At 41.5% G+C, this 71,196-nt stretch overlaps 4 protein-coding genes across 5 annotated transcripts; 2 read left to right on the plus strand and 2 right to left on the minus strand.

Annotated features, from left to right (window-relative positions):
- Positions 1-18,740: 18,740 nt before the first annotated feature.
- Positions 18,741-39,537, minus strand: wdr43 (WD repeat domain 43). Of its 2 annotated transcripts, none has more exons than XM_075447900.1 (18): positions 39,298-39,537; positions 38,445-38,579; positions 37,100-37,221; positions 33,678-33,798; positions 30,478-30,596; positions 29,381-29,483; positions 29,157-29,221; positions 28,213-28,372; positions 27,021-27,107; positions 26,758-26,883; positions 26,250-26,399; positions 25,979-26,065; positions 25,831-25,862; positions 25,681-25,744; positions 24,691-24,804; positions 22,779-22,848; positions 19,836-19,894; positions 18,741-19,723 (listed from the first exon to the last, which is right to left on the minus strand). In XM_075447900.1, exons 1-18 carry the CDS (start codon positions 39,502-39,504, stop codon positions 19,607-19,609), a joined length of 1,938 nt encoding a protein of 645 aa, XP_075304015.1. In that variant the 5' UTR covers positions 39,505-39,537; the 3' UTR covers positions 18,741-19,606. The 2 variants fall into 2 exon arrangements, with proteins under 2 accessions (XP_075304015.1, XP_075304014.1); XM_075447899.1 differs by having other exon boundaries at positions 28,213-28,411.
- Positions 39,538-41,659: 2,122 nt separating this feature from the next.
- trmt61b (tRNA methyltransferase 61B) lies at positions 41,660-46,684 on the plus strand. The gene is made up of 7 exons (XM_075447609.1): positions 41,660-42,674; positions 42,757-42,859; positions 44,407-44,597; positions 44,685-44,776; positions 46,118-46,308; positions 46,392-46,493; positions 46,576-46,684. Exons 1-7 carry the CDS (start codon positions 41,937-41,939, stop codon positions 46,608-46,610), a joined length of 1,452 nt encoding a protein of 483 aa, XP_075303724.1. The 5' UTR covers positions 41,660-41,936; the 3' UTR covers positions 46,611-46,684.
- Positions 46,685-47,282: 598 nt separating this feature from the next.
- On the minus strand, positions 47,283-52,343 carry spdya (speedy/RINGO cell cycle regulator family member A). Its single transcript, XM_075447794.1, has 7 exons — positions 52,137-52,343; positions 50,828-51,058; positions 50,652-50,710; positions 50,484-50,569; positions 50,180-50,351; positions 49,714-50,074; positions 47,283-47,789 (listed from the first exon to the last, which is right to left on the minus strand). The coding sequence occupies exons 2-7, from the start codon at positions 51,039-51,041 to the stop codon at positions 47,728-47,730; spliced, it is 954 nt and encodes a 317-aa protein (XP_075303909.1). The 5' UTR covers positions 51,042-51,058; positions 52,137-52,343; the 3' UTR covers positions 47,283-47,727.
- A 2,581-nt stretch (positions 52,344-54,924) lies between these two features.
- Positions 54,925-58,976, plus strand: pcare1 (photoreceptor cilium actin regulator 1). Its single transcript, XM_075448627.1, has 2 exons — positions 54,925-58,220; positions 58,853-58,976. The coding sequence occupies exons 1-2, from the start codon at positions 54,925-54,927 to the stop codon at positions 58,974-58,976; spliced, it is 3,420 nt and encodes a 1,139-aa protein (XP_075304742.1).
- Positions 58,977-71,196: the final 12,220 nt, after the last annotated feature.

The raw sequence follows: 71,196 nt of genomic DNA on the forward strand, positions 1-71,196 counted from the left end.
TGAGACCATGAAACCAAGGCTCTGCATAGAGGAAAAGCATTTATTATGCATTTGCTGCTGCTTATCTAACATCCAAGGTCTTACACTTAAAAACAGATTCTCAGCCAGCTGAGGTTTACAGGAACTGAACTAGTTTCTGACAGCCCTGCCTCAGAGAAATGTTGGTACAAGTTGCAGTTTTTAAGTTTTCCTGGATCACGGGATCTGTCCCGTTTGTCTGTCTTTGAGAAAAATGAGAAAGGAAAGCACCAGAGAATTCAGCTTACAACACACACTATTTCATACACACACACACACACAGACACTAATGCCACTCACTGAGTTTCTGGGTGACTTATTTACACTCCTTCCTCGTTTGTGTTCCGTCTCCGTTTTCCTCTGGGAGGGTGAAGAAAAACATCAAGAACATCAGACTGCAAGAAGCCGAATCACAGAAGATCCGACAGATCTCAAAGTTCCTCCCCTCCCCGTATGCACCCTGATGCTTCAGTAAACTACCTGACTAATTCCTTGTGGTTTTCCTACCATTGTTATACATGCCACGCTTTATATATTTGTGCACAGCATGTATTGAGGTTTTAAAAAAGACCAGCATGAGACGGAAAACTTGAAAAATGGGTGCAAAACGTTGTCAGCTTCATTTCAAGAAAGGGACAGTTGATTCGGTCCACTTCTGTGGTATTTCATGATATTCAGTATGATAGAAAATCCAATATAGTGACATCTGCTGCATTCGTAAACGAGCCATTTTTAGCATGCCACTCTGACATGTACGGTGGCATGCAGTAAACTGAGAGCTACATGCATGGTTCACTCGTGATGTTCAGAAGGTAGAAGGTGATGTGCTGTCCGATGATCAGCTTCAATGGCTGCCATAACCAACCAATATTCAGCGTGAGGATCATCAGCGCTCATGGCAGTGTAACTTTAATGAAAAGCAACAGATTTTTATGCACGGTAAACTGTTTCCTTTTCTGTAGCATCACATGGGTGGCTCTACAAGTTGTGAATATTTGCTAGAGCAACGGTTGCAGTCTAATTTTGCCCTGTTCAGTTTGAAACGATTACATGTATGTGTACTAACTGAAAAACCTGAATTTATATTACACAGATTGTGTACCTTGTACGTGGCTTGAGTGAAATAATCCAGTGTTATGATAGTTTTGACAGTCAGGTGACTTTGACTCACTGATGCCCCTGTTGTGCTCAGGGCTCAGACATGACAAGAAAATGTATGTAACTTTGTGTACATACAAAAGAAAGAAAAAGAGAAATTAAAAAAAAATTCAATCACATAAAGTGCTAATACATAACAAAACACAGCACATTGTTCGAAAAAGGAATAGTAAGAAGTACAATACTTTTTTTAGTTTCCCACCCCTTTTTAACTACTCTTCAGTTTGTAAATATCCTAACTACAATACACCTATATAAATATATGCCATATATACACTTCCTAAATATATATATATATATACATATATATAAAAATAAAAATCACAAAAATAAATATATACTACACTCATATCCTTATAAATATATATAACTATCCCCATATATAAATATATACCATATACTAATTAAATCACAATATAACAAAACCTTTGGTTTTTTAATTATATCCCTCCTCCCCATCACTAAACATTCCTTGTATGTTTTTTGGCAATAGATTATTTCTCACTGTGTTCATTAATTGTGCAGTTCTGAATTTGACCGGAACCACAAATTTCAACACATGTGACTTTATAAATAGTAGGTTTGTGTGGTGGTCTCTGTGTCCCGTTTTGTTTATTGTCCTTATTGCTCTTTTCTGTACTGTGCATATCGGCTGCAGAGTGGTTTTGTAGGCGTTTCCCCAGACTTCGACACAGTAAGTCAGATATGGCAAAAATAATGAGTCATATAGAGTGTGCAACGATTTATAATCAAGGATATGTTTTGTTTTCCACAGAATTGCCGAGCACGTTGCCAGTTTTGCTCGAATGTATCCTACATGAGGTTTCCAGCAGATTTTATTATCCAAATGAAAGTTGGAAATGTCGCCAATCAGAGTGCCAAATTTAGAAACTACATGGAAACTATTAGTTAGCTTATGACAGAAACAACTGGTTGAAAGAATTCTACCCTGAGTAATCCTGGACGGTCCAGTGTGCAAGATGCATTGACATCTAGTGGCAAAAACAACACATTGCAACCAACAGAATATTTTAAGCATAGATCCACCATCTGAAATAAGATGAATAACCACCTTTCCCATTACCATTAGATGCACGTGTAGAGTATTCAGAATGCGTGCCGTAATTCCCACTACATGTTGGGAGACAAGCCTGTAAGCTACAACAACATTAACTAATGGCATGACACTGTGTTCCACGGGTGTTGTTGGAGAACAGTTTCTGATAATCACGACACTCTATACACCAATAATTCTGCAGCTGTGACGTAAGACTGGATTCCGATTAAACTCCTTCTTTTTGCAGTCAAAAGCCAGTTAGTGGATTTATTTGATTTTTTTTTTGACAAGTACACAAAGAGCTGTGTTGGAAAAAACTACAGTGGCAACAAAACCCAATAAACTTGCTGTGGATCCAGTGTTTGTTCCCAACAGGCTACTGTACAATCTGATGGAAGGTGAGGAGAAGAACCCCCTGCATGCTCAGATATAATCTGCTCATTCTAAGCTGAACAAACCATAAGTCTTATTTTCAGGCAATTCTGCAGTAATGAAAACAGTTGGATTCATGCTGATAGCTCACAATAAAAGTTAGACACTGGAACATAAACTGCACTATCAGTATACTAGGAAACCCCCCAGAGTACCTCAGAGGCCTTGTGAGTTTTCTTATTATGTCCTTGTCTTTAAAACAAAATCAAGACAGACCTTTTCAATCTGGCTTTCGACTAAATTTTTGTTATTGTCAGTTTATTATCTATTCAATTGGCTTTACTTATTGGTGGCTCATTTGTACATTTAGTCATGTCTTTGCTTCGATTCTTTAAATTCACTGATTTGATTACATATTTTGGTGTGTTTTACTGATATGATATTCCATCATTACTGCGGCCTGGAAAAGAAAACTATATTTTGGTCTTGCTCTACCGTTTTAGGCTGTTAGAATATGTTTATTTTGCAGTTCTTTTATCTGTCTGTGTATTACATTACAGCCGAAATCCACAAACCCTTGTTAGCATGTAAACAACTTAATTTAGATTGCCATCCACACATTTTCCGCCTGCTGTGCCAGGTTACGGTTGCTAAGCTGCGATTGGGCAATATGTGTTCTAAGGAGGGGTTTAGTCAGTGGTAAACAGGTCTGTCCTTTAAATGTGTTAAACTGAAAACACCACAGAGCTAAATATAGCCTTAAGAGCATCAGGATATATCTATTATGAGACAAAAACAAATATTTTTAAAAAACATTTCTTATTATTTTACAAATATGTATTTTTTTCATGACGCTCTGAAATCTCCCATTTGTTATAAGAAGCTGCATCTGTGTTGCTGTGTGCATGCACTTGCGTATCTGTCTTAAAGATAAAGATCAAAATGTATGTTGACCCCACCTCTTAAACTGACCCATTTTCTTGCACATTTGTGGTTCCTGTTGAGTAGCACAAACATGAGGCCAATCTTCAGAAATAACCATGAACACGGTCCTCTGCCTGGCTTAATATTTGTTACAGTTGATGAGTTTGTTAGGCCTTGGCAGATGTTTCTTTTCTCACATAGCTTGTTTATGTGTACACTGCTTCACTGATTTATTTATTTATTTTTCAAAAGTCAGGCTGAATGAAGGAGTTTTTAAAATAACGGCAGTGATGGACTCGACCAGATTCAGCATGCAGGGATGGCCATCTTCGTCTCCAGGTGACAAAAGACGAACAGAAAGCTACAGCAAGGGCTGGCAAGGTTACTGAACCCCAAGACACATTAGAAGACACACTCAGACATAGACATACGCTTCAAAAGAGTGACACATTGTTGGAGCCGTCCTCAGGCAGCTCAGGGAGGAAATCTTTTCATTCTGGTCACTCTGTAACTTGACCTTCTGCTTCTGCACTGTAGCAGCTGGTCTTATTTGGAGGGGGAAATGGCCCTGGGTATTGTGATGCGTCTCTCAAGTAATATTACGCACAAATTAAATGTACTCTATTTAAACTCTGGAGAGGTTCAATCCCCAGGAAATTTTTAGCAAATTAAAAGCTGAATAATATTGACATCTAGTGGTTTGAAATAATTGAATTTACTGTCAGGTACAGCGTGGAGAAGTAACGGATCTCCGGTCCTGTGATGATATCTGAGGTTTTTCTTTGTAAGCCAACATCAAAGCCTAAAAATAAAAAGGTTTTTCTGCTTATATTTATGTATTTGTTTTTACTTTATTCTGGGCTGGGCAACGATTAAAATGTTTAATCTAATTAATCACATGATTTCCCTGATTAATCACGATTAATCGCATTTGTACGCAAAATCCAAAAATGAATCCAAAAGTAGTGTATAGCTTTTAGCATTTAATTTTATTTTAAATGTGCTGCCATATGAATGAAAGTGCCATAACATTTGTTGTGCAAACACACTTTTAACATCAGCATCTTTCTGTAGTTTTTATGTAGAAGCCTCGCTCCACTGTCTGTTTCCTTGAATGACTTGCTGCTATCAGTTGTGTGTTTTGCCTTTAAGTGATATTTTAGACTGGAACTACTACGCTGAGAAGACAATTCAACTTGGCAGTGTTTACAGATGACTTTGGTTCTGTGGACTCCGCCGTCTGGAAGAACTTTAAAATGAAAATGGCCAAGTAAAAGTTCCGTACCCTTCTCCATGTTTGGTGGATCCGCCGATTACTTTCTTTTCCGGCTCCGCAGCTGACAGCAACAGACTTTTACAAAATAAAAGCCTGTGAGCAACAGACTTGTACAAAAAAATAAATAATAAAACAAGGGTGGTCCGTGGCATAGTGGGTTGAGCAGGCCAAAAAATGCTTTTTTTTTTTTTTATTATTTTAAATTTAAAAAAATAAATGAATTAAAAAAAAAAAAAACCTGCGTTAATGCGCAATAAAATATTTATCGGCGTTAAATAATTAAAGAGTTAACGCGATAATAACGAGTTAACTCGCCCAGCCCCACTTTATTCTCATTGTCTTATACCTGTACATCTTTATTTTATCATTATACAAAGCTGAGTATATTTTGTGTGTAACTTTAAGTTTTAGTCATATGTATGTGTTCTATTTACTGTGACGCTGGAGGTTTTTTTTTTCATCATTTTTAACTCGTGTAGGTAAATAGCTCCATCGTTGGCATTTAGTAATTGTGCATGTACTTGTTTGTATGTTACTGGAGGATAACATACAGGATCTAAACAGTGAATAAAGAGATGGGATGTTTTAGTTGATTTTAGCATAACAAAAATATGAGCAAAATAACTGTAGATGGCATTAGGACCCAAGGAAACCCTTGTTTCAACCAGTCACCTTCATAATGTATCTTGTGCATGTTTAATTTCTCAGGACGTGCAGAACCAACGCATAAAGTAAACACAAAAACTTGTAATTCGAAGTGAATAATCTCAGCCGTAGAACATGGCTCACATTAGAGCACATTAAAATAGCTGCTCGAGGGCTACAAAGTGGTTAAAGCTGCAATAATTACTTTTCTAATCAGCACTTCTGTTTTGTGTCTCCTCCACAAACATACCATCCAAAAAGAATCTTTGAAAATGCTGCCACTGTTTGTGAAATACAGATTAATTAGTTGAAATTAGATTATATATGGAATATAGTGCACTTAGCTGTGATGTCAATCCCAGCTCTGACATCTGAGTTAGTCAGAACACCCCATCAGTCAGAGTGATAACATGCTAAATAATGCTAAACACAGCTGAGGCTTACACGAATGAAAATGGACCTTTTTACTTTTTTCCAAGCAGGTAAAGTACTGCTGTAATTAACAGCATTAACTGTTGCATTAAGTGTTCCATTAGGACCTATCAGTCATCAAGTATGCACAATGTGGAAATGCTAATCTAAATGGAATGTGGCCATCACAAATGTCATCAATTAGCCTTTTCTGTTTCTTCTGATGGTCCCTGCTAAAATGCCTGATGTGAAACTGCTCTGCTTGTATATCATTACCAAAAATATACAAAGACGCTGGTAATAGACAAAGTCCAAAAGTCAATAATATTTTGTTCCTTAATGGGTTACATTAAATGACATTTTAATTTAATGCTACAGCTCATCAAGCGTCTTTATGTCATGCAGGGTGACTAGCTTCAGGGTAACCAGTGCCACTATGTGCCACCCAGTCACATACGATACATAAAACTGCACCCACGAAGTGTATGTAGGGATTCAGCGGGTAAATAATGCTCTCTCTCCTGATGATAAACATGTCAAAGTAACTTATTTTGGAATCAAGGTTGACTTGGCTAACGTGTTGGCGTACACAGGGTTCGAATACAGAGAAGTTTCTAATTTGTGTCTCACCAAGCTGCTTCAGCTGAAAATATACCATCACCAAAAGACTTGAGTTTTGCACGAACATACCTGCTGTGAGAGTCCATAAATAACTTCTGAAGGCTTTAAAGAAACCGTTTGCAGTCACAGGATGTTGGGACATTTAGGTTTTTTTTTATTATTATTCAAAGAGACAGAGAAGAAACAAATGAGACTGGAAAGGTTTGAGTGAACATTTAAAAGCAGTGTACTGTACTGAGCAAAGGTCTTGCTCTCGCCCTCCTTTTCTTTTTCTCTTGTTTTCAGTCTAGTCCTTCTACCTGACCATTTTTAGTGGAATGGTTTTTTTGGGTTGTTGATCTGGGTATATCCATATAACGGGAGAGAACAGGGCAGAGACAATACAGCCTCCAAATAAGACATTATCTGTCATTACTTCACCAATACTTGAAGACGAATGAATGAATGAACGTGTATTATTGCACTGTTAGCTCAGAGCTGCCGTGTTGTTTTTATCCGGGGCTTGAGTAATCTAAATATCTTCCGAAGGACGCCGACCTTCCCTAAACTGTTATCGGTGAGTAGATGAACATATTTTATGCCAGAAATAAGGTCCAGGTTAAAAAAAAAACGAACTTCCCCTTCAACACTGACCTATGAATCATTCAGGCATGGAAAAAAAAAGCACCAAATGATGAACTGAAACTGTGTGATCAAATAACAAACTTTGCAAAGAAACGATTTTAGATTTTATCTTTGGACACTTTGTTACCAGCAGCCTGTCACAAAAGAAACATCATTTGTTCCCATTATTCAGAAGCAGCTACAAAAAAAAAACAGCAAAGATAACACAGTTTGACAGACAGAAAACAGGATTTCTGCAGCAACAAGGTGATTCCCAAAGAGCTGTTAGCTGAAAACTTGGCATATCTCAGCATGGTGTGCAGTGTGTCCTTAAAACATTTGAGGAAACTGGACAAGTGGAGGACAGAAGAAGAAGTGTCAGGCCTAAAGAACTATCTACAGCAGATGAACAGGATCTGAAAGTGATGTCCTTAAGAAAGAGGAAAACATCCAGCAAAGACCTGAGACAGGAGCTGAGAGATGCATCTGGACCTTCAGCTGATCCATCTGCTGTTGGCCCAAGCCTCATCAGAAATGGGCTCCATGGAAGGGTGGCTGTCAGGAAGCCGTTCTTAAGGAAGGGAAACAGGGAGAAAAGGCTGAGCTGTGCCAAAGGACACAAGAAGTGGGCTGAAAATCAGTGGCAGCAGGTCTGATGGAGGGATGAATCCTCCCCAGAGCCCGGACCTCAACATTACTGAAGCAGTGTGGGATCATCTTAAAGAAATGACAGAAAGCTCGTTTGAGAGGGTTCAGGCTGTGTTGGAGAATAAAATGAGCTCAGACTAAATACTGACTTTTAAACATGTTACAAATAACGAAATTTCATTTTTCTGAAACACTGCATTTGCATTCATTCTAATTCTAATTCTATTTTTTTCCTGGAAATATATGAAGAAATGAGGGGTTTCTTAACACTGGCCTGTAAATCTGTATGTTCCTACAAAAATGAAATATATGGACACTGAATAAACTAAATTACTCCCTCTGGCCACCACACTGACATAAATGATAAGTGGATGTTCAGATGTCAAACTGAAACTCAATAATGTCAAGTCTCTCTTATTTATGACTTTTGATTTCGCCGCTGACTGAATTACCCCGATACTTGTGATGAAATATTAAAGACGCTGTCAAAATATCCTCAAGCACAACATGAGATACATTTCTCAGGTAGATGGCTTTCTTTCACGCCGCGCATAATTCTCTGTGGACTGCGGCTGATGCAAGTCGGCTGCAGCCACTTGTCAAGACACGCAAGAGGCTATTTGTTATTCCTGGTTTGTGAGAGGGGCTGACATTCCCCATTGGCAGTTGAAGCACATCTACAGTGCCCTCTGCCCCCGTCATCTCCTGTGGTTTACTCAGCTGAAATGGGATGTGGCTCACTGGGGCTTATAGAAATTCATGGGGGAACTCCGGCAGGACCGCATCCAGGGGTTTTCTGACAGATGCGCCACGGTATTGTGGGGCTTCGATCGCCACTGGAGACTGGCGAATCACCTTATTACATACACTTACACATGAAACGGAAGCATGAAGATAATATTTCCATGCCTCCATTGTAGATGCTGAGGAAAGCAAATATTATGGCTGCTTGAAGATGAAGGTATGGGTTTACACTTTTTATGATTGAATAGAAAAGTTCTCCAATGGCATGAGCTAGTTCCTATTAATAGTACTTATTTTCCTGTTTTACCAAATATCCTTTAAATCCGTGCGCTGCTTAGTTTAACATATAAAACACATCTCTTTGAATCATTTAAATCCCTTGTGGTTTATCTTTGCCTTTGGCAAAACTAGATCTACTCAGAATAAATGCAGATCATTCTGTTTCCAAAGAAATAAACAGCAACGCAACACGATGTTCAGGAAAAATGAGAAAATTGTACGAGCACTGGCAGAAACTGAAAGTTTCATAAAGGGGAGTCTTCCTTTCATTAAGTTCTCAGTGTCAAAGGTTTAGGCTTTTCCCTCCAGTCTGCAGAACCTCTTGGACTCCGACTCCGAAGTCTTTTTTTTTTTTTTTTGTTTTGCACATTGTGCTGCCAAAAAAAAATCCAAGTCAAATTGAAAATAGCCGCACATTCACTCACGGCACAGGTGGGGAGAGATAAGAACCTTGAACCGAAGACACCACTTTGGCTGTTGTCGAGCTAGAGAAAATTAAACAGAAAGAAGTACAGCAAGGTCCTCACACAGCTCAGCTCAGCCAAACAGAAATGGCAAGAAAACAGTTTTCTCATTTACATCTGGGTGTAGCATCACTATTAGAGAAAAAATGTTTTGAGGTGGATGAAGGGTGTACAATATCTAGAGTTTCTACACGGATTCTCATCTGTGATTTTGGCACAACTTTGAAGGAGTGATTAACAGCCAAAAAGACATTTGCTGCACATGTAACCTGCCGAAATATCTCTTTAGGGACTTCGACAGAGCCATGTTTCTTGGTGTTATTTCTTAGCGTTGCACCTACACAGTACATCTGAGTGTTCCCTCTCCTCTTAAAGGGATGCCTCAGGAAACAGGACAAGTCGCGATATATCAGTTGTTTTATAGGGTCTGTTAGAGAAGGTATTACTAGGTTTCATAAAGTGGGAGTACCCACTATTACAAGCCGTTTACATCCTTTTCCGTCGCCTCTGGTTGTGTGTTCAGCCTCAGCATGCTACAGGCCACGCATGTAGGCACAGAAGCCGAGTTATGTTCAGTTACTACGACTTCCTGCCAACAATCGTCACCGTCCAATTGTCTCATTAACTTGATTCGGTTTGTTGCCATCATAACTTTTTCTGAATTTGGGGCTCTAAAAGAGTTCAGAGCTGTGTGCCATTTTCAGGATAGACATCATATCGTTTACAGACTGATTTACACAGGACCTCAATGTCTTTTTTTAAAAATTTTATTTTAAAAACGGGGTTACTCAGATACGTTCCAGTGTTTGTCTAAATCTTCTGCTGTTAGCGTGTCAGACAGCTGGTTAATACTCCTTTTTACCACTGTCAAGTGCCCCAGTGATGCATGCTGTATGCAAAGTCAGGTATTAACGTGGCAATAGCTAACCCCCTTCTACTGGCATCTATATAGCCCATCAAAACCTAAGAAAGTACAATTAGAGCAAACATTATAAAGACATTAAATACCACTAAAAAGGTTAAACAGTGAGGTGTCTGATACTCAAGAGAAACAATTGAAAAGGACCATCTCTAAGGTCGCTAAGTACATATATGCTCCAAACGCATCACTGATGAAGGCCACCGAGTGTATGTGTATTAAGTCCGTGTCAGCAGAGTCCTTCATCACTCATCTCCACATCGGCTCGGCGACCATCCCTCTCATTTACTACAACAGCTCCAGACAGTGTCTGACTTTTTGCGTGTGAATAAAGTTCTTCCTGTGCGATAACTTTGAGTGATTTTCCTGTGGTGTTATTTTCCATTTCGGAGCCTCGAGCACAGCAATGAACGAGTTTGGCGCCGTGTTGCCATCCCAGTTTCTAATCCTTCAAGCATAATCCTGGCTAAACTGTGTTTGTTTGTGCACTTTTCTTCTGCCTGCGCCAGTGAGAGTAAATGCCAACGAAACGCAGGCGGCCAATTTTGTTCTTTCCTTAGTTTTTCATCGCTTGAAAGTGTTGCTGCACAGTTAAAAAGTTTGAACTAATGTAGCTGTAAATTATGAATTATGCATCCCATTCATTATTAATGCACACTCATAAATGCATTATTGAATGTGCAGAAAACCTGGTGCTCATTCACACAATTAAAGCTTCAGTGGAACAATGACATTCAGTTCATGAATGGTTAACCACCAATGCCGAAGGCTCCAGGTAACCAGCCATCACTAATCATTTAGAAGAGGACAGAGTTTTCTCTTCTCTCCCCTCAGCTGAACTCATCTAACTGCAGTTCGACCACAATCTCCGTTAATGAGCCAACACCTCCTCCCCGGATTATCACACCCTTATGAAGTAGTGTCAATTGCATGACCAGAAGACAACTCTCCTGAGAGCTTTAATGAACAGACTGGACAGCTTTCCCATATCTTCGAGAGACCCTGAGGGCAAAGGACAAAGACAGTGCAGCAACTGGCCAGTAAATCTGACACCGAACGATTCCAACGGTGATTTGCACCGAGATGAAAGGATTGCCTTTTGCACAGCTGGAACAGGGTCAGTGAAGAATTTATAGGTGGACTCTTATGAGCTTGAGAAAGCAAACAATGATTAAGATTAATCTTACAGAATTAAATCAGCTTTATTTAAGCCTGATGTATTTCTCCATTCTGGCTCTATTGGTCACATTGACTTGCACTCTTTACTTCCACAGAAGAAGTGGAACTAAATGTTTTTGTTTTTTTACTACTTGTGATATTGATGTGTTTTTATCTACTTTATGTACGATGACCTTGAGTGTCCAGAAAGGCGCCTTCTAAATTAAATTCATTATATATATATTTATTAAATGGAATATGACAGGACAAAAAGTATGAGCTCTGTGCAGCTTTTTAAATGAATCTAATTTTGAATTATGAATCTTTTTGTTTTTCCCTCGCTATTGGTTGGTTTGTATCCGACAACATGATAACTAAGTAGTCCTATAAAAAGGAGACATAATCCAATGTTTGTCTTTCTAACTCTTCAAACAAAAATTCCAACAGTTACAACTGAAAACCTTTGAGAGGAAATTAAAAGTGTGAATAGCGGACAGGAATAAAGGAAATTACTGGACCACACCAGTAACTGCTGCAACTTTAACCCAGGGCGGTTTCACTAATATGTCGTAAGAGCGGTTGTTCTATTAAAAAGAAATTTGCACAGGATTTGTGCCTGCTGTCCTTTTGTCTGATGCAACTCCAACAACCTCCAGTAAGTCCTCCGAGCTCAACTCAAAGATAGTTGGTTGGAGTGGAACCACCCACACAATCTGACCGAGTAGGTGGTTTGCGCATTCAGCAGCAGGAGATGTGGAACAGATGAACTGTAGTCTATCCCCATGATTGAAACGTTAAGGTTATGGCACGGCGGTGGTTTGAGTTCGGACAAAAAAAAAAAAAAAAAAGAAAGAAAAGAAGCTCAATCTTTGAGTCCAATGTTTTTTTGACCCGTTCCTCCGTCCCAACCTCTTCCCATCAACACTCGACCTTCTGCCATTCTCAGGTCACAACCAGCCAAGCTCACTAGAGGGTGCTGTCACTTCAAATTCTACTTTAACCCTCCTGTTGTCCTCATTTTCTGTATACACCCCGTGTCCTCCGGGTCAAAATGACCCGTCTTCACTAAACCCCCAATATAAGCAGCTTAATTGAATTTTAAACACCAAATTTCATCTTGCATATTCTCATTCACCACAAAATGTGTGAATACCTGAGTTTTCCCTTTTCACTTGAATTTCTATAGCTTGATCAGGAGCTCCTGCACTCTGAATAGCTTTCACAACAACTGCTGCTGAGGCTTCTGTGCGGGGGACATGCTTCCATCTTTCAATGAGTGGAGTTACAAGTGCCTTTCCTAGGTGCTCCAGGAACACCCTCCTCTTGTTCTGCTTACGAGACAGGTTGGGTTGATCTCTCTCCAAATCACAAAGGCATTGCGGGAGGAAACATCAATGATGTTGTGGAAGATGATCAGAGGCCAGCCGGCAGTCATTCTTCTGCAGCTGTATGTTCCAATAACCTTATCTAGGTTGCCCACACCTCCTTTGTTGCGGTTGTAGTCTAGGATGATGATTGGCTTCCTGTCCTCACGATTGCTAATGTCACCGTCTGTGTGCAGTGTCCTCAGAAGAACTACATTCTTGTTTTTCTTTGGGAGGTAGGAAACTAGAGTGGTGGTGGGCATGAAGGCAAACTTTGAGGAGAAGACCTCTCTCTCCTTTGACGCAAGCAGTGCAGGTGGGAGCTCAGGCTTGTTCTTTGGAACTGTACCAACCATGGTGATCTTCCTCTTCAGGAGCTGCTGTCCGAGTTCATAAGAGGTGAAGAAATTGTCACATGTCACATTGTGACCCCTCAGTTCCTCTGTCACATCAAGCACAACTCACATCCCCTGGTTCTTCTCTGGGCGTCCACTGGTCGGCTTCCCAGTATAGACTTGCATTTTTCAAGCATAGCTTGATTTGGCATCACATATTTTGCTGGCTTACAAAACCCTCCAGATTTGTCATCTCCAGGATTATTTTTTCTATTGCTGGTGTGATAAACAGGTAGAATGTAGAGACAATGTCATGGGCATGAGAAACGGCATACCTTGTGGGTCCTGGAGTCATCTTTATGACGTTTTGTTCTGCATGCCTGCCATGTTGGTCATATGCTGCTGAAGACCATGTTATTTTGCCATTTTTTGAAAGGAAAGTCTCTCTTTCAGCTTCAGGGTTTTCTTCTGAAGAAGAAGATGATTCATCATGCTCTGGGTTGTATTCCTCCCCATCTTCTTCTTCGGATACATCCTCCACTTCCTCTTCTGAATCAGAGTTGTCTTGCTGGACATCTGAGAAAATCAGCTCTACAGCCTCTTCAATGTTATAACGCACACTCATGGCTTCAGCACAGACAGAATTCGGGGTCCTGTTATCTGCAGCACCTTTATAACCTCTGGAAATAAACAGGTGGTCTTCTGCAGTCTGCGAGAACACCCCCTGATTTGCCTTGTTTACTTCTGCTACTGATTGATCTGAGACACAACTAAAACATTGTAACATTCTGTGGTTTGTAAATAACTCTGTGAACTTGATTTCAACTCTATTTGCCTCACGGGTCATTTTGACCCGAAGACCACCTTTGTACATGTTTTTGTACAGCTTACATGGAAATGTGAATAAAAGCAATATTTCACTTTTTCTGGTGTTGAGGCCAATCGAGGAAAAGTCATAAAATTTCAACTTACAAAAATAGCATTAAGTGGATTTTTTGAGGATTTTTAACACAGTGGCGGGTCATTTTGACCCGAGAACAACAGGAGGGTTGATAGTCTGAAAGGCAGCTGAAAGGACCAAAGCCAATAAAATATGACGGTGGGTTCGGATACTAACAACCTGCTGGCACAAAGGTACGTTGCTTAATCAAAGGCTTTAAAGAACATGTAGAGGTACGTGACACCATGTCTTATGATGTGCACCTTCTGTTACTTCCAACAGTAGTGAGCACCTTTTGCTTTCTTTTACATAAAAAAGAAGTTGTCAAATATAATGGAAGAGATAAACAATGGCAGTATAAGACTGGATTCCTCACACTGATGCACAACCTCAGTTTACTATGTTTTTCAACTGTGTTGTAGCAGAGTTTACAGGAATTTGCAAGTGACAAACACTTCAGGAGCTGATGCCCAGCAGAATCCAACCACCTTTGTAAAAGTGTCATCTTTAATCTGCAGTGTTCAGCCGTTCGGTTCCGTCAAGTCGAAAATGGATTGACAGTTTGCGCCTAAAAACAAGATGCTTTGCGTTTGTGTGTAGGGTCCCGAGGACAGCCTCTGTGCAGGTGGAATCTATGCACCAAGCACATAAAACACACAATGACCCAGAATTCAACATGACATGAAGTCAGCTTCACTTTCCCCAGAATCTGTGTTTATGACATGCCATGTTCGGTATGTAGCTCAGCTTCCTGCAGAGAAGAACAAAGAACACCAGGTGGAAACATGATGGATTGTCCTGTGTTCAAAGCGACTGAGATGAGACAGTTGAGGCGTCCCGCCAGGCTCCACCACCTAAAGCACAAAGTGCCGCTGCAGCACCAGAGCACCTTCCACTTTCAGACACCATAAATACACTCCATTTTCCAAATGCAACTCGGATACTGCATTCGAGCACTAATAAGATGGCAGACGGTGGGAATAGATTTGAAATACGGGAGCAGTAAGAACATTAAAACGAAGCACAACAAACATTTGTTTTGAATTAAATTTGCATTTATTAACCTATACCATTTGTCCAATTAGAAACATTTAAAACTTCTTCATGGAAGTGTTGTTACGTCAGCCCTTTCTTATATCAAGCCCTTTTAACGGATGTTCGGTATCACAGGAGAAGCACAGAAGAAGCACATGTGTGCACAAAATGCTCAATGCTCAGCTGCAGCAGCTGAATATGCTGCATTCCATCTGTGCTGTAAAGAAGGTCACACTGTTGGTGTGAAAACTGCCTCCATGACAGTGCTCGAAGCGAGTTGTCACCCCATCTTGTGTTTCAGTATAGCATATTAAATCAAATTGTTTATACTCAAAGCAGAGCAATGTTTTCTATTTGCAGTCAGTTTTGGAAACATTACACAGTGACAAATGAGCCTTTTTTGCCTGTTTCTTCAACTGCTTTGAAGTGAGGAGCTTCAGGATAATACTGAGCTCTGCTCTATTGAAGTCCATCAAGCCAAACCAGCGAGTTTGTCTTCATGCTGTAGGCCTTATTCTTTCTAAAGCACCCACCCCAAATACAGCCGGAGAACATTAAAGGTGAAGAATGAACCTCACCTTTGTGATGATGGAAGTTGTTGAGCGTGGCCTCCTCTTTGCCACAGTGTGGTGTGCAGAGCCAGATGTCTTTCTCACAGCGTGCCGGCTCATCCTGAAGGGAAAAGCGTGATTGCTGATCTTTGCTCAGGTATTTCAGCTGTGGTCTGGCTGTAGATGCATACCAGGAAAGTTATTAGAAGTGATTCTTTTTTGAGCAAACTTTCTTCATCTGCTCTTTGCGGTTCAGTGAAAAGGCCCCGTTACTGCCCCCTGAGGGCAGGAAACAGCCACCCCTGGGTACTCAGCTCCTCACAGTGGAAGCTTCAAACAGCCTTAGAGGGCGACAGGTTTATCTTGAGGGTCACAATCTGATTCCGACAACATTTCTGGATTAGGTTGGTTTGACGAGAAAAACTGCAAAAACCTCATAAAACAATGTGTATCCACTTATCTCCTACTTACAGATCTGCTGGAACTGTTTCTAAGTTGTTCCTGTTAAGGGTGTGTTAATATGACAATATACCCTGACTAAAACATAAAAATAAAACCCTGCCTAAGATTGTAGAAGTCCTTCTCATACCAACAGCTCTCACTCGTCTCGGTATGGACTCCACGAGGCCTCTTAGGAATCCAGGGGCATCAGGGACAAGGAAGAAGGTGCTTAAACCCCCTTTTTTATCATGTTCTTCAAACCATTCTTGAGCTATTTCCGCAGAATGGCAAGATGTATTGTGCTGCTGAGGCCACTGCCATCTGGGGATGATGGTCTCTAACAATGTTTAGGTAAGTGGGTCATTGTGAAATAACAGCCATCCAAATGTTTCCCAGCAGGACTCTGAGAATCCGCGGCATCCATTTGGGGAGCAGCGCAGGTGAAGGCTTTAATCATTGTGCTTTGGAACATATTACATTATTCAGCGATTCCATGATTATGATAAATGAGGCACTAAATTGTTGAACTTGTGAAGTTCTTTCGTCAGTGCTTTAGTTTAAATAGAAAAAACAAACAAGTGATCGTGCATTCATGCATTTCGGTTATTTAGTTTTATTTTATTTGTGCAGTGTCCTCGTGAAATAATCACCTGAATCATTGAAAATGGCAGGCTCACTTGGCCAGATCAATGGGCCTTCTGATTAATATTTCTGTCACCGCAGAGCATCTCACCCCCTCAGCTGGCGTCTTCCTCCTGCCACCTCATCTCTGAGCATTTGTTGCACGGTCACCCTTCCATCCACACGACAAGGACGGAATCATGATTTATCTGTCCAGGTTACTCCCTCCTGTCCGCTTCTGTTGCCTCAGTGTCGGTCGCGGCTGATTTAGATGATTTAGATTCGATGGACGGGTCAGAGAAAGCTGAGCCACAGGAGCTCACTGGGGGACAGACCACACAGGTCAGTGTTTGCTCCTCATCAGCGAGCCTTGATCACCACAGACTGTGTTGGACAACATTTGGCAGGTACTAACTGTGGCAAACCGGAAACCCACCACAAGGTCATCCTCTGTGGAGAAGTTCTGTCCCGTTTGTCCTCGTGCTTTTTAATTTGTCAGCATTTTAACCTAACAAACCCACATTTTTCATTCTTCTCCTATGGACCAAACATTTCCCATCACCTGACAGGTGCCGCAATAAGACAATCGATGTTCATTCATTTTACACAACATCTTTGTCATGGTTGGTGGGTGCAGAGAGAAAGACGACGTACCAATGAACCGATAATTTAGTCCCAATAGAACATACAAGAACACTGTCAATGTCGGAGAATACATGCACAGGAGTACAAGTGAGTTATCATTCAAAGGATGTCCAATGCTGCAGACTGTGAGAATCATTCAAAGACCTCCTCCAACTCCCTACTTTGTTTGGAGGAGATCATCGTACATGAGCTGAATTCACCGCACAGATGTTGTCTTTAAGTTACTCCAGTGGTGATTTTGTTTGATGAAATTAAATTAAATACGCTTTATATGACTATATACGGTGATGTTGTGGTTACAAAAATCAGGATTTTATTAGAGCAGAGCGAACGTAACAGTCTGGAAATGTGAACTGACACGTAGCCTTAAGGAGCTCAATTTCAGCCAGTTTGACACTTTTTGCCGTCTGACAGAAGAAACAGAAGAATATGTGAACGACAGCAGCTTTCCAGGGAATTTCCTGTATTAAAACACACTGAGACCCCCTGTTTGACAAAACAATGCTGTTTGGAGGCTGTGTGGCACAGGTGGGCCCATCACAGTCTTGTTGAGCGAATGCATGCAGGAGTGACTCAAACCCCAACGGCATATTCTGGGTGTGTTAGTGCTTCAAACTATTTCAATTGGACAAACATATTTACGAGCATTTTAAGTCTGATTTTGGCCGGACAGTTGGAGTCGGAGCAATTTAGTCTCATGGGAACGTGTGCAGCATCCCGTCAGTCTGCAAACGTCTGGGAACTTTTGGGAGGAAATGTTGTATCTGATACAGCAGTCCGGCTGCGCAGCTTCTCTTTGTTGTGCATTGGATTTCATGATGCTCCAGATGTTTCCAGCTGGTGAAAGGTCTAGCCTGCCATGAAACCATGCTGTTGGACTAATCGCAGTATGTGGTGTAACGGTCTTATTGAAATACACAAGGCTGACCCTGAAGACATCATGGTGGCAGCGTGAGCTGCTTTAAAACCAGTTTACCTTTCAGCATTGGAGCCTTTCCAGATGTGCACGTTAACAGTTCTATAGGCAGTAACGGACTTCTATCAGTTGCCCTAAATGTTCCCACTGAGTCCATGTTCTAAACTGTTGCAAAAGCTTTTTTTTTTTTTTTTTTTTTTTCCAGCACCTCGAGTGCAGTCGGCATCATTGTGCACCATGTACTGGTGAAATAAAGATTGAAAAAAAATTACTCTTTGCAGGAAGCGGGACTCCTCTTACAAGGAAATCTACCTGCCTGATTTCATGATTTATTTTGTTAAACGCCTTTATTTGGACAGCAACATTTTAAATTCCCTTTGGGAAAAAGTATTATTTAATTGCATTTAAAAAGGACACTGTACAAATCCCACCCAAAAATCAGTGAAATAAAATCTCCTTCAGGTAGAATAAATGGATTAAGCCACTAACAGAAACTCTCGACACCATGTTAGAGAACGTTTCCACACCAGCCACTCCTGAACAATCCTACTTTGAACTCCCTGGAAGGCCTCAGAAATGCTCATATGACCCCAAACACTTTTTGAAAACCCATTTATTCACCTGTTTGAGCAAAAAATTCACAGTTTCTTTTACTCAGTTGCCTCTGTGACCGTGGGTTGAAGGCAGCGGGCGTCAGGACAAGCCCAAAGACTGAACTCACAAAAAGAACAGTTAAAACAGGAAAGCTGAGACAAGTTTTTAAAAAAGTCAAAGAAAAACAGCATTCAGGAGACTTTACAGGAGTTCATTTAATCTAAGGATGTCTGGGGGAAAGCTGTAGAGGGAAGAGCTCATACAAACACTTCACTGTACATACAGATACACACTGATGTGTGGTCTTGCTCTGGTATTCTGTACAACCACCAGGAGCAGGTCTGCATCCCAACTCCAACGCTGCGTTTGCATCTGCGGGCTCTGCTGCGCGTTCCAGATGGAGACCACAGAGTTGAATTAAAATCAATCAGAGTATGGTTAAGACCGACTGTTAAGCTGGACATAGAAGATGCTCTAGTGCTATTTCATTGCATGAGGACATAAAATTTGGAATGCAAAAGTGAAGTTTGAATACAACAAAATGAGCTTTTGTGTCATTTTCAATGCAAACACGTCAGAACGCGGAGCTGGGATGCAGGTGGGCAGTGAGGAGGAGGAGGCTGCACCGATTTAAGGTTTGCAGAATGTTGCCCAGACGACGAGGAGACGGTGAGCTGGGCATCTCCGACCTTGTGGCTGAAAAGAGTTGTGGCGAGGCCAGGGGGCCCGTCTGGCCTTGGTTCAACACGTGTCCCTTGATTCTGTAAAACTTTTTTTTTCGTGATAATAAAATCAAAAGCAAGAAAATAAAATGAAAGTATATATAACTCTTTCAGGTCCATTTTATGTATATTTGAAATCTTGTTCTCATTCCTCTTCGCTCTCGTTTTCATGCTCCATGTCCTCCTCGCCATTTGCTTTGGGTTCCGTTCTGCTGTCTTGATCCTCATCTTCCTCCTCCATCTCCTCCTCTTCTTCCCAATGCTGAGAGGAAGCAAAGAAACATGTCAGATCTCAGCTCGGAAATAGCACACTTTCCTCAGGGCCATCCTGACCGTGTTGCCAATTCTTTCTCTGACTGGATAGTCTAACTTACATCAGAGTCCTCGTCAGGAAGTCCTTCGTCACCAGAAGCCTCATCTTCGTCGGATGATTCTGCAAAGGGCAAACAAATCCATCAGCTGCTAACGCCAAAGTGCTTTCATTCCATCAGGCCGAACACAACTCCTCCCACAAACAAATTAAAAGAAAAAGGGAAAAAGCTTCCCTCGCTCGTGTTTACACTCTACACAAAGGAAAGGATGCATTTGCATTTCAATGCAGGCGTTACACAACTGACTGGTGCAGGAGGAGAGGGATGTGATGAGCATCTCTCACCAACAGACACAGATATGGAGAAATATTCTGCTGCTCTGGCTGCAAGAAACTCTGACATGCCGTGTACAACTGCAGAATAAGTAGAGGAGTAACTACCATTCTAAAAAAAGGGGGGGACTGACAAAACATGGAGAAACTTTTTGGCAGCCCAAACGGAGGATGGGTTCTGGTCATTTCAGGACCACAGTGACATGAGAAAAGGCGGCAGCAGGAGTGGAGGAATGAAAAGGTCCAACAGCATTATTGTTGGAGGTAAAAAGCAGGCGTTCTGCTGTTTATTGCCAAGCTGACGGCCCCCGTGTGGCGCCTGCGGGCGTTAACCGACAACTGACCTGCTCTTCATTATCCAGGAGAATATCAGAGATCGCATATTAATGGCATTTAGAACATGAGCAGTCCGGTTGTTCTGTGGCTCATGTTGTTGGATCCAATGTTAATATAACCGCCGAGCTTTGCATTTACCACTGCTGGACCGTCTTTGTTGGCTTCGGTAAGTCTATTTCTTCGGTGAGGGTAATAACATAACATTTAAGTATGTTTCAAAGCAGTTTAATTTGTATTAGAAGCAGATACGTCGGGTTGGAAATGTTGTGTTCGACCTTTCATGACTGTGGAGGTTGTGGCGTCTTAAACTAGTATTATTTTAACTTGTGAAGCTGGATATCGTTCTCTTTTTGTGTGTACATTTTATTCTGTTTTAGTGTGCCGCTGTGTTTATTACTGCAGACCCGAGCCGCTGTCCATCCTGACCTCTAGTTCTACCCGGCAACTCAGTGACTCGTGACCAATTCCAAACACAGTTCATGTCCACACTTTGACCTCTTGGTTATCATTTAAAAAAAAAAATAAATAAATTTTAAAAAAGGCCTTGAAGATGATGTGGTGAGACCAGCGAGACTGAGAACAGTTCTGCAAACAGACAACTCGAAAAAGATACTGAATTGATTGATTTTACCCGTTTACAACACAGCAGGCAGCCGCCCTCTGTCCTGCTGTGTGGGGCTTTTTATATGATAAATCACCCCGTCGTACTGTAGCATCAGGCAACCTGGGAGGTAGTGGTACCAACTACACCAGTTCTGAGTACAGAAGCAACCAGCATAAACAGGCTACCCGGGGAAATGGCTCGTTTCTGCGGGTGTACTTGTTGTTGAACGTAGTTTAAAAGTGCCGTTTCAGGTGTAAAAACTGCATCATATAGAAAAAATAACAACAAAAGATGCTGAGAGACAAATCACCTGCTCCTGTGTAAAGTTTCAGAATAAAGAGCGAAAACACAATCCAGAACAAAGTGTGACGGCTTAATGAGCGCTCATTCCTGTGACCAGCTGAATTCAACGGGACTCGACTTTATACTGACAGAGTTAAAGATGACATTCTAAAAAGTTTAAGCCAGAATACTTTTTAAAGTCCACCTTTTGCACTTTAAAATGAAAAGGAAACGGGACCCAAGCAAACAATGAACACCTGAGGTGCTAAGCACTTAGAAACATCCTGTCAGCTACATGAGGGTGTAAAAGCCGAGTCTTTCAGCTCAAGTTTGATGGGCTTTCACTTCATTCTAACAGCAAAAAGCTTCTCGTTCTGGGAGATGTTCACAGATTTTTGATATTCAGACCAGGACTCAGAGGGAAACCTTCAAAAATAAAGATATCTGTGGATGCTGAGGTGTGTTCAGGGTCAACATCTTGTTAAAAAAAAAGTATAATTTTCATCTCCAGCTTTTTACAGACAGTGTGATGTTTCCCTGCAGAATTTCAAATTTAATTGACTCCATTTTATCCACAAATATCACCATATGATCTTTGGATAGACAGCCCAAGCCAGTGGATCACGAATGTACAGCAGTCATCCACATCAGCTACTTAATCATTTCATTTCACTGTGCAAAGTGTCAAACTGAGACAGGAAGCTTCAGCCTTTTCTGACTTGTTAGTGAATCAGATTTCCATGTTGGGCCCATAATGAGCCCAGTGCATGGCATCATCTGCTCAGCTCTGACACAAAGGAACAAACTCCTGCTTCCTGCTCATCAGCTTCTTTTATTAACTTTTTTGTTCAACGCCGTCTCACATCCTGGACCACTGACAGGGGGATTGAAACTCAAGGCGCAGGTTAATTATTTCATGAGAGCCAATTTTCCATGTGGTTCAATAAAGCGTTTTATACAGTACGGTAATGAGAAATGAGAGTGAACAGAGCGGGGCCTTGTTGCTCCGCTCAAAGGGGAGGATCTGAACACCGAACGGTCAGGTTGCCAAGCAACAGGAGTCGTGTTTGCGTGCGGCGCATCGCCAAGAGTGGCGGAAAGATGGGCAACACTGTCTTCATAAAACTTAACACATTCACTTTATTTCTCACCAGGAGTCCCAAATGACTACAGATCAGCTGGCGGGATAATACGTGCCAGTCAAACTAATGAGAACAACAGACCAGAAAAAGTTGAAAAACAAACAGGCGATGAGCAAAGGCTGAAATAAGATCATCATTTTAATCTCGTCAGCTGCCCACTCACACAGCTCACTGAACTGCTGCGATGCTGCACATAAACCTGAAAGTGAAAGAAACTGTGCCGACAACAGGGAGGAAGGTGTTTAAAAGGAAGAAGCAGCTGGGAAACACAAGGTTATTAAGACTGAGCAGGAGGAGAACAAACACTTACCCTCTTCATACACCAGCTTGGCTGTGTGGTCAACATCTGAGACCGTGCTGCAGCTGTCATTTGTCGCCACCTAGTGGTGAAACAGAGGGTATTACATTGGAAAGACCACAAAGCTTCATTTCAGATTCCGTTTCAACTCATTTAATTAGACGCCATGCTCACTTTACAGCGATAAGCCAAAACATTAAAACCACCGACAGCTTAGCTGAATAAAGCTGATCATGTCGTCACAATGCAGCAAACAGCTGGAGTTCACGTGAATATTAGTCTCACAGATCAGACACCACTGTGTTAAAGTCTTGAGCCACCAATACTTTTTTTTTTTCTTTGCATCTCGTCTGGATGGCATTTGTAAAAACCAAATTACAGAATATAAGGCCAAAACAGAGTTTGTACAATTCTGACAGGCTTGAAAGTGACCAGCCTGAACCCTCTCAGACCAGCTTTCTGTCCTCTCTGTAACTAGTCTTCAGGAATAGTTCTCCAGGCTTCCCAAAGCTCTTTGTTGACTAGGAATCACCTTGTGGTGCATAAATACTATTTCATGTCTGTCAAACTGTCATCTTGTGACAGGCTGCCACTAACAAAGTGTCTAAAGACACTATTTAAAATTGGTTCTTTGCATGTTAACAGATCTGTTGTCAGCAGCTGGTACAAAATACACCCGTTTATCACAGTTTCTGGTTTAAGAGGGAAAAGAAAACGTTTTCATGAGAAACAACACGAGCGCTGGCTTCTCCGTGCTAGTTTCCTGTTCTTTACAAGTGAATGTAAATCATTCTGGACCCAGCTGATAAAGAGGAAGGTTTGCATCACCGTACTCCTCCGATGAAGTCGAACAATCAGACGCGCAGATGACAGCGTAAAACCAAAAGCTTATTTCAGAAGACCCCAAACTTTAGATTGGTGGAGCCTAAAACCTCCATTTCACCCAGTTTTTTGGTTTATGGAACTTCTAATTTACTTTTATTGATTTCACTTATGGTTATTCACGGCGTTTTTATAGAATACTAATACATTACTCCTGGTATTGCACAGTACATTGGTTTAAACTCGATTGCTTTATGTGTGATTTATCAACTAAATCGAAACTGAAAAAGCTCAGTCCTCACAGTCCACAGATATCTGAGATCATCCCCAGAGCGATCCCAGAGGTCTCGGGTCCATGTCCCGACAGCAAGAAGCATAAAACTGACTGCTTTGGTGATATATCTAAGTGTCCCTCTCAGCTCACACTGGATGTTTCATGTCCCATCACTTCATAGTTAGGCTTTAAACACGTAATTCACGTTAAAAGGTGCTGAAACGTTTTATACAGCTAGGTCAGACCAGCGAGAGTGAGAACAGTTCTGATAACGGACTACTCGAAAAAGACACTAAATGGATTGATTTTACCCGTTTACCACACGGCTCCTTTACACTCCTGCGTTAAGTTTCAGAATAAAGAGCGAAAACACAATCCAGAACAAAGTGTGACGGCTTAATGAGCGCTCATTCCTGTGACCAGCTGAATTCAACGGGACTCGACTTTATATTGACAGAGTTCAAGATGACATTTTTCTAAAAAGTTTAAGCCAGAATACTTTTTAAAGTCCACCTTTTGCAGTTTAAAATGAAAAGGAAACGGGACCCAAACAAACAATGAACACCTGAAGTGCTAAGCACTTAGAAACATCCTGTCAGCTACATGAGTATAAAAGTCTTTTAGCTCAAGTTTGATGGGTTTTCACTTCATTCTAACAGCAAAAAGCTTCTCATTCTGGGAGATATTTCACAGATTTTTTTATATTCAGACCAGGACTCAGAGGGAAACTTTCTGTAAAGGTGCTGATGAGGCACTTTAACAGGGAGGATATATCCAAGCAGCATTTCTAACACTGATGAAACGGACTTTTAGAGTGATGATTCCTACCTGGGTCATGAGGAGATGCAGCTTCCCGCTCAGTTTTGTTAGTTTGTGGAACATCTTCACTCTGCTCTCAATCATGTGATAAAGGACCCCCAGCTGGGTAACCAGGTCTGGCAGCTGTTGGATACACAGATGGAACGATGGAAGGGGAGAACAGTTCAGCAGCAGAAAACACAAACTATTGCCAAACACATCAGTACTAGAGCCTGGCTCGGGCCGGATTTTTCTGTCCGAGCCCGGCCCTCAACCGACAGAAAAGTTCTCAAATCCAACCCGAGCCCGAGATTAATTAAAATATTTGTGTCCGAGCCCGCCGGAAGCCCGAGACCAATGACCAACGCAAGACGGCGCACCCTAATCAGTAAATACACATTGGTGACAGCGCACCATTATCCACCATAATCCATTATAAAACATACACATTAATGGCGGTGCACCATAACAAATGCACAAGCACTCTTCAGTTCTCCAGAAGCTATTTTTCTTTTAATGTCCTCCATAGCGCTTCCAGCCAACTGAGCTCGGCTGCACTGATCGCACGTGTTTAATGTAAAGTTGTTCAAATGTTCGATATGCGTGCGTGCGCACCGAGCATGCACAGACCACAGATGCACACAGATGCATGCTGCACGGCATGAGGCACGAATAGCCTACCAACATTTTCATTTATGCATATTCAATTATTTATGTTTATCACAAAAACTGACGTTTGCAATGAACTGAAACCTGTCCTCTGGCTGTTTATAATTTTCACGATGTCTGCTTGCTTTCGAGCCCGACCCGAGTCCGACAAGACATTCTAATTTTTTGTCCGAGTCCGGCCCGTCGGGCTTCGGTCGGGCTGCCATACTCTAATCAGTACAAGGACGACGAGTCCATTTCAAAGCTCGTACACAACTGTTGCTAAGTTAGAAATAAAGGGACAAAGGAGAGGCTTGACCATCAGACCAGAAATGAATTTTTGTCTTCATATCAGCAAAAAACTGGACTCACCGATGCCAGGTATGATGTGTGGTGCATGAGGACAGCTTTGAGCCACCAAACCATCAGGATCGCCCTGTGGGAGGAACACATAAACACGCCGTCAGGCACACCAACCTCCTTTCTGTGACACGCAGCTGCACAACCAGACTGAGCACTTACGTATGAGGGTGCCCCTGGAGCCTCTTTGTCAGCTGCAGAGGAGACAAACAGTGGGTTAAAACTGCAGCTGTCACAGGTCCTGACAGCAGGGTGAGAGATCTGTGCAGGTCAGAGTAACTTTCCAAGGAAGTGTCGTCGTGCCACTTACCTCTTCCACCAACGGCAGAACAGCAGAGAGGGGTAACCGAGCAACCGTCTTCTTTATGATCGCCACTTTACGAGTTTGGAGAACTTTCTGCATGAGGTCAAAGAAAGAAAAAAAAGTCACGATGTTGCTGCCCCTGAACACAAGCAGCTCAAATCCAAAACTTTTCAACGCTGTGATTGAGCGTTTATCCATGAAGTCTTCATTTCTGAATATTGTTTAACTGTCTGATTGATGCAAATCAAGCCAAAGCTGTGCCCTTCGCTTCACTTACATTTAAGATATTGGCATCATTGCTCTCCAGGCCCTGCACCAGAAGCACAGCAAAATTATCCGTCTGTAATGAGGCCGTTACTTTGGGAGCTCCCTTCTCGCTGGAGACCGCCGACAGATCTATTTCACCGAGTCGCTCAGCTATCGAAATCTGCGGAGGAACAGAGTTTGTTTAGCCAAGCGGGAATCCACTCACTTTTCCTCACATTTAATGCATTTTGTTCAGATTAAATATAAAAACCATATCACAAACAGCACCGAGATTAAAATGCATAAAATTAACAGAATGTGAAAAGTTTTCCCGAGAGGGGATTTGGGTTTCTTCACCTGATCAGCCAGAATAAAAACAGAGTTAACAATGGCTGTGTCTGAGCTGTAACCAGACAATTAAACGTTAATGAGGACGCAGCGCTCCATCAGTTTTACGGCGTCCTGAGGAGGAGTCGCAGCCATAAAGCTGTCAGAGCCAGAGACGGATACAGCGCCGCCACCAGCAGCTATGCCTCTACCTCTTTGATGTCTGCGCCTTTTTTCCTCTTCTCCGATCCCTGTGGGGGTCCCTTCACTGGGGCTTGGTGACCAGGAAGCCCGGGAACCAAAACTCTGCTATTGGCATTGACGATTGGAGTTTTCACCTGAAAGAGGCATTCAAAAGGAAAAGTTCAAATTTATCCAGCTGTGCACGTGGATTGTCAAAGCCGCCCCCCCCCCCCCCCCCTTTTTTTTTTTTTTTTTTTTTTATAAATTGTACTGAAAATGAGGCCTTTGTTACCTTGGAAACGGTGGTTTCCATGGTAAGAGACAAGCTGGTTTGAACATCACGGGTCAAACATACGCGTCTTTCTGCTGTGTTGATTTCCTGTGAAAGTGGAAGAAAGAAGAGCGGCAGGTGGATCAATAAAAGAAGTCGAATCATCTCCACAAATTAAAATGAAATTAGTTCCACAGGTGCCGACGGAACGAGCAGAGCGGGCGAGCTGCGAGAGCTCCGGCTGGACTCAGATTTAACCACCGTCTCCGTCTCTGTTGAGGTCGACTGGCGCGTCGGATCATTTCATCTCGTTATAGCCTCATTTCTGCGGTTACGGCTCAGAATTGGTGCAGATGAAAGAAGGCTTAATAAACTTTGCGACGGGAACATGCATACATCCTTTATAAAAGATGTTTTCATGTATGAATCTGCGATGCGTGCGCTGTTGTTACGAGGGTTCCGTTCATCGGCCACATGTCTTCTTCTGGCTCATGGCCCAGACCCAATTAATTAGACTGTGAGGTGGAATCAGCTTCCTTTCATCTCTGAGAACACCTGAGGTTTTCCATCAGGTCTGGAAAGATGCCAGTCAGTTTATTCTCTGGCAGCTTCATTCTAATCTTTGACAGGTCAGATCTGTGCGTTTCCCTTAAAGGGATACGCCACCCCCAGGCCAAATTAAGACGCTAGCATGTATGTATTAAGCACAACCAAGCAGTGGTCAGTGCTGTGAGATTCGGACAATGCCTGGGTCGCCAGGAAAACGCTCCCACACACTTATTTATGTCTCGGGAATGCGGGGATACTTAATTTGGCCTGGGGGTGGCGTATCCCTTTAATGCACATAAACCTTTTTCACAATTTCACATTGTTCTCACTGAAATGTTTAGATTGCGTTTAGTTTTAGTCTCAGAATTCGATTCTCTGCCGCGTCTTTAATTGTCTCATATAAGCTTCCTGCCTCAGGTTGTTCAGGTCTTCTTTCGTCGGCTGTTTCTTAGAAGCTACTCAGCTGAGAAGCGGACATTTTCCCAACAAAAGGAACCACAGCGAAACGTGAACTAAAAGCTGTACCATGCACTGAAAAATCTGTTTCCTCGGAACGTTACCGCTTCCTCTTAATAACTGGTGGGGAGGGAGAAATCGGTCTGTTAGAGCACAACCGTGTTGAGGTCCATCACATGACCCTGTAGAGCGTTCTCAGCGTACTCACCACTGTCTCCATCACAGGCTGTAGGTGGCTGCCGTAGGCCAGCACCACCGACTGATTATCTGCTCCCAGAGCAGCCGCCAGCAGTGGAATGGGCATCGGGGACTCGCTGGTATCCGACATCTGCACCGTACACGAGGGGGACAAGGGCTTCTTACACGGCCTGCGTGGACACACGTTTACTTCTTTTACTGATGGTAGTCTTCAACAGAAATCAAAATATGGCAAGTGTTAGGAGAAGTCCTGTATTCTCCAACAACAGCCAGGAGCGGAGTCATGAGTCTCCTCTGCCTTCTGTGCACCGTTTTGTGGCTTCGACACATTCAAAGCATGCAGCAGAAAACTACGCTCATCAGGAGTAAAGCTGGAACTGCAGCTCAGCTTCACAGCGCATGCAAAGGGACTGATGTACACACAGATGGGGACTTCTGGGGGGGTCCTGTCGCCAGGACAGCAGATGCTTTCCCAGATTTGGCAGACCGGTCCACACCCTCTGCTTGTGTTGTAGGAGCAGTGTTCTGCAGACGAGGCTTTTCATGTGTGCTCGGTCTCACAAAATGTTCAACCGGCAGGCATGCAGTCAGAGGTCCCCTGAAGCATTAAAGGATGCTCTGATCTGCTACAGACTGAGATGAATGGATGGAGGTGAAAGGTGTTCAGCAGAGAAAGACTGCAGCCTGTGCACACCGTGAGCGGTTTTATTACAGCGGCTCATTAGTGCATCTCTGAATGTCACTCATTAAGTGACTGTAACAATGATTCATGTTTGAATACTAAAACAAAAGGGCCGCATCTCTTATCTGCGTCTTTAAGAGTTTCATTTAAGCCGTTGTGTCAACAAAATGTGTCAGAGGTGCAGCTGGTTAAGGACTGAGTCTGAACACCTGGCCCTTTCATACACGTGCGCTCCACTGACATGCGTTGTGCAAAGAGGCTGAAATACCCACCCGTTTAAAAAGTGCTCAAACAGATGCAGCTGCCCGTCCTTACACACCACCGCCAGCCTCACCGCCTGTGGAAAACAACACATTTGCACATGGAAAACAGGTCCGATACAACAGTGAGGAAACACTGTAAAAGTTGGTTTTGTTGTCATTTCTGTTGATTTGGAACATGTTTAAGACACCGACCAAGCCAACATATAGAGAATAATTTAAGGAGCTTTTCTAACCTCTTCTTTGCGGTTGGATGCGACAAGGTCAATGTGCCGGGGCTCGTCGGTGAGCGTGAAGGACACCACTGAGTTCTTGTCCTTCCCGTCTTCTCGTACTTGCCTGCCGTCAGAACTCTGTATTAGTTGCATTAAAAACACAGCCGAGGCCAACGCAGACAACAACAACAACGGATTCTGATATTAAACCCAAAAATACATCCATGAGCCAAACACTTGTTTTCAGCAGCCAAATAAGAATGTTTCTTCTCGTTTACAGAGTTACGAACAGAAAGATTTTAATGCTGATAAATGTTTTATAAAATATATTCAAGCTACAGTGATAAGAGCAGACAAAAGCTCCCACCTCCACCTGTGCTTCATTAAAGATTAAAGATAAACCAACAGGGCCGGGTGGGTTCTCACATCTGGTCAAATTTTCACTCAAATCTGTCCATAATGTGACACACAGAGCCAAACAAATGACCCTGATCACACAGGCCAAGCGGGCCGCTGTGTTTGCTTTCCTTTGGAATTGCAGCTCTTACACATGCAGAGACCTTGTTTAACAGTCTGGACCTTCTGGGTTTCGTCTTCAGCTGTGACACGCAGCTTAAAAACCTAAAAAGCTGCTCCGGCAGCTTCACGCCTCTCAGCATGTTTTAGGTGACCCAAAACATTTTTCTCCACATCACTTGGGTATAAGCTGATGAAACTTTAATCTGTCCACAGAGTACTTTTAAGCCGTTTTTGGCTCGATTTAATCTAGTCTTTTTATTCATGGGCCTTATAAGTGCTTTGCACCTTGTGGTGAACCATCTGTATTTGATCTGAGAAGCATTCTCTTTTAGGAGTAACTCAGATAATGACACATCATCATGAAGAGTGCTCAACACGTGCTGTGATCATCCCTGACTGTAAATTAAGCTGGTAAAAGCACTTACTGTCAAAGTAAAGCACCTGTCCACCACACAACCTTTTCGTCTAAATATTTCCAGACCATGATCAGAGGTCATAATGTGTTGGAAGTGCAGTAGTGCTGGTTCAGGGTACACGACTCAAATTGAAAGTTTAGTTTGGACCCCGATGACCAAACATCAGCAGCTCTTGCCACTCACCAAACGCTGAGCAGCCGGTCATGTGCAGCACCTGAGAGGAAATAGAGGCCGTTGCTGTCAGGAGGCCTCGTGGTGGCAAAGCGCAGGGTCGTCACAGCTGTGGAGTGGCCTGTGAATTTCTGCAGACACAAAGATCAAAAAGTCAGAAACACAACTTGTTGTTAATTCAGGGTCTCTGTAGATTTCAACAAGGGGAATTTAAGACTTTTTAAGACCATAATTAATACAATTTGAGATTAATTTCTAGGGCTGGGCGAGTTAACTCGTTATTATTGGGTTAACGCATTAATTATTTAACGCCGATAAATATTTTATTGTGAATTAATGCAGGTTTTAACGCAAGGCTTTGGTGCCTTTAATGGATAGGAAAGTTCAGAAAGAGGCAGGGGGCAGAGAGAGGGGGAACGACACGCAGCACAGGGTCGTCCGATGCGGCACCCGAACCGGGGCCAGCTGCAGCGAGGACTATATGCTCCTGTACATGGGACATGTACGCCACAAACCACCCGTTTTATTGGCTTTTATTTTGTAAAAGTCTGTTGCCGTCGGCTGCGGAACCGGAAAACAAAGTAATTGGCGGATCCACCAAACATGGAGAAGGGTACGGAACTTTTACTCGGCCATTTTCATTTTAAATGATCGAATAACTTTTCGGAACAGCAGAAAAACTAGACAAAATATAACTTTGCTTTACATTTATTTAGTAGAACACTTATTACAACCTTTTTTGTTCACTAAATAAAACATGTAACCCAAGATGTCAATTCATTGCTTAAATAAAATTAATAATATAAACACAAATTAAAGTGCAATATAAGACATGACACTTTCATCCTTTAAATGGTCAGTGTACAAAAACCTCAAAGGGCAATTTAAGGCATGAAGCCTTATAAACATGGAGTTTAAATAAAAACTGACCTATGTATGCACACATCAAATAGAATGAAATGAGCAGAACTAAAGCAGACCTAAACTTATAATTTCAAATTCTTCTTCAAAAAGATAAGTACGTCTACACTGTCTGGGGAAAGTGTAGACCTCTTTGCCGTCACTATGTCCCCTGCTGTGGAGAACACCCTCTCGCTAGGCACTGAAGTACCAGGCACAGCTAGGTAGCGTCTTGCCTCCATCTTCCACTCTGCCACGGCTTCTACCAGTACCTGCGCTAGATTGGCGCTTGTGTGACTCTCATAGAGGCGACGTGTCTGCAGCACAGGGCTTCGCATCTCCCTGTTCGCTGTGATATAGTGAGCAGTCACAGTTACATAGCTTTCTGTTGCTCTGGAGGTCCACCCGTCTGTGGTTAGCGCAACAGAAGTAGCCTGGGACAATTCCGAAACAATTTTTAACTTTTCCTACTCATACAGACTTGGCACGATCTTTTCACTGAAGTTGGTGCGCGAGGGAATTTCATAACGTGGCTCAAGCACATTGAGCAGATGTTTAAACCCCTTGTTTTGCGCAACACAGTATGGCCTCATGTCTGCAGCTATAAACACTCCGATAAGATTTGTTATAACTTTGGCCCTGTCAGATTCTGCTGCTTAAGGGTGTTAAATGTCGCTGTGATTAGTGGTTGATGCGCAGCACTCGTCTTGGAGCTAACATGCCAGGATGTATTTCCACTCTCATATGGCTTTCTCGTGCCACAATGCCGACATACCGTAATTGTTATATCCACCACCCTTAATCCATCATCACTGTATGTGACAGGGAAGCCAAAATGTGCCCATACATGCGACTTAAATGATGCAGGGGGATTTTCAAGTTCCTCTCCTCCTCCGCTAGCCATGGCTACCACTGTGCTTTTCTCCTTTAGGTTGAATAGGCGCGCGGCCTCCACATAAACACGCCTCCTTATTTATTTATTTCGTCAATCAATCAGTGGACCACGTACGTACCGAACCGTAGAGAGAAATCCGTTCGGCTGACGGATCAGTTATGATCCGTTGCACCACTACTATAGCCTAGAAATCTAGACGCCCCTATCGACCGCAAATTGAATTTGCTCCCGGGCGCAGTCTAGTCACTTGTGGTCGTTTTGCGAGGCTGAAAATCGAAACTTAAATCGGGCCAATCAAATCGTGAGGAGCGGGGTCGGAGGCTGGGCTACCTAGTGACGACAGAGGTGCGAGTAGTCTTTCGATTTGGCTTTGGCAGCGACTCTAGAAGATTTAAATATACAGTTTTCTTTGCAAAACTAACTGATAATTGCACTTAAGTTTTTCTTGAAAAAAAAAAAAAGGACGTTTTCGGAGACTAATATTCTTTCCTCTGACAGACTACACTCCACCATGTTTCCGTCGCGCTGACTACGTAATCCTTCTTCATCGCTCTGATTGGTTGTTGCGCCATCCTATTGCGTGGCGTTGAGTGCAGAGGCAACTTAACAGACAACCGTTTATCCCACCCACACTGCTATCCAGCTTCACTAGACCCCTGTACAGCTTTTTGCTGTAGGGGTCTGGCTTGCTAGGCTACCACTACTATACACTACTTTTGAATTCATTTTTGAATTTTGCGTACAAATGTGATTAATTAGATTAAAATTTTTTAATCGTTGCCTAGCCCTACTAATTTCACATTAATACTGGCAAAAAGGAGGCTCAGAATTACTTGCAAAATATATGATTTTATTCGTCGAACATCAGCATGAACGGACCCTTAACTTAGAAGATACGGTCTCTCTTGATGAAATCGGCTAATCCAAATTGTGTGATGTACGTCTTGTCTTTTCAAAAGAGGCGAACTATCCCTTTAACCAAAGCGTTAACTAATTAGCCACTCCTCAGTCACGACGCTGCTAACAACCAAGAACAGCAAACTATACAGCAGGTTGTGCTTGATAAATTCTGACCGGGCAGCACAGCCACTTTAGTTACGTTATAGCGTCCTCAAAAAGCGAAACATCTGAAAGCGAGACTGAAGGTTATACATTTGTTTTAAATAAAAGTCACGTCAATACATTTTTAAGACCTTTCAAAATCGTATTCAAGACATTTTATGAGATTTCAAGAGAATTTTAGACATTTTAAGGGCTTAAATTCAAATGATTGGATTTTAGACTTTGTAAGACCCCGCGGATACTAATTACTGCCTCTGATTCTCCGACTGTGGCCTCTGACACACTGTATTCACATCAAACGGTCTCATGAATAAGCAAAGATGGACATAAATCAGCGGATTAAATGGAGACTCACCCTGTACACCTCCTTGGTTTCCAAGTCCCACATCTTGATTATGTGTCCAGCTGACAGCAGCAGCTTCCCATCGGGGCTCACACACAGACTGGTCACAGCTGCACGGTCCGCCTTCCACTTACTGTTCCAACAATAAAGACACAATGACCACATTTGGGGCATTGTGAGTCATCAGGTGGCTTTACTCGAAAAGCATTTTCATGGGATTCATCACTGCTATCAGACCAACCCGCGTGTTGTGTTTTCTGTCAAAGCATTTTCCTGTTTGAATGATGAGCCTGAAACTTTGCAACTGCCACCAACAGCTTAATATTTACAGAAGGAAACACTCAGCACTTTCCAAACCATTACTGAGCTCTAAACGGTCCATGATTTTAACTGCTGAGTGCACCTCCGCAGAGCACTTCAGTCTGTGTTAAAGATGCTATTCTAAAGTAAGCAGAAAGCCAAGTAGAAAACATTCCTGTGACAGCCTATACTTTTTAGCTTCTCCTAAAAGCTGCTTTCAGGGCGTAAATTTGACAAACGCCCCCCGCAGCCTCTGCTCCACCTGTCACTTTGGAGCATTTCTGTGGGATTAAACAACAAGGTTAGGTTGTTTAACCTAACCTTGTTAGGTTAAACAAAAAAATCTATGCACTTCATTGGGGAGATTATTTTAGCATGTTTGGAGGGAAGCTTGATGCATATTAAAGGGAATGGAAACAACTTTACCCATTCAGTGAAAAACAGTCAACAGAAAAATGTTTAGTGAATAGAAACTCAGCTAACTTCTCTTCTTCTTGACATGTGATCAGCTTTGTGTTTTGAACACAGCCATTTCTGTTCTTGTTAAGTAAATAACTACTGTTCTGTAACAAGCAGCTTACCCACTTAATTTAACCACCACTGACCACTATTTAACTCCAACCACCCAAACAAACCAGAAAGGATTCTGCAGACCACTCATGAGCCTCAGCGAGCGTCGACTGAGGATCCACGGCGACTATGACCGACGCCTGCGCAGCGACTCGTTCACCAGACAAGTCCTTCACATTCTAAGACGCAGTCAAACTAAATACCCGATGGCACAACCAGGGCTCCAGACTAAGGATGTCCCGATCAGATTCTGTGTGGGGTTGAGACCATAGACATCAAAATTCGGGGAGTTATGGTTATTGTAGTTGGAGATATACGCCTTCATCAGTAGAAATAAATGGAATGTGGAGGCATTGGAAACTCATCCAAGATGGCGGCCGCGCCAATACGTCAGCTCCAACAGGCAGCGTCAGTCTATGAGGCGTCTACGTATATCATGTCTATGGTTGAGACGGTCTGATGGTACCACCACATAACAGTAAATACTACTAATAATAATAATGAGAATAAATATACATATATAGATAGGCTATATATCTGATCCCTGATCAGGATGTAACGTCCGATTTCGATGAAGTCTGATCACGTGATCGGATCGGATCATCCTTACTCCAGACCAGCGTTTTTCACTAGTTTCCCTGGTGGTAACAGAGCCAGTACAAAGTTTAGGAGTATTTTTAACCTCGACTTAATAATTCGGTTATAAATCTTTGAGAAATAGTTGGTTACAAATGCGTTTGAAACAATGTTTATCAGCTGAAAGAAAAAAATCTTTAGGGCAACTCATCTCAGTTAAGATGGAATAAATCTTATTGTGTTCGGTTCCATGAGGACCAGTTGGGAGTAAGTGGTTGACTGCTGTGTCACAAAATGCACAGCATTCCCCCTTTCAGCAGCTCTTTTCCAAACTGAGATGACCCGCTCATTCCACATCTTTTTGTCATCATAAAATTGTGACTGCCATGTCGGACAGGACAGGGGGGTCTAAACCATCTTTTGTTTTCACAACGGTTCAAAGTGGGGGTGACAGTAAGCCGCCTATTGACCTGACAGAGGTAGATGACAACCTGCGCAGCTTTGATCAAAACCAACAGAGCCTCGTGTAAACGCTTCCGTCTATTCACTTGATGTTTCTGAAGATGGAAAAATCCCAATAACAAATAGAGGAAACATTCTGAAGTCCCACCCATTCAGCTAGTTGTAATATTTAGTTAAAGTGTCACAGAAGATGCCGTAAAATACGAATAAGTGGTCACTGGTGCCCTGATAGCTGTCAGAGATGCAGCACGTTGGTGTGTTTCAGCTCTGAGAATGACCGGCTTCCACCCAGACTCTGACATCTCAACATGTAAAGACAAAGTATTTTTCATTTCATTTCACTCATTTCTATGTTAAGGGCTTATACCAGTGAAAGCAGCTGAAACGTCATGGATACATACACAAAAAACTGGAATATGGAGTAATTATTCACACCCTTATTTGTGTGTTATGGCTGTAATTGGGGATTTTCTGGAAAGATTTCCACCAAATGTCCCTCAGAACGTCCCAAATCTTAGCAGAACTTTACCCAGTATTACTTATGAAACCGTTTATGACAGCACAAACCTGTTTGATTATGTGTTATCATCATGTAATCATGCTACGATTACACCTGCACACACGTTGCCTAAAAAAAAAAAAAAAAAGAATCACTGTGTGCTTTCAAAGGGCATCTGCCAACCTGAGTTATAAGAAGCAGCCGGCAGGAACAATTAGTGAAGTCAGAAGTGCTGCTGCAGACACTGAAAAAAACTCAGATGTGTATGTTCAAAAAGTTTATGTTGAGATGAAGGAATGTCTTGAATAGATCAATTTTGATGACCAATAATTTACAGGGAAGTGTAACTGCAAAGAAAATCAGCGTTGCACCTTTCAAAGAAGAGCAGAAGAATTTAGAACCTTATATAAACGTTGGGAAAAGCAGGTCGAGTCGTATGCTGGAGTTCGTTGGGTTAAAAGATGACAATTCAGAGCTTTTACAGGTGAAATGAGCTTCTGCCAATATCAAAACTGACCAAAAACGCATTGTAACAAAGAAAAAAGGTTGCCGCTGTCAAATAAGTTTCAGACCAGCTGAAGTCAGTCTGAGATGCAGAAAACATGCTTTTCAGCTGGTCCTGAAAGTGGTTTTTACCACTTCAAATAACAAACGTCAGCGGCGGCTCACATCAACAGGAGCTAACCGACAGGTGCTGCACAAAGACCAAAGTCAAACTTCTCTAGTTTCCCCTCACAAGATGGCGTCTGCGGCTTAAAAGCAGCAACAGGGAGATGAAATCACAATTAAAGGTGAAAAAAAGGCGGCACACAACGATGTGTCCCCAAAACAACATTGTTCTCAACTGCACCAGAGAATCATCAGAGTCTGCACAGACAGAACACATCACCACACAAGTGTGTGATTAAAGAAAGTTTTGATGTTCCTCCACTGCAGCGCTCTCTGGAGAGGACGTTAATCCTCCAGGATGATAAAACTCATCAACTGAATATTTAGTGTGGTCAGATCGGGAAAAGCAGACACTAACCTCTGCGTCTTGCCCGTCTGCAGGTCCCACTCTACAATGTTTGTGTCATCTGAGCCGCTGTATAATAAGCCTTGTTCAGGATGCCAGTCCACACAGTTCACTCCTCCACTATGTCCTCCATCCTGTCAGAGAAATATGAGACAGTTAGTAGCAGAAAACCAATTTCCATGTTATTAAAAAGGCAAAATGTTAAATTTCTCACACTGACAAGCATGTTTCCTTCTTACCATCCAAAAACATTCAAATATTTCAGTTCCTTCATATTCTAAGCTGCTGCTCACCTGTGGGACCCTCAAACTTTTTATTTCCATGAAGATATCACATTCTTAATAATACTGTGACAACTAAGTAAACTAATTAAAGCTACATGATACAATCAGGCAACTCAATTCCAGCTGTGAACGAACATATACTCCCATCTCCTCATGGGGCTGATAAACCTGCCAACAGTCTCATACTCATGTGCTACTCTTCCAGAACATCTCAAGAACATTTCAGGACTGCAGAACCTGTGTGGAAACTGCTTTTAATTGATGAATAAAGTCAGTGAATCTGTAACAAACATCTGTCATAAACTCTTAATGTCGTAATTGAGTTAAAAGCTTTTGACTTTTTTTTAAGAATATATATTTTAAACAAATGGTACCAAAACATTTTAAAAAGTAACTGCAGAACAAACTGCATAACATCACTTTTAGTGTAACGTATCTAAATTGGTCTGAGGTTGCTCAGACTAAAATATCGTATAGTAACTAAAAAGTGCTCCACCAAACAGTGGAGCAGGACATAGAAGAGTCCTCAAGTAGGCAGAAAGTTTCTTTTCATTTCAGACATACACTCTTTGCTCACCAATGATCTCCACCTCTGACCAGCTGCTGCATCAACAGACCTCTATAGTCAGTTTGTTATGTATAATCGTGCAGCAGTAGATGCACCAACACCACACAAAACCAAAAGGAAAATAGGAGAGCAAACAGAGATATGGTGTCTTTAATGTGTATCCTGAGGTGTGGTATGACATCCTTTCATCAGCATCTCTTTCAATGTGACTTTAAAACTGGTGTTTGAGTTCTTTTTACAATAATCTGTAATTGTAAACAGTGTAAACAGCAGTTATTTTAAAGGTTTTGGTTCAGAAACAGTCTAAAGTCTGCTATACTTTGCAATGGAAACGTGTCAAAGCAATGAAGTACAAAAACAAGCTTCAAACCCGAGTTGCCTGAAGAGCATCACATGAGCAGAGGAGTACGTTACTGGACATTTCCTTTTCATTCAATTGTTATTCTTCTGCACACTGTGGTAAGCAAGCCATGCAGTGCAGAGTGGGGTCAGGTCTCCAACTCACCAGTGTGCAGTGCAGAGCTCCCTTTGCTGTACTGTAGATGAGCACACCGCCAGCTGCTGTGCCCATCGCCAGTAGGTCTGCCTTCTCCTCCACCTGCACTGCCTCCGATTTCCTCTTCTTCCTCTGAGGCCCCTCCTGCAAAGCACATTTGTAAAATTGTTGATGAGATTCTGAGGACATATTGACAGCTCGTCTCCTTCCAGAAGTCTCAGATTAACAGTAGGTTTTCTCTCTGAAACTAAGTATTACAGGCCTGATTTAGCAAAGAATACAGTACACAAAAACAGGAATGAAAAGTTTTATTATTTAACTTAACTTCTATGAAATTGTGTTTTAAATGTATATTGACAGCCTAAATCAAATTGATTACGGACTTTGATGCGTGTCATGGTGGCACACGCTTCTGAAGCCTCTGTGGGCTGATGCTAACTTGAATAAAGAGTTCCTTGCAGCGTCAGCTGTTCGTAAACAACACAAAAACAATTTATCCGATTAAAATCACTCCTTTGAATGTTTTTGGAGTAAGCTGATCATAAAACACTAACTTAAGACGCTAACCATGTTTTCCTTTTCCACCATGTGGGACCAACATGTGCGTTCTGCGGCTACCCGACGCTAGCTCGGTGGTAATGCTAATGTGGCTACTCTGCTAATCATGTCTGTCAAACCGGAAAAGCGTCTCAAGAAACTTAAAGCGTAACCTTTCAGCTTCGTGATAACTTTTCTTTGTTAAAAGTGACTTTTTGAAGTTTTTAACGTGCGCACCTCGATTATAATTTAGCACATGGAGCTTGCTAAGGCCTCGCTAGCTTGTGCGGCTAACAGCAGGGGTACCCATAGAAGCCTAACGTACCTTGACTGTCCGGCATGGTCCCCAGGTTATGCACGTACAGGTGGCACTCAAATGAGCTGAAGGCACGTATTCTTGCTGAAGTGTTTTACTGTCTGTGTTCCAGATGCGAAGTCTGCCGTCTTGAGCGCACAGAGCTAAGTACTGTCGTGATTTGGGTGAAAAAACGCAGGGTAGCTGCAGCGAAGCACTGCCACCGTCGGACGCCATTTCTGTAGCGCTGCTTGCGTATGCTTGCGCCGTGGTTACACAAACACGTGCGACCCAATGAGGACATGCGCAGTAGCACGCCAGGGATCACGGCGCTCCCATTGGCTGTTGTCCGACAACTGGCAGGGTCGATTGATGCCGCCTTCAGGCTTCCTTGTGATTTGTTGTAAATATCGCACTTAACAAGCGGTTGGTGCTTCCAGCCAACGACGTTACTCGAGTATCCCAGGTATTTCCTTTTAATTTTACAGCTACTAGTAAATAAGGCATTTATTTTCGTATCAAAAACTATAAACTCGTGGGTTGTAAACCAGTAGAAAAAGCTTTCATAGTTTCATGAACGCCTCAGCTACCTGAGAACGTCTCGCGGGCACAGCGACAACATTCTGGAACGCTGAAGGAATTTTGTATTCACGTGTAGAATTTAAAGAGATAGTTGGAGTTTCTGTCCCCCAACAAGAGTACAACTTCGGCCATATTTGGTCTTTCTTTGTATCTTAAGATTTTCTACTGAACTTTATTTTCTGTGAAAACACAAATTTAAAAATAAAACAACAAAACATTTTCTATCCTGATTTGGATGCTCTGATCTTTTGATAACTCAACATGCTTTTTTTCTACATCTATTATGATGTGTAACCATGGCAACAGGGTAGGTTTTTTTGCATGTTGGAGCTGCTGATTGAGCTTTCCATTCCCAAGTAATACCTGGAAAAAAAGACCTTAAATCAAAAATGAGCTGAAGAAGAGATGTAAAATATGCAGAGCAGGAAGAAAGTGGAGAGAAATGAGGAGGATTTCTTCCCTTGATATCATAGGAAGTGGGAGATCACAGACGGTTGGAAACCGGATTGCACTGTAACTTTTTACTTTAACTTTTACTATTTTTATTCTCTTGCATATTATTTAGATATCTTTTTATATTTTTTGTGTCTACAAAGCCAAGAGCTCCTGAACTAAATTTCATTGTGCCTGCATAGTGACAATAAAGATTCTTGATTCTTGATTCTTGACATGGCTGCAGGAACAACTCTAACACCTCTTTGTTCAGCTTTAATCCTATATGGTTACAGACTGCAGACAGAGAGGTAACAGTAGAGAAGGAAACATGTCACCTGAAAACCCCAGATGTTGAACTGTTGGCTGTGAATTTCTGTCCATGTTGAGAGTTCACCTGCTTTACCTGTCGATGTTTTGTGTGACATCATCAGCTAAGTTGTTGCCAAACTACAAAAACATGACCCTGATCTATTCCCGATCGCTTACATTTTCAACCACACCTCTCTCTGCTTCAGCTTTCTGAATGTTTGTCAAATTATTTATATTCAATTAATTTTGTTATCTGTAATAATAGTACATCTTTGACAGCAGCAGACATAGTGTCAGGTTCCCATTTATATAACAGTTATATTTTACAATTATTTTTCCCGTTTGAATTTGACAAGTAAGCATAATCCAAGTTCATTCATTCTGGTGTCCAGATAAGGTAGATTCGCTGGTTTTCCAGCCCATTCTACAAGGGTTTAAATACCCGAAGGGATGGCATCAATAACTATGGTGAATTATTTCAGAGGAAGACATAGCAAACATTAGAATGAAATAAGCAACGGTATAGAATACAAAGAACCAAAATACCCTTTTGTCCCTTTCATTCTTATTTGTTTATTCATTTATTGGTGCTAGAATAGATTAAAATGTATTTTCCCTTTTTTTTTAAAAAAAAGGTACAAGGAAAGGACTAAAATTGAGTGACAAAGCAGCCAATTTCCAAAGAAAAACTTCAGAAAGCCTGGAGAACTATTGCTCGAGATCACTTTAAAAGATTTCAAGAAAGTCTGTTTGCTTGGAAACGAAATATAAAAAAATAGGGCTGGATCAGGATTTTTTTTTAACAGTACTGTATATTATAACAAACTATAAGAAAAAAGAGCTGCATTGTGTTTTGTACACTTTTACAGTATTTTCTCTTATTTTTGCCAACCTTCTATGACTTCAGAAATCGTCATTAGTGTTTTTTATTTAAATAATACTATACTCTGTTTTTTTTTATAAAACAGGAAACACCCATGAAGAAGGCATATGGGCTAATGTCGCCACCTGCTGGTATAATTCAATTACTACACCAGTCGCTTCTTTATGACGTTGTGCCCATGTGCCTCAGCGGTGTCTCCCTTCAGCGCAGTGACCTCCTTTGGTCTGTAAACAGCCGGAATAACGAGTAACGAGGAAGAATGGATAATTACTTGTTACAGGGTCAGTAAAGTAAGTGCATTTTAAATAACATTTAGTTGTATATCTCCTGTGTTGTTTATATCGTAGGCAAATAAGAAGTGTTTGCATCAGCAGCTATTAGTTTCATCTTAACTGGTGGGATTTTGGGACTCTGCGCTCAGTTTTAGTTTCTTTGATAAGTTATGCCAGAGCTTTAGGGAATGGCTGTGCCCTGCAGATTCATCTTTATTCCCAGGCTGGTGACAGTTTGCACATCCAGGGCAAAGCACAACAGACAAAGGGATTTACTTGTAAAACTCACTAGAAGTGAAAGGGACTCCAGAACTTTTTCCACTGCTTCTGTGAGATGTAACCACGGTGAAGGGGACGGCTCAGACTCTTCACGGCTGAGCAGCCAGCTGACATCCAGACAGGCTCTGCTGCCCAGGAGGAGGCGATCCCTGTCCCCGCTGGAGAGGATCAGCAGCCTGCTGCCCCAGGACGCCCTGGGCCCCGAGGTGATGCAGCTCAGGGAGCAGAACCAGCAAGAACAGGGTGAGGATGCAGACACCCGGGTGTCAGTCCCACACTGCACACCACAGGAAAGTGGACCTGAGGCAGTCACTGAAGACCAAGGTCTGGACTCCCAGCATGCCACCGAGGAGCCAAAACCTTCACCGTGGCCCACTCTTCCCGGGGAGAGCTTGCTCGCCTTTGGGGAGCTTCTCATTGCGGAGTATCAAAGAAAAAGGCGGGTGGAGTTCAAGAAGATGTTCCAGCTTCAGAGAGGAGCCAGTGTGCAGAGCAGCTGGGGGATCGTCCTGCACGGTGACATCGCTGGACAGCCTGCAGGCCGCTTCCTGAAGACCAACAGGGGGGTTCCCCTCTTTATCCGCCGGGCCAGCCTGGAGGATTATGTGCTGCATATGAAGAGGGGCCCCGTAATCACCTACCCTAAGGTAGAGAGTGTTTGTGTGTGAAGGTTCCAAATGCAGTCCAGTGTTGGTGTCGGTCTCCATCTGTGTGTCCCTCTTTTCTCAGGACACAGCTGCCATGCTGATGATGATGGATGTCACACAGGGGGACTGTGTGCTGGAGTCGGGCTCCGGCTCAGGAGCCATGTCTCTGTTCTTGTCCAGAGCAGGTCGGCACTTTAACTTTCTCACATCAGCAGCCAGAACCTCAATACGCTTGTATTTTCTCATGATTGTTAATGCTTTTGGTCACCGTTTTCATGTCGAGACCATCAGACTGTGGGAGAGCCCTAACTGAAAGCATTTGGAGTATTGTGCAATGAACATTTTAAAGGGATAGTTCGCCTCTTTTGACATGAAGCTGTATGACATACAATATTAGCAAAATGTAAATGTATTTTATTTATACAGCCCTTTACAGACAATCCTTACGGTGTACCAAAGTGCTTTACAGCAGGTAATAAATAAAGAGAAGAATAAGTAAAAACAATAAAAGAACAGTGAAAGCAATAGAATACAACAAAATCGAATAAGCTAAAAGTGTCATCATACTACTGGGTATTAAAGCCATCCTCAATAAGTAGGTTTTTAGCCTAGATCTGAAGAGGTCAGAAATCAGACGCAGCTGGACGGGGGGCTTATTCCAGAGCCTGGGGGCAGCTTTGGGAAAAGACTCGCTCACCCCAGGGTTTGTATTCTGACCTGGGCACCTCCAGCAGAAACTGATCTGTTGACCTCAGAGCTCCACCAGGACTGTTAAACGCTCAGATAAATACGATGGGGCGAGGCCGTTAAGACTAAGAGTTTAAAAACAAACATTAAAAGTTTAAAATCAGTTCTATAAAGGACAGGAAGTTAAGAATAGGAGTGATGTGCACACGTCTGTTGGTGTTGGTTAAAAGACGGGCAGCAGCGTTCTGCACCAGCTAAAGGCGACTGAGAGAAGACTGGGAGACGCCAACACAAAGCGCACTGCAACAGTCTGACCTTGAACTTATTAGGGCATGGATGGCTTTCTCAAGGTCATGACGACTTGAAAACATTTTAACTTCGGCCAGCAGACGCAGCTGGAAAAAACTAGTCCTGAAGACATTGTTAATCTGTTTGTCCGACCTCAGATCAAAGGTCAGGACTTTTTCCTGGAGAACGATTTTGTGATGCAAATGTATTACTCTTTTGAACGCATATTGTTTTGAGAAGCAAAACGCTTTATTTTTTAAACCCCAGCTAACTAGCCGGACTACCTTCGTCAACGCCAAAACTCGGCTGAAACTCGGCTCACAGGACGCAGCGGGTAAGAAAAGAAAATGTTCATAAATAATATTGCTAATATTGGATGTCATACAGCTTCATGTCAAAAGAGGTGAACTATCCCTTTAACAAAGTCTTGAACTGTTGAGCAGCTCTGTCCTCCATCAGAGCAGACTGGAAAGCGGCTGGTGTCCTCAGTTTCAAGCACCTCCAGAGAATTTAAAGAAAAAGACGAGCTAAAAATAGTTATTAAATGAGCCTTTTAACACGAATCGAAGTGATAATGAAGTTTGAGTTTAAAGATGGGCATCAAATTTTAATCTGAATTTCTGCCCTGAAGAATGATTCTCCCCATTAGCGCCGACCGTCCTCATTAAAAAGCATGAACATCCTTTTAAATCCTGCGTTTAAGAAGTAGAGCTGCTGCAGCGGTTCTCACCAGCTTGTTAAAAATGACCCGACACAGTGGGATCTACGGGCGCCGTGCTGAGCCTGGAGGTCCGGGAGGACCACCACAAGAGGGCCGCGCTGAACTACGAGCGCTGGAGGGCGTCGTGGAGTCTGCGACGAGGGCAGGAGTGGCCCGCCAACGTGCAGTTTCACAACGCCGACCTCCGCGCCGCCTCCTCGCTCCTCGCCGGACGGGGATTTCACGCGGTCAGCGTCTGGCTTGAACACAGCACACCGAAAGATTTCTAAAGACTCAAAGCATCTCATGACTTCTGCTGGTTATTTCTGTCGCAGGTGGCTCTGGACATGATCAACCCTCAGCTGGTTCTGCCCACCGTGCTCCCACATCTGCACCCCGGGGCCGTGTGCGCCGTCTACCTCGCCAAGTGCGTAGCCGCCGTTCCGTCTGCTTCATCTCAAAAGCAGCAGCTTAAACATGTTGGGAAAACACTTCTTCTCTCCTTCTGATTATTGGCGTGAATGAAAAGTTGATATTTCTGCTCACTTTGAAGCTGCTTTTTGGAAGGTGGTTCAGGAAAGCCACCAAATGGCAACTTATGAGCCATGCTGGTTGCCTGGGAACTTCACAGATTCTATGAAACTATTGCTCCTAGACAAAAGAAAGATGTCCCCCGATAAGAAAAACTAAAAGTCACCAAATGTTTCACCTCCTTTCTGCAGCAGGACCAACGTTTTTAAAACAACAAAAGCAAGAGAATTCAAATGATCTGGAAAGATTTGTCTTAATTAAATAAAACTTTGTGATCACTGAAGGGGAAATTATACTGTTTGAGTATAAATTATAGTTTAAAAATGACACAAAAACGCACCAAAAGATGAGACGCAGCACGCCTTTCAGCCCAAACTAAATGAATAAATGAATGAGAACTGACGAAACTTTAAAAAAACAACAGAAGTCTTAAAAAAAAAATCAAACCAACGATGTTTTGAGCTGTTGCAGTTTGTTTAGTGTGAATCAGGATTTGTGACTTAGTGATGTCGTTCAGCTCTGGGTTTCAAGCTGGGTGCATCACCATGGCAACTCGCCCAGAAACCTAAACCATTCGTTTTCTTTTTTTGGTCCTTCCTGCTTTGGAAATATCTGGTTGTGACCCAACGCTTGCCTGATTTACCCAAACGTGCACACGCCCAAAGTCAGAACTCATCAGGTCAATAATCAGCACCGTGGCTCCGCTTAGCAACAACTTGGTTGTTAGGGTCAGCCGAGCCAGATAAACTGAAGATATCCCGTTTATGTGGAACCTGATTTGTAGTGGAGGCCCAGTTAATTTATCACTTTTTTTTTTTTTTTTTTTTCCCGTTGCTGTTCACTTTCATCCAGCATTTAAACTTAGTTTTAAAAAAAAAAAACTTTAACAGGTTTTGGTTTGGGAAGGTTCCAAATGGCATGAAATTAAAGAATAAAAGTGTTCAAATTTGATCTTCTCAGCAGATTCTCCCTGATAACATCTTCCATCAAGGATAAGTCCTCAGAAAAATCCAAAGGAGGGTTTCTTTTCTTCTTTCAGCCTTCCAGGTCTGCGTTTTAGGCCAAATGCGGGCTTCAAGGTCCAGTTTCACAGATATGAGAGTTGGTTCGAATTCCAGCACCCTCGGTACCGTCTCTCATTGGTCTGCCACTCAAAAGAAAAAGAATTGAGCAGCTTCAGTTTGATATTGTGCTGAATAAGCAGGTGCTGCTCTCTGACTCTCCATCTCACACGCAGCATCACGCAGGTCATCGACCTGCTGGAGGGTCTCCGATGCTCTGCTCTCCCTTTGCTGTGTGAACACATCGTGGAGGTTCCGACCCGGGACTGGGTGGTGGCCCCGGCCCGGCAGAAAGACGGCCAGTACTGCTCCAGGAAAGCTCCGACTCCAAGTGAAGACTCCAGTCAGGGCGACAGTGCTCACACAGGTGACTTAAAGTAAAGCACCCGATCGCTCCGGATGCCGATGTTCGGAGCATCACCCGCTCAGATTTCAATATTCTCTTTACAGAAGAACTGACAGAAGAACTGAGGACAGAGGAGGACTGTGGCCCGGCCTTTGGGAGCATCCCCTACATCGCCAGGCCTCACCACGAACAGAACAGCCACACAGGTCAGAGGCCGGCACGCTTCCTGTGTCAGAGTGGCCACGACGTCGGCTGTAAACGCTCACCCTGTCTGTTTCTGGTTTTCAGCGTTCCTGGTGAAGCTGAGGAAGTGTGTGCGGTAGATGCATCTGCACCAGGAACCCTGGACCCGGATTATTTATAAGCCAAATGTTGTCACTGGAATAAAAGACTGAGAGGAGCATACATTTTGGTGGTTTGGTTCATATTTTCATTTTTGTAAATGTTGCTCGAACAAATGATTTAAGGTAAGCTAGCGCCGTTACCTCTATAAACTGAGATCATAAGAAGCTCTGCAGAGCAGTGGGACTTTAGGTGGCGTCATGGTGTAAAGAGAAATTCAGTTATGTAACATAGAAAGTACACCCTCTTTCAATTCTGGTCCATCCTTACTGCTTCCACAGGAATTAGGAGGGTAAGCAGGAGCCAGGTGCTGCTGATCAGAGGCACTGATTAACTGCTCATCAGTCAGTGCGTCTGCAGCATTCAGGGGTGTGTTAACACAATGCCAAGGAGGAAAGACATCAGCAATGATCTCAGAGAAGCAACTGTTGCTGCCCATCAGTCTGGGAAGCGTTAAGAGGAAAGTATGTCCTCCAGAGAACATTCAGGACATCTTTAAAGATGGTTGAAGAGCAGATTAATTTTCTGTCTTTATCTCTTTTTCATGAGATAATCCCAACAAGTGCTTTACAGCCGGTGGTAGTACGCAGGAAAAAATAAAGCAACAGAGACGAATTCAAGTTCAACCTTGTATTTCAAACTGAAAGGCAGTGCTGGATGATCAAACGGGCACACTGACAACAAACCCAGCAGAGTAACAGACAGCTGAGGACATGCATCCAAAGATAAACTCATTTACTGATGAACTGTGGAAACAGGACAGTACAGATAAGTTAAATAAATAAATAGATAAATAAATAAATAGAACTGTGGCTGGAACGACCTACACTGACTCAATCTGTAGGCTTATCTACAAAAACAGCAAAATGATTGCATATTTCCACGTGCTAAATGACATTAGCTCATTGTGGCCATGTTTTACATTCAAATATGGTTGAATGGGTTATGTTTCCATAAATAGCTTGTTTAGCTTTAGAGGAGAATGACACAAACTGGGGGATGCAGACCTTCGCCTAAAAGATAAAGTGCGATTCAGTTCAGGAAAGAAGGCGTTCGTGAAGGCAGCGGACTGCTCGGCTGCAAAGGCGACCCGACGCTCTACATCTCATTGATCCAGTCCATGAAGGCGTCGTATGAGGAGTTACAGGAAGAGGTATCCCCTGACAAAGAGGGAGGAGAGAAACACCGGGTTTAGTGGAAAACTGACTAACACACACAGTGTGTGTCTGACATAAGCCAAGCTGGAATTAATCCTACTCCTCCACTTTATTTCTAACTTAAACCCGTCGCTGGATATCATCCAGTCTTTACCACCAAATTTAGTGGCATCTGTACTGTGTGTAATGCGGCTACATTGTGATTCGCTCTGATCAAAGACCAATCGGCCCATTTCCGACCGTTCTGAGCAGTTCAGATATTTTCTTTGTCACTTCTTAAAGGGGAAAAATGGCTTGAGAGCATGTATTTGGGTGTCAGAAGTCAATAACATTTAAACCCTGAGAAAAACTCAAGCCCGGCATTTTGTTTTGGGCTCCCGAGAACTGGAAATGTCTCGTTCTGATTTGCATAGGAAAACTACATCACTTTACAAGGTTATCCTGCCTCCTGCCTCCTTCCTCTGCAGAATTTCAGCTCCAGATGATGATGCATTTGCTGCACCTCAGAGGTGGGAAAGTGGAACTCTTTTGTTCTTACTTTTTGCTTTGAAATCAACATAAAATCTCACCATTCTTTATGTAGCCTACATACGTGGAGAAATAACGAGCTAAAAATGTTCTGCCAGTGCTTCGTTTAATGTCATCTAAATGCTAATCTTTTAAATTCCACCTGTGGAAATATGGATGAATGCAGGTAAACCTCGTGGCAAAAACAAATGAAATATTTGCCATAAAAGCAACAGTTCTTAATGTTAGCCTCTAAAAACTGAAACAAAACAGAAATAGTGTGACGCTGAAGCCTAGAGTGTAGGCAGCAGCGGTGTTATGGTCTGCAATGCGCACTTTAACAATTTGGGCCGTTCAACACGAGCCTTTTGACAAGATTGTGCCTAAAGGAGCGCTTAGAAGCCCCCCAGCTGTCCGTGGTCTAACTGCAGACAAGGGAAATGCAAGTATACACAAATAAAGCCGTCAGTCACGTAGGTTTCTATCATTTCGAGCTCTCGGGCTATTTTCTGTATGCTCCATCAAACGCTAGTAACGGGCTCCTTGGTGTTATGGAGTAGTACAGATCTCAGAGGCAGCAGACCTCACAAAGAGAGGGGCAGAGTGGTGTCTTTGTCATTTTAACCCCAGCCTGTCACAGACGTTTTATCGATACCTCAGGAAACTGTGTCGCCTTGTGAAAAGTGGGCGTGATACGCCTCCTTAAAAGAAGAGCACTTCAAGCACACGCTGCTGTGGACACCGAACATTTTAACAAAAAATAGCCGATTCTAAGAGCGGTCGGCCTCTGCAATGCTGTAAACCAAGCCTGGAAGAATAATTTGGGTCAATTTCTTTCAAACTCGCCAGAAGACCAACACTGTGAAAGTCTTATGGAAATAAGCAGAAAAGCAACTGCAGCTTTCAGCCAATCGGAGTCTATTATTACACATAATATCTTCTTTACGTTACTGTGAGTTGAGTGTGTGTTTATTAATCCAGCCGAACTCCCGATAAAGCAGCTCTAATTCACACATTTTTCAGCTTCTTTTGTCAAACTGAGACTGAAAATCAGCCCAATAGGACGAGTCAGTCATAAAAATCCAGATTGTAAACCTGCAGCAATACAACTGGAAGACCATGTCTGTGCAGTGAATTCAGCTGCACTCTGAAAACTTAAATGGCCTCCCACAGCAGAACACTAACAGAAAACATACTGGGACTTTCCGACCTTAACATTAACAACACAGCAGCTCAATTATTCATTATTATTTTGAGTTATTTCAGATTGCTGGTTGACATCGGTGCCTGGGTATCACCATTTTGTGATTATCTGATGTGTTTAAAACAAACCCAGAGCTAACTCGAGTTAGACTCCATATAGGCGAGCAAATGCAAATGGTTTGTATGGGCAGTTAGAGGAGTTATGAGTGACACCTACGGGGAACCCCCTCAGGACAGAAGCAGCATGATGATTGCTGTGCCTGGGTTTTAGTCTCCGCTGCCTTCCTGTGAGAAGCAGTGGTCCTGGGTGGGGTGAACTCCAAACTGATGGCAGAGGTGAAAGAACATGGACAGGCATTGTCCACGGTCTGTGCAGATGACCGTCTGGAAGCAGAAGAAGAGACAGGGCTGTGATGTAACCTGTCGCCGCAGTTACAGACAGCACAGGAGACCGGGGAGGCGGCGGGCCCGCGGGGGAAACGCGCTTGGCCTTGTTCACTGTACCGCCGCTGGGCGCCACTGTGGTGATCGGACCGCTGTCGCTGCCACACAAAGTGAGAGGAAACGATGGCCATCACCTGGAGGACGGAGGCATGGAGACAGGATCAAAGACACAGATCAATAAAGCTCAGCTAAAAACAGCACTGTGCAGCCAATGGGCCGATAAATCTACTTGCACGTACCTCCTCACAGCAGCGCCTGCTGACGGCGGCTCTGTACTGGATGCGAGCCCACAGCTCGTCTCGCTGTTTGAGGAAGCGGGGAAACTGCCTCCTCCAGTTCTTGCCAAGAGCCCACGGAAAAATTTCATACTTGCTCTCCTCCTCGTCCTCCTCCATGGTGTTGGCAAGATAACTGCAGGGAGGAAACAAGAGCTGAAGTCAGGGAGGTAGTTTTCCAAAAAAAAACATCCACAAGTGTGAAAGAAGTGGCACAAAAAGTTCGATTTTTAAGAGAAGATTGAATAAAGGACATCTGTGAACTTACAGCGCGATGAAAAAATTCTTTCTGGTGTATTCAGCAACAGTGAGGTGGGCCCGTTTGAAGTACACAAAAGTCATGGCAAGAAGGTACTGATGATTTGGGGGCAAAAAGATGGAGTCAGTACAGTTTCATCAAACAGGTTTGCTGCTCCCAGCACAGTAAAGACTTCACCTTGTCTGTCATTTTGTAGCAACAGTCCATCCTCAGAAAATCCACAATTAGGTCATCATCTGAAAACAAAACCAACAAATGAGTCCTTTGCTGCAAATCAAACCTACACATGATTACTCACCCGATTGTGGATTGATTTAAAACATGCAGTTCAGTTAGATGAGCTAGTCATTCACCAATAAGTTGGAAGTATGCAGCCATTTCCTGTCGCTGAATGAGAGACGGTGGGGCCATTTTAGCATAGCATACGTTTCGTTGGTTGGACTGGATCTTCCACAGGGGACTCTCGGTGTCTTGCCCGATGGCTCTGTTTAGGCAAAGTTGTCTTCGGGTCTGCCGAACATTTTTGCGTTTCACTCGCAGAGACGCAGGAGGAGGAGTCTTCATCATGCTGCAGCTTGTGTCATCTATGGGAAAGAGGACAGCAGAGTGGAGGCAAGGCAAGGCAATTTTATTTATAGAGCACAATACATACACAAGGCAATTCAAAGTGCTTCACAGCTACATAAACCACAAGAAGGCAATAAAATCATTAAAAAGAAATAAAAAATTTAAATAAAAAATAATAATAATAATAAAAATTAAATAAAAAAACATTAAAAATAATCAATAATTAATTCATTTAAAAGTGAAGAGTGCAGATAAAAATACTTTCAGGTGTCATATGCACAGCTAAATAGAACTGTTTTCAGCCTGGATTTAAAATTTTTCAGAGTTGAGGTGTTGTCAGAGGTGTGTTCAAAAGACGTTATCATTCAATACCCCAAAAGAATATGTCAAATCATATTTTAATTGAGCAGCTCTATTAGCAAAGAAATACAAAAATGACCTGACCAATTCATTGAAAACTGCAGGCAATAAATTAATGAGGTATCAACCAATCATTCCCACTTTAGGGGAGCGGCTAGTTTCCAGGAACTTGAGGGATATTTGACCTAAATGTTTACCCAATGGCTATTAATGTCATTCGGATATCAAGCAATGACATTAAACAGCTTAGCAGCACACTTGCAGGTTACCTCATATCGCCGACACGCTACATTATCGACATTTATCGGTCTAATACATGTTTATTGCCGACTTGTCCGCAGCATCATGACGTCTGAGGTAACCGTCTATCACCTGGCAAAACAGGATCTAGCCTACCTCGTTACGTTACACTTGACACAACTTAATTATATTTTTCAGTACTAACCCTTGTAAAAAAAAAAATTGTCTGACGCATATTTTTTGGTTGGTTCAATTCTATGAACAACAGCAACAGCTGATGTATTATCTGCCGATGTTCTGTTTGTGTAATTAAACGACATAGTTGAGCCGCTAGCTAAAGAAAAATACACAAAAACTTAGCATCGTTAGCATCTCTGACACACTGATAAATTACAGAGTTAAAACAAGAATAACTGTTGTTCTTAGTAACAGAGCTCATGCGATCAGCGCTAAAGTTTAAAGGGTTAAACTGAAGGTAAAACAATCGACACCAACCAGATAAGATGTTAGCAGCAGCGCCACAGGATCTCCCGCGAGAGCCTAGCTGCACACCGGCGCGCGCCAAACGCCTGGGAAAGTCCCGCGGCTCTTCTTCTTCTTTTCATTTTCCTCCTTCTTCTTCTTCTCCTCCTTCTTTGTCTTGTAACGTCGAACGATCACGTCTGTCTTCAAAAACTGCAAAAAACATTGTGATACAAGAAAACATGTTCAAATATGGGTTTACACGCAGGCTTATTTATTTATTTATTTATCCAGATAAATATAAGGCGCGGAAAAAATAAAAAGTTTAATTTACAATATGCAATTTTTAAAAAAAAACCCGTTTAGCTAAGAAAATATAATGCTCTTGATTTTTCACAGTGTACACTACACGCAGTGTATTCCTATTGTAAAAGAGAAACTACTACAACGACCACACACATGAAAACTAAAGGGCATAAAAAATACTGTACTTTGCGGAAGTCTTGAACCACCTCTTCTTTACTCATATATTGCCTAGAAAAATGGAAATTAGTGCAAACATAATTATAAATACAGTGTATAAGGAAGAAACATAATGTACAGTTCTAAGGAGCTTGAAAGTCAATATTTGGTCTGAGCATCTTTATTCTTCAACACAGTCTGATTCTGATTATTAGAAAAAGATGCAGTGAAATAACTTGGAAATCACCACAGAGGTAGCTGGGGACATGTAGAACAAGATTCTGGTGGAGTTTGCAGAAAACACCTAGAATTTCTTTTTTTGTGAATCTTTTAATCTGGCGATATACATCATGTATTGGGTATGATTTCAGCATCAGATTATTAGAAAAAGATGCAGTGAAAGAACTTGAAAATCACCACAGAGGTAGCTGGGGACATGTAGAACAAGAATCAGGTGGAATTTGCAGAAAACAATTCGATTTTCTTTTTTTTAAATTTTTTTGCATTGGGTATGATTTCAGCATCAGATAATCTGAACCCTCTCAGACAAGCTTTCTGTCATTTCTTGAAGTAGCCTTCAGGAATAGTTCTCTTCTTGAAGGACATCCCAAAGCTCTTTTCTGGATGTCGGCTGCCTTTTGTTCTGTTCTCTGTCAAGATGATCCCACACTGCTTCAATAATGTTGAGGTCCGGGCTCGGGGGAGGATTCATCCCTCCATCAGACCTGTTGCTACTGATTTTTAATTCAAATTAAAACCCTCCAAGATCAACAGGGACACTCTTTCTTTTCTTTTAATTCCAAACACTCAATAATAGTATAAAAACTTTATACAGACATGGAGTTGTGGCCAGAGTCTGGATGTGTTTTTGAGATAAGTAAGTAAGATTGGTTGATTGATTTAAAGTGGGATTCAAAAACAAGGATGAAGTTTAGTAGCAGAGGTAGCAGACCTCAAAGGATGGGCAGATGGAGGATCCATTTAGATCGCAAAAGATATGTCCAACCTACCAGAACAGCATAACTATGAGCTCTGTTCTGTTTTTAGGGATCAACACCATAAATCAACAAATAATTGTTTTAACACTCATAGTTGCTCAAAATTTCTCAAGGTTTATTTAGTGTGGAATTGACATATGCCGTTCATGACATCTTGCATAGATAGTGATTTAAGACGAACCTCAATGCATTTTTAGACTGATGCATTCAGTTTTTTTCTTTTTATAGAAAATGTGAAACATGAAACAAGAGACTATATCCCTGATTAAAGTCAATAGCACAACCCTATATTCAACATGATCTCTATCTGCATGTCTCAGTAATGAAAGGTTGTGTTGCGAAGTGTGAAAGGTGTATTGATTGTACAATGCTGCTACATTCTAAACACATTCATCTAACATATTCCAAGCAATTTGTTTAACATTGTGCTGTTTTCATGATAAAAGTTATGAGAGGAAAGATTACTCTAATATTCTCAATTTATAATTGTCCCTTCGTTGAAGCCCTGAGGCCACTTTATACACACATACACACTTTAGACAACAAAAGCACACATAAACATCATAGTGTATTTGGAGCTCCAAATATATGGAACAAATAATTTCTAATAATAATATTTTTTTAGATAAAATGAGAAAATTATAGTAGTACCCATAAAGTGACATGTATGAAATAGCTACAGTTTGAGTCGTTTGAAACAGTATAAATAGAAATAACAGTGAATGTTTTTTTAATGCAGTTAAAAAATACACTTTCACTTTTAGTGTAATAAACTATTTTTCTTTTTTGCTCTGTTACCTAAGAGCTGAGTTGTAAGATATTGTTTTCCTGGCTATAAAAAGCCACCTGAGGCCAGCCCTCATTACTCAAATGAGCTTAAGTTCTTACAACTAGGTGAGTTTTATTTGCTTTAACGTGACATATGTGCAGGCAGAGGAGTTCACTGAAAGCCCCACTAATCCTTTCAGCTGTGTGTCCTTTGAAAGGCACAGAAGGATGCATATTACAGCGCGCTATAAGGAAATTTTAATAAACACGACCGGCAATCTGTGGATTTATTTTGGCTATCTGTGACAGGTGGAAGCAATTCATAAAATGGATTTATACATATTTTGTTTCGGCAGCCTCCTTGTGGAAAGGGATTTCATCAGATTCAACGACCTCAGCCATCTGAAAATGACAGATACAGCGGGTGGATAAGGACTTAGGCTGTTTTCCATCCCTCACTTCACTGTCTATTCTACTGTGTTGTTCTCCAGTAACACGTACGGAGCAATTTGTACTGGAAAACATCAGAAATGGGTTGCTCACCATCCAAAGGTAACAATTTTGTTACTCTGAATACATTGAGAAAGGGGAGAATGCTACCCTCTGTACCTCATGAAAGCCCTGGAGAGTCGAAGTTTGAAGACAGGGACAAACGTGATTCTACAAATGAAGATGCAAAGGAGATGAAGGCAGTTGCACACATCCAGGTATCTCAGAAAGATGCACAAATGACACCACAGAAAAAGAGAAATGTTACTGAACAAGTGCCCGTGGAAGCAGTGAAAACTGATAAAATGGAGAATCAAGTAATGGACAATGAGACAGCATCACAGAGAAAAGAGAAAACCATTGAGAAGCAAGATTTAGCAGACAAAAAGTCTACCAGGAAACCAAAGAAAAATGCCAAAGGTGCAAAAGTTTTGAAAAAGAAAGACAAGGACAAAGACAAATTATCTACAGATCAAAAAGTGGACTTTCCTGAACCTTTGGTAAAAGCTCACCAAGCTGCTTATGCCTTTTTGAATCCTAGCATAAACAAATATGATGTTCTACTAGGACTTTTGGAAGAAGTCACCCAAAGTCAAGTTTATGTTCAGCCAATGGTGGCCTTCATGGCTTTACGCTATGAGGAAATCATTCAGGGACTGGAGGAGATGGCAGACGAGGGGGAAAAGATTTTAAAAGAAAATGGAGAAAATCTTGCTTGGCAAAGCCAAATGAAAAATCTCTCATCCTCTCATCCTCTGAAGCCGGGCTCTGCAAACAATACTGAGCAACCACCAGATTTGTTGCAGCAGCTGCTTCAGTACACCACACAAAGAATGAGAAATGTGAGTCAGACTGTTGGGGGAATTGGGGACTCTTCTTTAGAGGAGGCAGTAGAGTACTTTGCTTCAGTCTCAGAACTTTTAGAGGAGAAACTGAAAGTCAAACGTGCAGTGGAGGCTAGATTAATGCAACTCTTAATCCGTATTGAAATGGCCTCTCTGCGCAAACCTGGGCCGGAGGATTCTGCTCTATTTAGTGAGGACAGTGGAATTGGTGCTGAGAATGAATCCCTCGCTGGATCTGAAAAACGCCACAGACGAGAGAGTTGTGGGTCCACTGGAACAAATAGAACCACTGGCAGTCCAATGGGATACACCCCCATGAACCTCAAGGGACTGTTGAGGCAAAAGCATCAAAGTCAAATAAGCCCAAGTGTTTCACTCACCTCCCTGAACTCACTTGGTTCTACATGTACCATAATGCCTAATGACCCAAGAGACTCATTTTTAGGATCTGTCTCCTTAGATGATGGGGAGGATGATGACAATGATGAAGAGGATGTAAACAGAGTCATGGGGAATGTTCAAGTAGCATTTAGAATGCGATCTAATTCTTCACCTGTTGACAGAGAAAAACATCCAAAGCGCATACCTCCAAAGCGCATAGAGAATCCACGAAATGTAGAAATGACTCTCAAAATGAAAAATGCTATAAGTGGTAGGATACAGTTCGTTCCAAAACAGAACAGTAGTGCCAAAGCCAATACAGCAGGCAGCCCAAAAAACATTAAACGCGAATGGACAGACGAGGAGGTACGATCTCCAAAGAGGCCTCAATCCGCTGCTCCTGTCCGAAAAGCAGTAGTTAAAAGAACCCCAGCTACTAGAGGACAACGTTCCCGGTCGGCAGAATCTCTGCGGAGCAAAGGTGAAGATCATACCCTGCTTGAACTAGAAAGGACACAGAAGGATTTAAACCAAAAATTGCAGAAGATGAATAAAAACAAGGTCGGAGCCAATTCAAAGACTGCTTCACTTAAACAAACACAAGGAAACTCACCAGCACAATCTCCAGCGCTAAATCGTAAAAATCCCTCATTAGCTAAGGACAGTCATCCCAAACCACTCAAAGAGAAGGCAAGCCTGACAAGTTGCAACATTAAAAAGGAGGAGAGAAAGAGTGAAGTGGAGGAAGATAAACAGGAAGCCAACAAAACTTCCAAGGGTCCCATAAGAGCCACCCCACCACCTAGCCCTCCTTTATCCCCACGGCCGTCCTCTGGCCTCCACAGAGGCAGGAACTCAGTCAAAAAACTGATCGATACCTTCAGCCAGGGCATAGAGGAAATGGATGGTCCTAAAGTTCTTGGGCCTCTAAAGGGTGTGCGAAGGTGTGGTGTTCCAGTCTTGCCTGGTTTAGGAAATGTGGAGGCTGTGCTCAGTGCTGGGGTTACAAGCTGTAGGCATGAGCCCACAGCATCAGATAAAACCGATTACTTAGATTTTGATAGTCTTCCTCCACCTCCACTGGAAGTATTAATGGACAATTCCTTTGAAAGTGCTCAGAATGGATCGACTGTTGCAGGAGATGGCGCTGCAAAAGTAGGAAAGTCACCTGTGTTAAAAAGGACTGCAGTATCACAACGACTGAAGGCCTCAGTTCAGTCTGTTACGGTGCTGCCAAGTAGAGGAGGTCTGCCTCAATCTTCCAAGGTTATTTCTCCTGCAAGAGTAGATAAACCAGACATACCTGCTTTAACAAAGATCAGCCAACCAGATGTCCAACCGACAGATTCAGGAGTGGAAACAGATTATTTATATCAGCAAGCCAGAAAGATCATACACCTGCAACAATCTTCAGACTCTAACTCAGAGCGATCAACAAATTGTTCGGCAACATCCAACAATCAAGGAGAACCAACAGATCTACAACATTGTGGTAACCTTTCAGTGCCTGGACCTAACACCACAACATCTACAGTGCCTCCTTCTTCTGTAGCCAACAGCCAACCACCTGCCACTCCACCTATCTCTAGAGGACGAATGTTACCTTCGGCACCTTCCACTCCAAGCAGCTTACATCGAAGACTACCCAGTCCCCACAATTTTAGAAAACAACCGTCGCCACCCTCTTCAGCTAGCCCTCCTGTGAACAGGACACCTCCTACACCACCAGCTCAGAGGAGACTTCCAAGCCCATTTGTAGCAAAGCAGAATATTTCAAACTCAAACTCAGTCCAATCATACCCTCTCAAAGCCCCATCTCCACCAGCATCACCAAAAGTACGAAGATGGTCAAGGGAGAACAGCAATGAGGACTCATCTAGTGCTCGGACATTCAGTAATGCACGTTCAGTCTTCTGCCCTGCATCTCCATCCATGTTTGAAGCCCAGCCTTGTACAGTTCCCCAACCACCTCAAGCATGGACTTCTACCAGAGTCTCTTTTATCTCACGTACCTGGGGTAGTCGAGGGAGGTTTCCTGTGTCTGTTCAAGGACCTCGACCCTTCGTCCGACGTAGCCAATCAGACCGAAGACCAAGTTTAAGTCTGCCATCGCAATCACAAAGCATCTCAGTGGCTGAGAGTTGTGGGAGTGAGCCAGTAATATGTTCAAAGGGGTAAGATGTTACCACAGTGTTTTTTTAATGTTTCCTAAATAGTCAAACTGGGAATCCCGAGAGCTTGAGTAGAAGCCAACTGGACCTTTTTTCTTGGTTCTTGAAGATGAATCACATATGAAACATCTTTAGTGACCAAGAAAAGAACTCCAGTTGCTTTCTATTCCAATTCTTGAGATGACCATGACCTTGAAGGCTGTGAATCAACACCCGCATCTTTCTGGAAATTATGTATTTTATGGATACCTTAATTAAAATTAAGTTCTGGGAAAAACTTTCTGCAGTGAAACTTGGGTAAACTGGTGATAATTGATTTAAAGGAAATCATATCATGGAATTGGTTTATTCATACTGCTTTAAAAGATTACTTAATTAGGATGTTATGCTGAAGTCCGAGTTAAATTACATGTTTTCAGATGGAATAAAATGTATTCTCTAATATAGACAGTATAGGGATTTTTAATATTTGAGCTGACATCTGTAATCTGTTAAATCTGTTAAATTCTTTGGATACTTTAAAGACTTTAGATAAAGGTTGATTTTTTTTTTCAACACCACTGTCAAACTGACTCAAATCCACTTGGCACACTTCCCTAATTTCTAAAAACAATCTTCTTCATTCTCTCTTATAGGCTAGATGATGAACCAACCAGGGACAATGAAATATGGGGTAGCCGATCCGACCTCAGTGCTACACCACGCTCTGCGTCACATCCGGACCTGTGTGTTGTTGGACAAGCCTTGCAGAGGGACTAAAGGGGCCAACACTGGGCTAATGGGATTATAGATTAGCAGGCCTTACTGAGGATTAAAGTGGATATTGTTTATTCTACCGTGAAGAAAAGAAGGGCTAATTCCGTTCACTCTGCTGAGGTAACATACCTCTACAAGGTTTATATTTAAGTGTGTTTACTATTATATTTAAGTGTATTTATTGTTGTGGATCTCTACATTTGTAACGTGTCTGTGCTTAATCAAGCTCTTGAGTTTCATGTTTACAACATATCATTCTCTAGTTATGGAAAGATGAGCAATATTTGTGTTAAACACAAGTTTGATCAAGTGTACTCAGTTCATTCAGTTCAGAGTTTATATAATCAAAGTTCCAGGTAACGTGTTGGCAGTAGCTGTCTGTCAATAAACTGTTAAAAAAAAAGATATAAAAAGATATAAAATTGATATTTAGGGACAAATATATAACAGAATAGTACCGACAAATTACTGACATACAGCTAACTGAGTGAACTGAAAATAAACTGAGGGTTGTTAATGATTATTTGGATTTTTGTTCAGTAAGATTTTTTTAAACCTTTTTTCCTTTGTTGTAATTTGTGGCAAGCTAACATGGCACTAAAATCAGCCATCACCTTCCATGTTTTTATAAGCTTTTATTTTCCTGTTTGTCATTTTTACTATTTGTTTATGAAGTAAACACATTTATTTCACTCCGTCTTTGCATCTATCATCAATTGTACCTCATTAAGTAGTGATGTTTCTATATGGATGTTTTAAAAACAACATAAAACATGTCCTTGAGTGACTAGTGGTTCAATATGGCTCAGTGCTCATACTGACAAAGATACAGTAGCCTATAATGTGCCAGGTTCACAATTTTAGCTAAGCATGTTAGCATGCTAATATTTACTTATATCTGAATGCAGTCACCTTAATAGGAATTCCATTAATTTTGCGGTTGGTCATAAAGTATATTAGTGGATAAATACAATTTATGATCTGCTAATAATGCTACATCAACCAGACTATGGCCAAAGTTACAGTTTAATTTGATTTAAAAGCAGTCTAACCAATGGTAACAAAATGTGGTTAGCTCATTAGCTGGTATCCCTGTGATTAGCCTGGTTAGGAATGGCTTCAACGCCAGGATTCTGCTCTGTTGGTTGAGTAAAAATGAAGTCTGTATTTTGAAGTGAATACTGGACATCTGCCCAGAAATCATGACCTCATTGTTCCATCAGTGTTGCCAACTAATTTCAGTGGAAATATCTAAAGCCTACAAAAATGTCATTAAATATCAGTAGATGTTACCATAGACTTCATGAAGCATTTTCATTCTGCTATGTGCCAGCCCTTTAAATTTGTTTGCTTTTTGCCTACTTTATATGCTCATATATATTTACAACCAAATTCCTAATGTTCTTCTTTGCACGTTTTTTTTTAATGCCATTTTTGTTGTCAGACAGCAAAACAAGTCTGATATTGTAACTGAAAAATGCCCCATTAAGACAATGTTTCAAACCGTGCTCACTAAAAAAGCTAAAGACTGTTGCTCTGCTTTGATAAAGCCCTGACTTCATAACCACAGTATCATCTGACAATGCCACTATCCACACAAGTTAAAGACTGTGCTGTGATTTCAGGTGTGATCACTCCAAGCAGAAGAAGTAGAAGCAGAGAGTGACTGAGAGTGAATCTTTTGATGATATTATCTAGTGTAGATGAGGGAATATTCACAATTTTATGTTTCGGAAGATTACTTTGAAATTTGCGCCACAATTTTTAGATGCATTTCTTTTTAAGATTGCTGAACCTGTCCATTTCTACTTCTGAGAGACTCTGGCTCTCTAAGGTGCTCTTTTAACACTCAGTCATGTTACTGACCTGTTGTCAGTTAACTTAAGCAGTTCCAACATGTTCCTCCAGGTGTTTCTTTTTAGTACCACTAAGTTTTTCAGCCTTTTTAAAAAAAGATTTTGTCTCAGTCCCAATTTTGATTCAATTCTGCCAACACATTCAAGATGAGCTAATATGAGCCAGCAATAACACTATGGAGTGGCATGATAATTCTCACAATACATATTTTAATTCACACTTAAAGGTAGGGTAGGAGATCCTGGATTTTGAGTCCAGCGAAGCTGCATTTTGAAAATACACAGGTAAAAAGTCCCAACCCTTTTCTTCACTTTCCCCCCGAAGGCATGCCTCTAGAGTACATGAACGCGCACGAGCACGAAGGTGCACGAGCGCTGTTCTGACAGCAAGCATCGATCGTTGCCGTATTTAGTATTTAGTTTATGCTAACTATACGTTTAATAATGCTAGGTGCTAGCCAAGCTGGCTCTAGTTTAGCTTCCTGCCAAGCTTCTGGACGTGGAATTTGTTCACGGAGCAGGGTACGCGCACATGGAGAAGGAGAGGGAGGGGGAGGGAGGAGCAGATTGCAGTTTGATAGACGGCATCAGAATCCAATCATTGTGAACGGTCCGTTCACAATGATTGGATACTGTTTTTCCTAGATTGTACGTTCTAGAGGCCACTAAAACTTTTCATATTTGTGTCAAAACTTTTAATTAATTGGTTGCAATGGGGGTGTGAAGAGTATTTCAAGCAATATGTAAAAAAATGTTCCAGAAAAAGATCCCCTACCCTGCCTTTAAATAGACTGTATAGTGAGTAGTGAGTAATTTTGCAGAGATTTTTGCACAGCTTGTGACAGAGAAGCCTTTAACAACCGCGTTTGAAAGTAAGACACTTGTATTAGGACTAACGCCAACTCAATACGTGGTTCTGCATCTTAAAACTGTTTCAGTACAAGTAAATGCTTTTGACTGAGGTCCTTCAGGCGCCCATTACACTGATAGCTCTAATTTAAACACAATGACGGCACGTCACAAGGAACAACTTAATTGACAAAGCCATTAAAACTGGGAATGCTTGAATAAATCAAACGAATCCTGAAAATAGAGTTGGATCTCAAAGGCAAATACACAAAAAGTGCTGCAAAAGCAATGCTTATCTCAGGAGCCTAACAAGAGGAGATATTACCTCCAACAGGCCTGATGCACACAGAGACGATAGGCAGTGTAGAAATATCTCATGTCTCAACTATGTAGAGCGACTGACGTCTGCAAACAGTGTTAGAAATTCAGACGACAGAGCCCTTTATCAAGCAAATTAATTACTTTAACAGAGAAAATGTGAATATATGGGTCTTTTAATGGAAGAGAAACGTTTATTGAGTTTTAAAATTCCACTGGGCAGCAATTAGTGCTGTAGACTTTTAGTGCATTGATAAAATCCTCATCTCTTTAAGGAGGCAATGGTCTTTAAAGCTGAGATGGCTTGTTATAAAATGTCGTGGAGAGTGGAGGTCAAAGCTCAAGGGTTCTCTTGAGGAAAAGAATTCAACTTGTAATTCAACAGCAATGTACATGCTACGTGAGGAATGTCATCCCCACTGAGAGCTGTTTTAAGCCCCTGCAAAGCGGACCACACCAGTGAAACTGGCCTCCAGTGATGTTTAACCCTGTTTCATGTGGATCAAGTGCATGAAATTAAAATTATGGCCTGTGTGGCAAGTGCTGATGTTTCATTTGAACCTTTTGTTAGAATCATGCTTTGAGATGCAGCTGTATCTATTTTCCTACAAGCCAAGAACAAAATAATAAATCAACAGATCACTTTTGGCACGCAGTAACTCAAATCATGACAAGCTGCTGCTTTGATGTGAGAATTAAAGAAAAAGAGCTCATATGTGCTAAGCTACTTGTGTACTTTCCATTTGAAGTATTTATGGCATCATATTCGGACTGCCTGCTCTTTCAAGTGTAACCAAACAAGCAATTATATGTATACAGACTTTCTGAAATACAGACAAATGGACCCCTCAGGAGTTTCACACGAGGGAAAATAAACTCTTCTTTGCTACACCGAGGTGTACCGAGGTGATGGCACTGAGTCGGTGTAATGAAAAGAGGCTTTAAAAGTGTTTTCACACAGTCCTTTTTCAGCAAAGTATCATCTAAAAATGTTACAGTAAAAGAAGTATAAATAGATGTTGAAGAGAGTGCTGCAGTGTTTTCAGCCCTGCCTTGTTAGTACAATACGCATTATGTCAAACATTTTTCCTGTAACATGTTACGGCCTGTTCCAAAGTCAGTATAACAACGTCTGTGTTGCCATTTGGAAGTTGAGAAAAAGTGGTGACAAAGTTAATGACTGATGTAAAAGTGATGGTGTGTAAAGCTCCACTATGGTGTTCTCTCAAACTACTATGAAGCTTTTGAGGTTTGAATTTTTATGCATGCGAAAAATTGTCATCTCTCTTTTGAGCGGTGGTTAACTTGGCTCGCTGTCATTAATCCTTTCTGATTCTCCAAACGCCTCCCGAAGATAAATAGATGAATGAATGGATAAACCTACATAACCCTTTTGTCATGAGGACTTTTTTCTTTTTAGTTAAATTAAGGTCTACATGGAGCAGAAATTAGCTTGGGTGTCTGGCCTCACCTTTAAGGATAGAGAACGAGAGGGTTTTCCATGCTGTGTTGCATGCAGGAACGGGCGCACCATCTTATAAGGAATGGTCTCTCAGTACCTCTGCCTGCTGTCATTGTTGACTGGCTAGTTTTTGTTTTCTTTGGCTAAAAACAGACAAATCCAACAAAGCAGGGAAGTAACGGAAAAAGGCAAAGGAAACAGAAGATGGACGTCACCCATGTTAACTGAAGTGTGGCAGATAATATATGTCAGACCTGATTTGTACCCCAACTTTGAGATATATAGTATTTACCTAAGATATAAATGCGTTGGTATATATTAGGCAGGCGGCAGAAAGTCAAAGAGAAATCTAAGGAAACCATATGTTAATAAAAAGCAGGAGACAGATGTGTAGTTCTGCCCGTGCACCCGGTACCGCAGAAATCAGAACATCAGCCAAACCCTCCTAACAGTGCTGCTAAATGCAAAATCTGCTCATTGAATTAGTGGTATTGTGTAAAACTACATTTATACAAATACATGAATTCACACAGTGAGTTTTTTAAGTCACTATATTGATAATGATGTGTTTTAATCTTTAAACTTGCAGTTTTCACTCTGATTCAATGTTTGGGATTAAATTCTAGATGTCCATCCCTTTAACTGTCACTCTATTCAACTATTTTTCTGTTGAATAGTTTGAATTATGAGTTAGTGTGGTTTGGTGCATACAGATTTTCTTGACCCTCCTGCGAATGATGACTGATTATTTGGCATTAACAGGGGTTTGAACCACCTCAATAGATGAAGGCAAGTGTTAAAGCAGGTCAGTATTTCTTTAAAACAATTTAAAATGATCAGACACAGAAAACTTGCTTGCCTGCAGTGAAGCCTTTTCTCCACCAGAGGTGTGTCTCACTCCACAATCTATCCACTAACGGCCCTCTGCAAATGAAATCTGGTAAGGATTCAAAAACATTGACGGATTGTAAATTAACTCCCACGTACTCTTGCTGTTTGCCTTGGATTATGACTTATCATTAAATTCTCTGAAGTATCAGACAGTACACAAAATGAAATATAGAGTACAGGCAATGAGGCCAAATGTTCCAGAGAAAGAAAATATAGCATTGATACAGAGGGATATGATAAATCTGATAAATCCGAGTCTTCTCCTCAGAGACATGAATACAAATGTGTGGCTTGCCCTAAAAGGATTACAATGAATAAAACAATCTTCATATTGGGAGTGCTGACAAAAGAATTGTCCATTTATTTATAATAATAATAATATTCTCTCAGTCTTCACTGGCCAATTCTATATCTGAGAAAATTCCCTTGGAAAGGCAGTGATAAACCTATAAGAATCTTGTTGGCCTGCTCTTGTGTGCAAGATTAAGCTTATATTTGAAATCTTATTAATGAATGTTTAATCAAACAAATCTAAACAGTGGCGCCAGCAACAAAAGCTTAAAAGTAGGGAGATCGACAAAGAAGGAAAATTTCATTTAGAAGAAGAGAGAACTGTGGAAGATTCTGTAATCAGCCGATAACTGATTTGAAATAAAAAAGACATCCACCAATGATTTGGTGTTTCCAAGCAAGGATGGAGCCAAATTTGGTCAGCGAATCATTAATCAATTAAATGCAACTTAGGTATTTCAATATGTAGGTGATACATTGCAAAGATTCAGGAAGTCTTATGGAAATTTCAGTTGGGCTTAGACTGGAAATCACTGTTAGTGGGAACCACAATTATCACTGTTGTCACATGGTCATATTCTACTAAAACTCTGTAAAATGTCTCATAGAATACAATTAAATCCTTCAGTAGCCCCCTTGAAATATTGTGCATATATAGCAATATAATAAGGGCTAATTAAGCAGCATTTTGTAATTAAATTAATACAATGTTTTAAATTAAGTAAACTATCACTATTAAGACATACAGCAGCGTTTACAGTTGGCTAACTAGCTTCTAGCTAATATCAGCTACCAGCTAATGTTAGCTTGAACCTTCTGCTCCCAGTGCAAGCTAGCTAGCTAGTAGGCCATTAGGTTATAGTCTATGGTCCAGTTATGGCAGGAAATACATAAGTAAATTCAAATTAGTAAAATTGTGGATTTTTACTTGACAAAGACAGATAATTTACTCTTTTTACATGGTTTTAATCCCAAGACAGAGAAATATGGAAAGTGCTAATGCAAACTACAGGATAGGCTACAAGTCAATGCATTAAGAGTAACACACTCATCGTTCAAAAGAAACCTTTGTACAATGCCAAACCAGAACTGTCACCTGAGACTATGTTCTCCTTAATTTATACCACTTTAAGAGATGGTTGTGAGTGTTGATTGTTTTGCTAATCACGATTGGCACAGAGAATGGCTTTGAGATTTAATTTCTGTTGCCTTGGAACAGGCAAATTCAAAGTGTGATTGCTTCTCTGAGGGTTTCAGGCGTAACCTGCTGTGAAAGCCTCATAGCTACAACAATCCTGTCCTCTCATGGGTAACATATTGATTGTATCCTCAGCTTTCAGCAAAATGGAAACAGTTTTCGCCTTAAGCACAGCAATCAGAGAAGATTTTTGATCTCAGCTTGGGTGTCTTGCTTGGACATTATTACAACTGGATGTTTTTGTTAGGGGGAAGCTACAGAGTGGAGAACAGCAATGTGTTCAAACACAATTCTAAAAACAGGAATACTTTGGGGGAAAAAAAGGATATACTGTATACATAAACCAGAGCTTGAGCAGTGTTTGCATTTGGTTGCAAGAACTGAATGAGGCACTGTTACATGAAAGAGAACAATGGGAAGTTAATTTCTTGTGAACTATCAACGTAGCCTGATTATGGTTTCTTATTTACTTAAAGCTGAACATCATTTACTTTTATAAACTGTAAAAAAAAAAAAACACCAATAAACAAACTATAATTGAATAGTTTTTTCTATTGAAATTTCTGTTAAGAGTATACATTATTCTACTGACCCTGAAATGTCTATAATTGGTATACAGACAGTAATGAATGATTTATAACACTGCTGAGCACATGTTTAAGGTTGTTTGATGACAAGCAATTACGGAGAAGAGCAAATCTTTACAGGGTTCAAAATAAACAATTATACACATGAAGAAGGGCAGATTTGCGAAGGCTGATACATAGATTTTTTTTTGGGTGATTTTAACTGCTCCTTGTGGCATTAATCAGTTTTCACAACTTTAACTCAAAAGAACCCTGGTTTGAATCCTGGCTTAGTCTTTCTATGTGGAGTATGTACATTCTGCCCGTACATATATGCAAGTTATGTAATTTATTATTATAAATTGACCAAAGGAGTGAAAGTGAGTGTGCATGTTTGTTTGTCTCTGTGTGGCCCTGGAATGGATTAAACGGGTATAGAAAATGGATAGCTTCAAAATATTTCAAATGAACTTACTGTGGAAAGGTCAATAAATGTCAGTAAAGTCTCCTAGAATCAGTCTCACGATGGTTAACAATGTTGGTTAAAAGAAACACTACATTTTACTGTATAGACACGGTAGAAATACAGAAGGCATTGAATATTTTTACACTTATTTAGAAGGTTGTCACTCTTAACTTGAGTCATGCCCACGAGCATAAACAAATCTAATTAAAGGGTTCATCTGCATCTTATTGCTGTATAGCCATGTGTTATAAGCAAATATCTTAAAACAAACATGATATTTTTTTGGTACCGTTTGTAAAACCAGCAACTCAAAGATGAACAGTTTTCACTATTTTTTTGTGGCAGATTTTCAAACACGCAGTAAGAGCTCCGGATATTCTCTCGATCTGAAAATAAACGAGTGGCCCACTTCTCTGCTGAGAAAACCAGGCACAGATGGTACACCTTATCAGAGAGACTAACAAAGCAATTACTGTAACATTTACTTCCCTTTTAATACAAAAATTGTTCAGCATTAGAGGTTAATGACGGGTAAAAAAATCCATTAATGTCTTTCAGTATTTTGGTTTGTTTCTCTGTTAATGGGATGGAGCAAAGTGATATTTTCTGAATGAGTCTCCCTCTTAATTACCTTCTTCACATTTTTAATGCCTGTTTGCACAGCATCGAGGGGGGGAAATCAACATTTGCCTCGGTCTCCTGCTTTTTGGTGGATGTCACCGTTCAACAGTGGATTCTACCGTCTGGATCTGACTGAGTCCATATTGTACCACTGGAACAGTCACTGGGACATGACAATGCATCGATTTAATCTAAAACTTCCTGGTGTTTTCCATAATGAGCTCTATAAGATATTTCTGATAAAACTGTCTGATGTTGCGTCCGACTGTGCATCTATGAAATCATTTAAAGATCTAACATCTACTTCCAAAGGTCTATTTTTGGTAAAATATTTAGAAAATGTGAATAAAAAATAGGAGACCTTTCTGAAAGTATAATAACTAATAAACTTAATAACATCGGAAGATGTTTTCTTTAACACTGCAGTACCAAAAGAGTCTTTATCAAGCAATAATGTGTTAGAGACAGACAGCTGGGGATAAGCTTTTAATGCTGTTTTTCACACAATTTTATTTGATCTTCTTCACAATTAAGATGGCTTCATGGATGCTGTGTTAGACTATTCATATTCACTGTTCTGTATTTACACTGACAGTTTATATCAAGCACAAACATATTATTAATTATCATTGTTACAACACCCAGATCCATTTGTCACATTGAAAAATGACTAAAAATGATAAAAGAATAAAAGATAAAAGAATATATTCAGTCTGCAAATGTTTGCCACCTCTTCACTGAATAATCTGAATAGTTTCCACCCAACAGCTGTAATCAAATAGGACGATGGAGCCATTTTTATGCATGGCTTAGCAGGCTTTTGCAGTCAGGGCCCCATCTTCTCTGAATATGATGATCATATACTTCTCTCACTGATGATCTTTTCAGTTGTCGGTCACGTTTTTCAAATCACTTCCTAAACCTGATATCTTTCAAAAAGGCTTTTGCTAATGTCATTATTGGTCTTACAACATGATTTGCTTCTCTAATTATTTCCCCATCTTTATCACTCTTGACAAAAACAAACAAACAAACAAACAAACAAAAAAAACACTAACATCCACAAAAATCTGGCTTTTATTAGAAGGTGAGTAGTATCTAGTCCTACATTAAATGATTCTGCAGTAGTCGCTGGTATCTATCATTCTCTGTTCCAACTGGCAGTGATGTTGTCACAGTTGTGTGTATGAGAGGAACCAAACCCAGACTCAGGTGACAGGCAGGAGTGGAAAATATATGAACCTTAGATATGGACACAAAACTAAAGTTAAACAAGACCTGACTGTGGCAGGAACAGGACTAAACTTTGCATGAGGAATAAAGCACAGCAAAGGTGACAAGGTTCTGGCTCTGAACATGTAATAAATGGACCTTTGTGACATCCTCAACTCTGTCAACAAAGAGATTGCTCGTTCAAGACATATCCTGCAAAGTATTTTCTAACAGCACTCCCACCTGCGGAGGGTTAGAGTTAGGCCTTAAAAGTGAATGGTTAGACTTGAATCAATGTACAAGGTTAGGTCTACGAGTTAGAAAATTCACGGTTAAACGTCTATAAAAACATTAGGGCTGGGCAGCGATTAAAATTTTCAATCTTATTAAAGCTGCAGTCTGCAACTCTTTTTCAAGCATAATGCCTGGAACTGTCCGGGGATTCTGAAAGTAGTACATTAAATACCCCAATACAAAAAAAAATGAGTTCTCTAGGTCCCCTATATGTCCCGCTAGGTCCCTCCAAAGCCAGCAGGTTTGTTTACAAAATTGCAGACCGGACCGGTAAAAGGTAACCAATCAGGTTTACGAGCTGGGCTCTGCTGCCTGTCAATCACCGATTGTGCACGCGCGATACAAGGTAGGCTCGTCCCCACACTTATTTATCTGGACTATTGAACTTCATTACGGGCTAGTCTACTTACTGTGTCTTCCATGATCGCAAATGACAGGTGAGTTGATGAATGAGGAGTCGTGTACGCGCATCTGGCGTGCACGTAGACGTGCACGAGTTCTCATGTGTTTTGATGGGGCGGGACAGGAAGTTGAATAACTTTTTATTTTTCGGTTAAAAAATAAGCATTTCTTGCATTTTGCGACTACGGAGGTCACCGTTTTCAACTTCAAGCGTTCTGACAGATCATGTAAACTCTTAAAATGCCAAAGATTAGGACTTTACGTATGACAACAACAAATCCTGCAGACTGCAGCTTTAATCACATGATTTCCCTGATTAATCACGATTAATCGCATTTGTACGCAAAATCCAAAAATTAATTCAACAGCAGCATCTTTCTGTAGTTTTTATGAAGAAGCCTCGCTCCACTGTCTGTTTCCTTGAATGACTTGCTGCTATCAGTTGTGTGTTTTGCCTTGAAGTGATATTTTAGACTGGAACTACTACGCTGAGAAGACAATTCAACTTGGCTGTAAATGCATTTTTTTTAAATTTATTTTGAAATACATGCTTTTATGTTGAAACAAGTAAAACAGGAAGTAGCGCCGGTTAGCTCCGTGAGCTTCACACAGAGACCTGTGAAGGTGACGTTACCTGCTAGTTTATTTTTATTTTAATACTCCATGCTTCGTGGTGTTTGCTGTAACTGTGTGAATGTGATGCATTCAACAGACTTTTACTGATAAAACTAAGGCGCCGTTTACACATACCAGGGTATTTTGAAAAACGCATATTTTCTAACCTTCGTTTTCAATAAAAAACCCCGTGCACACAGCCCCGTTTTTTAAAAAAAACCCCGTCTACATTGATCCGGAGAAATACGCTATCAGGAGCTGTTAAATTACGCCAAGCCTGACGGTGGCAATGTTAGAACAATGAGAATTCCACACAAGCCAATCAGAAGCCTAATAGAGAACCGCTGACAGGCAACTTTCTTCACAACATCAACAGAAGCGCGCATGTGAGTACTCTCACCCTGGATGTGCGGGCGTAGCAGTTCTGCTAGGGAAAGGAGTGAAAATCGTGACATCCTGAAATTTTCCCTCCATTCCCCCGGGACAACAAAGCCATTTTCAAAATTTTCCCCCTATAAAGCAGTCCGTCCGGGTCTAATCCAGAATCGCCGTCGCTGGCGGTGGTATGGCCGGGCTCTGTCTGCCAACAGAAGCTCCGCAATTGTTGCCCTCCGCGCCGTAATGCGCCTTTGTTGTTCAATACTTTGTATGAGTGTAATTTTCAAAATCACACAAGCGAGTATAGCTCTCAACAAAATAAATGCTGCTAGTACCTCCATGCTTGCCAGATAAACAATGAATGGCGTTATCCTGCCACTATGGCGGATAGGGGCGGGGCTCTGTACTATGACGACAACTCCGCATTCCATTCTGAAAACTCCGTTTTCGTCTTTCAACCAGTTTACACACAAACGCTAAACGGAGTTTTTAAAAAATCTCCACTTTTGCCGGAGTTTTTTTTTAGCTTCGTTTTCGGAGGAAAAAACTCCGTTTGTGTGTAAACGAAAGGCACAAACGAAGGGAAAGGTCTTCGTTTTTCAAAATACCCGGGTATGTGTAAACGGCACCTAAATAAAACCTGCGTTAATGCGCGATACAATTTTTATCGGCGTTAAATAGTTAATAAGTTAACGCGATAATAACGAGTTAATTCGCCCAGCCCTAAAAAACATACATGCAATGTCATGTCACTTTTTATTTTCGATGCATCTTTTTCCAGATGACATTGGCTTCAACATTCTC

This window comes from Odontesthes bonariensis, chromosome 17 (assembly GCF_027942865.1).
Source record: "Odontesthes bonariensis isolate fOdoBon6 chromosome 17, fOdoBon6.hap1, whole genome shotgun sequence".
Taxonomy (NCBI): domain Eukaryota; kingdom Metazoa; phylum Chordata; class Actinopteri; order Atheriniformes; family Atherinopsidae; genus Odontesthes; species Odontesthes bonariensis.

Bases quoted from the DNA above. Each gene is read 5' to 3' on its own strand.
- wdr43 (XM_075447899.1), bottom strand. From the start codon at position 39,504: ATGGCGTCCGACGGTGGCAGTGCTTCGCTGCAGCTACCCTGCGTTTTT. The intron at 26,884-27,020 runs GTAACAAAGGCC...TGCCTCTTTCAG, and splicing joins TGGAAACCACCGTTTCCAAG to GTGAAAACTCCAATCGTCAA. The intron at 19,724-19,835 runs GTAAGTTAGACT...GCTTCCTCTCAG, and splicing joins TTCCTGACGAGGACTCTGAT to CATTGGGAAGAAGAGGAGGA.
- spdya (XM_075447794.1), bottom strand. From the start codon at position 51,041: ATGATGAAGACTCCTCCTCCTGCGTCTCTGCGAGTGAAACGCAAAAAT. The intron at 50,711-50,827 runs GTGAATGACTAG...TTTTGTTTTCAG, and splicing joins TGCATACTTCCAACTTATTG to ATGATGACCTAATTGTGGAT. The intron at 47,790-49,713 runs GTAGGTGTCACT...CCTCTTTGTCAG, and splicing joins CTGTCCTGAGGGGGTTCCCC to GGGATACCTCTTCCTGTAAC.
- pcare1 (XM_075448627.1), top strand. From the start codon at position 54,925: ATGCTACCCTCTGTACCTCATGAAAGCCCTGGAGAGTCGAAGTTTGAA. The intron at 58,221-58,852 runs GTAAGATGTTAC...TCTCTCTTATAG, and splicing joins CCAGTAATATGTTCAAAGGG to GCTAGATGATGAACCAACCA.
- trmt61b (XM_075447609.1), top strand. From the start codon at position 41,937: ATGGCTGTGCCCTGCAGATTCATCTTTATTCCCAGGCTGGTGACAGTT. The intron at 44,598-44,684 runs GTCAGCGTCTGG...TTTCTGTCGCAG, and splicing joins CCGGACGGGGATTTCACGCG to GTGGCTCTGGACATGATCAA. The intron at 46,494-46,575 runs GTCAGAGGCCGG...TCTGGTTTTCAG, and splicing joins CGAACAGAACAGCCACACAG to CGTTCCTGGTGAAGCTGAGG.